The 60,948-nt window shown below is 40.8% G+C and overlaps 3 protein-coding genes across 3 annotated transcripts; 1 reads left to right on the forward strand and 2 right to left on the reverse strand.

The window, feature by feature from the left end:
* Nucleotides 1-28,447: 28,447 nt before the first annotated feature.
* K441DRAFT_578884 (uncharacterized protein) lies at nt 28,448-31,012 on the reverse strand (the record flags this gene model as incomplete). The annotated part of the gene is made up of 3 exons (XM_067644309.1): nt 28,448-29,535; nt 29,599-30,029; nt 30,084-31,012. The coding sequence occupies 3 exons, from the start codon at nt 31,010-31,012 to the stop codon at nt 28,448-28,450; spliced, it is 2,448 nt and encodes an 815-aa protein (XP_067500178.1).
* A 3,932-nt stretch (nt 31,013-34,944) lies between these two features.
* Nucleotides 34,945-36,555, reverse strand: K441DRAFT_485100 (HET-domain-containing protein; the record flags this gene model as incomplete). Its single annotated transcript, XM_067641923.1, has 1 exon — nt 34,945-36,555. A coding segment is annotated over one exon (1,611 nt), but the record flags the coding sequence as incomplete, so codon positions are not given.
* Nucleotides 36,556-53,973: 17,418 nt separating this feature from the next.
* On the forward strand, nt 53,974-56,251 carry K441DRAFT_665992 (uncharacterized protein). Its single transcript, XM_067649590.1, has one exon. It carries the CDS (start codon nt 54,020-54,022, stop codon nt 56,120-56,122), a length of 2,103 nt encoding a protein of 700 aa, XP_067500180.1. The 5' UTR covers nt 53,974-54,019; the 3' UTR covers nt 56,123-56,251.
* Nucleotides 56,252-60,948: the final 4,697 nt, after the last annotated feature.

Genomic DNA, 60,948 nt, shown 5'->3' on the forward strand with positions numbered 1-60,948 from the left:
ATAATATCGATTATAAGGCGCTTCTCCTTTATAGTACTAAGCTTAACTAAATACTTATAGAGGGAATATAAGTCGGTGTATACAATTATAGGGATAACGGAAAGTTCAAGTTAATCTATAATTATCTTTAGGGTAGTTCTAATTGCAATTGCTATATTAACTCCACTAACCATTCTATATATCTCTAATACCAAAACACTTCGGGTAACGCGCTTACTCTTAGTTAAGCTCTAATAGATAAAATTGCCATAGATTATAAAATTATTCTCTTTAGTAAATTCATTCGCGATAATAATCTTATATCCCAACTAGGAGCTAAAATCTTTATTATTTATAAATAATCTATTAACAAATATAAAGAGCTTAGTGGTAAGAAGATTAATAGGCACGTAGAGTAGTCCCCAATTAAAATAGTTTATTTGCTAGAAAAGACGCTTATTTAGGGCAAAGATATCATCCTTAGTTAGTTCCTAGTGTTAGGTGGTAATAGAGAGATTAAATAAAGCCTTAGGTTAATAGATAGAAGTAATATAAGCTCCGCAAGTGCGTTACTCCACATATCCTTACTTCAAAGAATTAGCATTAATAACGTCAATCTTCTTACCTTAACCCTTCTAGCGCAGAGCAATAGAATCCTCGTTTAAGGAAAGGATATATCCATTAAAGAGTAATAGTATTATTAAACTAAGCTTTTCCTTTAGCTTTGCCATAAGATTTGCCTTTACTAGCTCGTCTTCTTTAAGAACTAAGAATTAGTCGTCTTTTAAGATAATTATATTGTTAGTTTATATACCGACAATTCTAAATAAAGTTCCTATAGTTATAATAAGGAAGCAGGGATTAAATATAGAAGTAGTTATTAAAAGCTTCTCTTTATAGTGCTTGCTATAGATAACCTACTAGTAAGTTCCTACCTCTGCAATCCTATATAATGGCTTAAGCATAACCATAATTATATCTTTAGGATACTAGTAGCGAATTTACTCTAGAAGGTATACCAATATTAAGCACTAAAGGTGCGTCTCTAACTAGGTATAGGCTTAAGTAATATCTCGCAAATAAACCGCCATTCCATTCTTTATTAAGGAGGGAGCTAGCGCAACAATAACTTACTAACTAGCTCGTTAAATTATAGGAAACTATATAAGAATCACCTCCTTACCATCGTTGTTATAGCCTTAGATAACAAGCCTTAATTTCTTAAATAGGGCGTTAGTAGCTTTGCCCTTAATCTCGTTAACTATTCTTAACTTAAAAATGCGAACTCTATTAAACTTAGTAGGGTCATACTTCTTAAATTTAAAGACTTCTCTTATAATAAGACCATCGATCTCCTACTTATTAAATGCTTAAAAAGGAGCTCCTAGAGTTATAATACAACCTTCCTTTTAGAGCTATTTTGCGAGTTTAAAGTCAGCCTTCTCCTTAGCTGTTATAAAGGCCATTAATAGCTTAACTCTACTCTTAATAGCGGTAATAAATTACTCTTTAAAATTAATAAGATATTAGTAATTTTATAATTCCTTTAGGCGACTTCTACCGCGTTATAGTTATAGTATATCTACTATAATTATATTAGAATTATAGTTGCCTTCTAGAGTATATTAATTATAGTTCTTTTTTAAGGTATTTTTTATAGCATCCTATAAAGGCTTAGAACTATTATCTTTATAATAAGGCTTAATAATAGTTAAATAGAATTAAGTAGGTTTATAAGGCATCTAAATATAATAAGTTAATATAGGCCTAACCACCCTCCCTTTTTATACTATACGCATACCTTAGACTAAAGTGGTAGATTAAGTATAGCTAAGGTATTTAGGCCATTTCTTATTCCTAGTGCGTTATTAACCTAGCATATAGCGTAGAGATATTATACCTCCTTTATTGCCTTATAAATAGCCTTAGCTTATTATATAATAATAATAATTTATTACTTAACGTCCGATTTGGATCCCTATTGGGCCCATACGGACTACTCCTTATTTATATATAGGGAGAAAACTTAACTTAAGAAAGACTTAACTTAAGAAAACCCTATAATCTATCTCCCCGCCTCTTAGGACTCGCTTATAAGGCGCCTATAAGGCGCCTGCGAGTTACCTATAGTGCTTTTACTACCTTACTTTTTAACCTTTTTAGGAACCACTGCTGCCGTAACTAGCCTACGGACGCGCTAGTATTATATACTTTACTCTACTACTATAGAGTTATTAGGGGGCGCCTGTTACTCGCCCTCCCGCCCTTTATTATTATTTCCTTTGCAATTTAGAACTGGTTTAGTATATTTTAGCTAATAAGCTATTAGGTAACTACCTTAAGGCCATTTTATATTAAAAGTAGTGTCTTATAGTTCTCTATGCTAGCTACTAAGAGTATTACTTCTTAGTTAGTGTATAAGGGGCATAATAGTATTATATGTTTTGGTATCTGTCTTAGCCAGCTATATTTATATCTTAGGCTACCTACTAAGATATTTACCTAGTAGAGCTAGTCTTTTAGTCCTATTATTTCTATTCTTAAGAGCGTTACTATTATATTTTCTGCCTTTATTAGGCCTTTTTAAAGCCCTAGGGTGTCTACCCCCTATAGCGTTAACTATGCTACAGCTTAGGTTCCTCTTACCTTAGTTAGCCTCTATACCTTTAACTCCTATACACCTCTTTAGCGTTAGTCTAGCCAGTATTATATTACGGTAGATGGTTTCCTAACGTTCTTTTATACTCTACTTTAGCTTCTTTCTCTCTCTTACTATTGTCCTTACTGGCCTCTTATACGTTTCCCTTCCTCCTCTATATAGGCCTAGGCCCTAAAGTAGCACTATTTTTCTTCTGCTTTCTTTACCTGTTTCTCTAATATATCTTCCCTACTTTAGGGTTGTTAGTTTATTCTCCTATAAGGCGCCCTAGGGTCCCTCTATAGTTTATTTAGGCGTATCTTAATATACTTTATAATATTAGAGTTGCGTTCCTTTTACGCCCTTTATATTATAGTGGCTTTAATATATAGTTATAGGGGGGGAATATTAGCTTCCTTCTTAAGTAGAGCTGTGGCCGTTCGCTTATATCCACCTATTATACTCTAGAGGTAGGCTATTTAGACCTTTTAGAGTGGTTTAAGGAGCGATTTAGGGGGGCCTTTCTTAGATTCTCTAATAGCCTAGATACTAGACCTATACGTTATAGTTACCCAGACAACTGCTGTATATAGTAGGCGTAACCTCTAGAAGTATAGACCCTATATAGAATTGACGATCCTAGATAATACGATATACTATACTTAGCCCTTATAGGCCGCTTACGCCGCATATACGCTCTACCGGAGCTTACTGTCTACCTATACTCCTAATACTCTTAGGCCCTAAACTGGTTAACCCCTAAAGCCTTAAATATAAATTATATACTAAAGATCTGCAGATTAGTTACGTTTTCTTATAAAATAGATTAGCTAGTATTTTTCTGGTAAGAATTAGCAGGTAGTTATATAGTAGAGTTTAACGTGCCTACTTATCTAGGCCTCTACCCTAGTTTTCTAGTATTTATCCTAAACCTAGGCCTAAAGGCCTAGGGGCTTTCTATAAGTAGTTAGCTGCTACTACCTTAATAGGGGGTTTCACCAGTTCTTTTAGATATCTTATAATAGGTTAGCCTAAGTACTAGTCTACCCCCCCGCAGTCTATATAAGAGTCTCCTCCTAGAGTTAGTACGCTTTTATACGGCTTAGGAGCCTTTTATAGCCTCTAGTTTTATACCTTTTTTATTATTTCCGCCGGTATAGGCATAAGCTGCCTTTTTTAGGGGTTATAACTCCCGTCTTATATACCTATTGGCATAATCCTGTAAAGGTATTATAGCTATATCCTATAATATAGAAGCCTTAGGTACCTTTTATAGTTAAGGCCTAGACTAAAAAAGCCTCCCCTGTATAAGTAACTCCTGTTTACTCCTTAAGCGTATCTTACTAGCGTACCGCCCTAGAGGCAAACGGTTCCGTCTATTAATATACCAATACACGCATCCGTTCTCTTAAGCTACGTAGTAATCTCTTTAGCTAGGGCGTAATCCTACCTACCTACTAGGTGTACTAGGGGTTAGAGCCTAGCTAAGGGGTAAGGTCCCTAGAGCTAACAGTAGCTACTACGCACTACACCCTATAGGAGGCTAGTAGAAGTATAGGGGCGTAACACCCTATACTACTGCCAGTTCCCGTTTTACGTTGCCTATAGGAGTCTCCTTATAATAGGCCGACTATGTCTTATAGGAGGGGGGCTATAAAGACGCTAGGTCCCGCACCGGGCGACCTACTCCCCCCCCTCCTACTAACTAAGCTTATGTCCCCTCTTTTTATAAGCTATACCTATGTCTCTAACTATTAAGTCCTCGTCTAACTGGCCTATGTTTCCCCTATAGCCTCCCCTATATATATACATTAGGTCGCGTACACCACGCCTATTAAGACCCTTCTGTAAGTCGCCTTATACATATACGTATTAGGTTGCGTGCACTGCGCCTATTAAGACCCTCCTGTAAGTCGCCTGCGAGTCAACTATAAGCCAACTGTGAGTCGACTGAGTCGTACGCCATGGGGCCGTCGAAGCTGGCCTGTGTTTCCGCTGCCTAGAGCTTTGCCCGTGTTTCCACCTCGTTAAGCCGTCTGGTCGCCGTCGCGTCGCCGTCGCGTCGCTGTCGCTGTACCAGGTCGCGCGCACCACGCCTATTAAGACCCTCTTTTAAGTTACCTAGGTGTAACCAGATACCAGATAGACCCTCGTAGAGGGGCCTTAACAAGTTCTTTAGGTAGGGCCTTAACAAGTTCTTTAGGTAGGGCCTTAACAAGTTCTTTAGGTAGGGCCTTAACAAGTTCTTCGCGGTAGCCTTGGGGCCTTAATAAGTTTTATATAAAATATCTGCGACGCGTTAACCTTAACAAGTTCTTATAAAAAGAGGATCCCTACGCCCTTATCGCGTATACTTTACGATCTTAGAGCTAGTATAAGCCCAAGGGTATCCTGTTATACGCCTAGGACGCGTCCACATTAACTAGCTGAATAAGGCCAGTTTTAGGCCTAGCTGTGAGCCAGGTAGTCGTATATCGGGCGGTTTTTATATCCCAGTTTCCCTTAATAGGCCTCCCTAGATAGTAGAACAGGAGCTCTAAGCGGAGGCAGTAAGGCTCCTAGTGTTATTAAGGGTGATGCTTTGCACGCGTTGCGGGCTCATTACTACAGAGTTGAACGACAGTGCTGTACACGCTGCGACGGCTCTCTACCATCGCCTCTGCACTTGGCCATTAAGAGGAATAGGATTCTAGATGATGTTTCCACCCGCGGCGACGTAAACGCGTGCAGTAGGGCTTCGCGGGCTAGCTTATTATATAATAGAGAGAGATAGTAAAAAATTATTAGTTATTTAAGGGTAGGCGCTAAAGACTAGTAATATAGGTATAAGTCTATCTAGGCTAGCGGAATTATTAATAGCTTTAATAGCTATTTATAAGGTAAGTTCTTTACTAGTATTCTCTAGTTCTAAAGAGATAATCTTATATACGCGGCGTAATAGCGCATAATATCGCTTTACTTTTTTAATATTATTATATACCTTAATAGGGACTTCCTTAACCTTAATTGCCATTACCTTTATCTATTATTAAAACTCTATAAATAAGAAGTTCTTTCCTATATTATAGACGATTTAGTTAGGGGGTCCTAAGTAGATATTAATTTAGTATAATTAAAGGGTATCCTATGCATTTCTAGTTAATATATCCTTTAAGAAACGTACGGCTTAGAAGGAGGTTAAAAAGTTAATAACTTAAAGTACTAGCTTACCGCTAAGATATATAATATTAATAATAATATAAAAGTTAAAGTTATAGTTATCTTTAAGGCTAAACTTAAATTGGCTAGGGGACTTCTAGTTTATTTAGTAGTAATAGTAGTGTGGTGGGGTAAAATGAGCCACTACTTAGTGCCTTAGCATTTTCCTGTATATATCAAGCCTTCGGCTTCTCTCCTTCTCTCTATTACGACCTACCGGGAATACATTCTTTCCTTTCTTCTTACTAACTGCTTTCCTACTAATTGATTACAACTGACGACCGACCGACCGACCGACAGACAGACAGACAGCATTGTGACTTTCCTATCTAAGAGTGGTCGTACCCTCCCACAGTAGTACTTTATAAGATACTTAATTGCCTTAACCTTAACTTTATAGCCTATTTACTAAAGGACCCTAAGCAATTAGTAAATAAATAGATAGCTAAAGTAATGGTATAGTTAACGTAACTCTAACTTAGTTAAGTAGCTCTAAGTAATACTCTTTTTTAGTTAATAAAGGAGCAACTAGGGGTAACCCTACTTGCGTATAATAGGCACTTAATTATCTCCCTAAATAAGTATATTCTTAAGGTTATTAAGCTTAATACCTAATTTATTTATATTTCTGATATAAAATAAAAATAGGGTATTTATAGGAATAATATAAAAAGTAATATACCCTAAGGGGGTTTAGACCCTAATTATACTAAGAAAGATTATAGTACCCTTACTAAAACAAATTGTATATTAGCCTGCCGTTAAATAGTTAATCTAAATAGAGCTATTAAGCTACTAAAGGGCTTAAACTTAAGGTTCTTCTACTATAGATACTTCTACGGCTTTAGTATCTAGTATAATACTATAAAAAACGTTCGCCGAGTATTTATTATTAAAGGAGAATATAAAGCTCTCCTATAGCTTATTAAAGATATCTAACTTTATAATAAAGTGGAGCGTAGATTAGTTATTAAAAATAGTAACGGTTTATATACTATTTACCTTACTATACTTAGTAAAGTATTAGTTAGGTAAGTAGTTCTTAATTTCTATATCTATAAGAAGCTATTTAGCCTTATTAACCTTGCCCTTAAAATCTTCTACGCCTTTATATTAAACTAAAAAGCTTTAAAAGTAGGCTATAGTAACCTTGTAATTTCTAATATTTCTTATATTTTAGTAAAACTTATTATATACCTCCTTTTGCTTATTAAAAAAATGCCTAGTTAACTAGTAATTCGGTTTCTTATAAATATAGTACTTTTTTAGTAATTACTTTAAAATAAACCTCTATAAGGGCCTCTACCTTTACTTTATAGTTATTAATTATACCCTTTACTATATTATCCACCCCAGCCACTATATATTTAATTAGTTTAGTTATAATTATATTAGTTAGGCGGGTTAATTAAAGTAAGTTAAAGTTAGGTGTTAAATTACTATACTTTTTAAAAGCGTAAAGCGGTACTAATAGAAGATCTTAATTAAGTATATACTTCTTTATAAGTATTTACAGGATTAAAGAAAGTAAGATTATATTCTTTAACGCCTTAGTATACGCTAATAACTTAATTATATAGGCTAAAATCCTCTTAATATAATTTAGATAAACCACGCTAAATTATTTAAAGTTAATTAAAGAGCTTTTAAAGACAATTAAGCTGAGGGATACCTAGGTTTATAGCAATAATCCTTAAAAAGATAATCTCTCTCTATTCTAATATATACTACTACTTATTTTTATTTTTTTAAAGTAGTATCTTAACTTATAATAATAATTCATTGCTTAACGTCCGATTTAGATCCCTATTAGGCCTACGCGGACTACTCCTTATTTATATATAGGGAGAAAACTCAACTTAAGAAAGACTTAACTTAAGAAAACCCCGTAATCCATCTCCCTGCCTCTTAGGACTCGCCTATAAGGCGCCTATAAGGCGCCTACAAGTCACCTATAGTGCTTCTACTACCTTACTTTTTAACCTCCTTAGGAACTACTACTGCCATAACTAGCCTACGGACGCGCTAGTATTGTATACTTTACTCTACTACTATAGAGTTATTAGGGGGCGCCCGTTACTCGCCCCCCCGCCCTCTATTATTATTTCCTTTATAACCTAAAACTAGTTTAGTATATTTTAGCTAATAAGCCATTAAGTAACCGCCTTAAGGCCTTTTTATATTAAGAGTAGTGTCTTATAGTTTTCTATGCCAGCTACTAAAAGTATTACCTTTTAGTTAGTACGTAAGGGGCATAACAGTATTATATATTTTAGTGTCTATTTTAGCCAGCTATATTTATATTTTAGGCTACCTACTAGGACACCCACCTAGTAGAGCCAGTCTTTTAGTCCTATTATTCCTATTCTTAAGAGTGTTACTATTATATTTTCTACCTTTGTTAGGCCTTCTTAGAGCCCTAGGGTATTTACCCCCTATAGCGTTAACTATGCTACGGCTTAGGTTCCTCTTACTTTAGTTAGCCTTTATACCTTTAACTCCTATATACCTCTCTAGCGTTAGTCCAGCCAGTATTATATTACGGTAGATAGTTTCCTAGCATTCTTTTATGCTCTACTTTAGCTCCTTTCTCTCTCTTACTATTATCCTTACTGGCCTTTTACGTGTCTCCTTTCCTCCTCTATATAGGCCTAGGCCCTAAAGCAGCATTATTCTTCTTCTGCTTTCTTTACCTGTTTCTCTAATATATCTTCCCTACTTTAGGGTTATTAGTTTATTCTTCTACAAGGCGCCCTAAGGTCCCTCTATAGTTTATTTAGGCGTATCTTAATATACTTTATAATATTAGAGTTACGTTCCTTTTACGCCTTTTATATTACAGTGGCTTTAATATATAGTTATAGGGGGGGAATATTAGCTTCCTTCTTAAGCAGAGCTGTGGCCGTTCGCTTATATCCGCCTATTATACTTTAAAGGCAGGCTATTTAGACCTTTTAGAGTAGTTTAAGGAGCGATTTAGGGGGGCCTTTTTTAGATTCTCCAATGGCCCAGATACTAGACCTATACGTTATGGTTAGCCAGACAACTGCTATATATAGTAGGCGTAACCTCTAGAAGCATGGACCCTATATAGAATTAACAATCCTAGATAATGCGATGTACTATGCTTAGCCCTTATAGGCCGCTTACGCCGTATATACGCTCCACCGGAGCTTACTATCTACCTATACTCCTAATACTCTTAGGCCCTAAACTAGTTAACCCCTAAAGCCTTAAATACGAATTATATGCTAGAGATCTGCAGATTAATTACGTTTTCTTATAAAATGGATTAGCTAGTATTTCTCTAGTAAGAATTGGACTCCATATCGTCTTGCCTATTCTATATAGGTGTTATATACTTTCTCTAGTGTTCTGCAATTCTCTATAGCTATTAGCCCGTATATAATTAGGTTTATATTGTTAATAAAGCCTATCCCCTAGGTTGCCCCTTTCTTAAAGGAGTTAAGCAGGTTACTTATAAAGAAAAGGAAGAGTATAGGCGAGAGGGGTAATCCTTATAGTATTCCTGTTGCAACTACAATAGGGGGGCTTTAGTATCCGCTAAAGATTAGTAATGTTTCTTTTTAACCTATAAACCCTTAAACAAATTATATAATCCATTCTAGGAAGCCTTTTGCCCTAAGGATATATAGAAGACGCTCATGGGGTATATTATTGTAGGCGCTACTAATATCTACATCGGGAAAATATTCGCAGGATAAGATTTAAGTAGACTTTATATGGCGCGTTTCGCGTAATTGACATGCAATTTGACCAACTTGACACGCAATTGACCAACTTGACATGCAATTTAACCAACTTAATACGCAATTGACCAACTTGACATGCAATTTAACCAACTTAATACGCAATTGACCAACTTGACATGCAATTTAACTAACTTAATAACTTTAAAAGCTAACTGCATATTCCTTGACACGCAGTTAACCTATTTAATAACTTTAAAAGCTAACTATATATTCCTTGACATGCAATTAAGGTAAAGTTATATGCCAATTACGCAATCTTATATAATCTTACATAGTCTTATTACTTAGAGGCTCTACATAAGGCTCTGCACAAGGCTCTACACGAAGCTCTACACGAAGCTCTACACGAAGCTCTACGTACAGAGGCTCTGCACAAGGCTCTGCGCGAAGCTCTGCGTACGGAGGCTCTGCACGAAGCTCTACGTAGAGGCTCTGCACGAAGCTCTGCGCGAGGCTCTGCATACGGAGGCTCTGCATGAAGCTCTACGTAGAGGCTCTGCACGAGGCTCTGCGCGAGGCTCTGCGTACGGAGGCTCTGCACAAAGCTCTACGTAGAGGCTCTGCACAAAGCTCTACGTAGAGGCTCTGCACAAAGCTCTACGTAGAGGCTCTGCACGAGGCTCTACGCGAGGCTCTGCGTACGGAGGCTCTGCACGAAGCTCTGCACGAGGCTCTACACGAGGCTCTACGCGAAGCTCTGCGTACGGAGGCTCTACACGAAGCTCTGCACGAGGCTCTGCGCGAAGCTCTACATACGGAGGCTCTACACGAAGCTCTACACAAAGCTCTATACGAAGCTCTACGTACAGAGGCTCTGCACAAGGCTCTGCGCGAAGCTCTACGTACGGAGGCTCTACACAAAGCTCTGCATCGGGTCCCCGCTATATTCCCAATAGCGTCTACACGTGTCTCTGCCTATATAGCCGCCTTATTTTTTACCCTTCCTTCCCTCCTTACATCCTCCCTACCTAGGGAGGCACTAGAACGGCAGCCAGCAGAGGACCGTTGCTAGAACTAGATAACTATCGCTAGAACCAAACAACCGTCGCCAGAACTAGACAATCGTCGTTAGAGCTAGACGACTATCGCCAGAGCCAGACAACTGTCGCTAGAACCAGACGACCGTCGCTAGAACCAGACGACCGTTACCAGAACCAGACGACCGTCGCCAGAGCCAGACGACCGTCTCCAGAGTCAGACGACTGTCGCCAAAACCAGACAACCGTCGCCAGAGCCAGACAACCGTCGCCAGAACCAGACGACCGTCGCCAGAACCAGACGACCGTCGCTAGAACTAGACGACCGTCGCCAGAACCAGATAACCGTTACCAGAGCCAGACGACCGTTACCAGAGCCAGACGACCGTTACCAGAACTAGACAACCGTCGCTAAAACCAGACAACCGTCGCCAGAACCAGACAATAACGACTAGCTAGTAAACACTATAAACGATTTAATTAATTAATCGAATTAAGGTAGCACAGACAGGTAGGTATAAATAGGGAAATACTAATAGGTAGGCAGATGCAGACAGGTAGGTAAATACAGACAGGTAAGCAGATGTAAATAGGTAAGCAGATGCAGACAGGTAGGTAGATGCTGACGGGTAGGTAGATATAGATAGGTAGGCAGATATAAATAGGTAGGCGATGTAGACAGGTAGGCGATGCAGATAGGTAGGCAATGCAGATAGGTAGGCAATGTAGGTAGGTAGGCAATGCAGACAGGTAGGTAATATAGACAGGTAGGCAATACAGATAGGTAGGCAATGCAGATAGGTAGGCAATGCAGGCAGGTAGGTAAATAGGCAGGTAGGTAAGTTAATAGGTAGATAGGTAGAAGAGAACCATCGCTATATTATATTAAATTATCTAAAATAATATTATTTATTTTGCTAGCCTTATAAATAGCTTTAAAATAGCTTTTATTTATTTAAAATATGCTATTAGTATAAAAGAGGTAAATATAATTATGGTTGCCAAATGCGCAGATTACTAGCAGGTTGCGCGCAGGCTGCGCGTAGGCTGCGTGTCAAAAAAACACGACATAGGCTAGTCGGTCGAGTTGCCAAATGACCTTAACTGCGCGCCAATTGCGTCAACCACCAACTATTGAGCCATTGAAAGGGTACCATATTTTGCCGATGTAGGCTGAGCATTAATACTATAAAGTCCCTTCGCATCGCCTATGTAGATTTAATAGTGGTAGCGAGTAGCGTAAGTACTAATAGTGTTAAGCGGTTCTTTCTTACCCCTATTTAGCTTTATAGTAGTAGGGCGTATTCCTTAGCCGTATCTGTTATATAGTCCGCTATTACCCTTTCTAAGATCTTATTAAGGGTATTCTCTAAGGTAATAGGGCGGTAGCTTCCTAGGAGTAAGTAGTCTGCTTTACCTTCTTTACGTAGAATAAACGTTGTTATAGCTCTTCTAAGTCTTGGGTAGTAGCCTATTATAAAGTATACTCTAGCTATATCCGTAAGCTAAGGTGCTATTAGTGGTCCGTAGGTCTTTAGGGCTTTATTTAGGATCCTATCTGGTCCTAGTGCTATATTATTTAAAAGGCGGCTAATAGTTCTAGCTATTTCTTCGGTTATTATATTACTGTTAACCCTTAGGCGAGTTACTAGTGCTTTACCCGTAATATTACTAAGGTCTACTAAAGCTGGTTAAGGGAAAAATCTTTCTATAAGGATCTTTGCCTTCTTATTATTGTTGCTTATAGCCAGTAATTTACCTAGTCTTTGCAGGGGCGGAAGGTGTAGGTCTTCTACTAAACGTCCCGCCTTTTTCTTTACCTATTTTATTATCCTCTAAAGACCTTTATTATAGGGGAGGCTTGGGTTAGTAATATGCTTATTTATAAACCGTCTCCAGCTATTCCTTACTTCTTTTTTTAGGGTATTCTTTAGCTGGTTTCTTATGTCTTTATATTATCTCTCGTCTTTAGGATTATAGCTACTTATATATTTTCTTCTTACTTATTATTAGCTAGTAATAAGAATTGCGCATTATGCGGACCATGCGTATTGCGTATAGGGGCCCGGTTTTAAGACCGGGTAGTGCTCTTCTAGCCTATTTTTAATTACTGCCTAGATCCTTTCTAGTCTTCGGTTAATTTCCTTAGGGGTAGCTAATAAGCCTCGCTTGTTTAGTATTAGGTGGATTTCTTCTAGGTCTTAAAGTTATTGTTTAACTGTGTTAAGGAAGCTATCTGTCTTAAGCTTTCTTATTACATATCTTTTGCTATTTAGTTACGCCTTAATATCCAGATCTAGCTGTATTTGGATAGGGATATGGTCTAAGGCAAGTGCCTATTCTTCTTTAGGTTTATACCTTTTAAGTCTCTAGTATAGGCCTTCGTCTATAAATGTAAGGTTAATTATGCTTTTAGTGGTGCCTTATTACTATATAATTGCTCTTAGGGGGGTGGCCAGCTTAAGGCCCCCGGTGTTTATAGCTCTTAGTAGGCACTCTACTTATTATTTAGCAGCAATATAGATACCCCCCTACTATAGGTAGTGGAGGTTTATGTCTCCTAATAGGATAAACTCTGTGCCTTTAGTTTCTAGTAAGCTTATTACTAATATAATATTCTCTGTTTATAGGACCCCTTTAACCCTAGAGTTATACACATTAATAATCTATACCGGTCCCCTATATGTCTAGATTGTTATTACTATAATATTTAGGTTAACTGCCTGCTATAACTACGAGGATAGGCTAATAGCCTTGCTAATTATAAAGTATACGTATATAGCTGCTTTTAGTTTATATAGGAGCTAGAATCCTTAGGGGTAGTATATTAATTATATATAGGCATTATAATACAGCTCTTATATAGCAAGGATATAGTATTTCTTTAGGTCTAGGCTGTCTAGTAAGGGCCTTACGAGACAGTAGTTTGTATTACCGCAGTTATACTATATAATAGATAGGTAGCGGACCCCTAGCGAGGGTCCTTCGCCTCTCCTTTATTCCTTGCTTCTTCTATTTTTACTTTCTTTAAGATATTTAGAACTTCTGTCTCTTATATCTACACCTTAGTTACTACTTATTTTGTATAGAGCTTTCTATTCCCGTATCTTGTGTTCCTACTAGCGCTTCTATATTTAAATCTGTTATTATCTTTAGTTCTTCCCCTATTTTTACTAGTTAGCTATATACCCTTTAAGAGTTAGCTACGAATGTTATATTTGCTGCGTTAAGTCTAATTCTTAATTATCCTAGTTTTAAGCTTGCTGTAGCTGTCTATAAGGGTCTTCCTATAAGGTATCCTCTCCCTTATATTCCCTGTAACCCTTATATCCCTATATGGTCTAGTAATATCGCGCGGCGTCGCTTCTAGCCTGTTAAGGCTTAGGATAGCTAGCCTAGCCCCCTAGTATTAAAGGTAGGAAACGCTAGAAAGGCACCTGCGCCCCCCTAGCTTATCGCCTATTGTTTCTATTCGTATAACCTAGCATGTAGTTATTCCCGTAGCTGTTAAGCCCTTACCTTCCATCTTTTGTATTTAATGCAGTCTTCTCTCTTCTACGCCTTATATATGCTTTGGTGGCAGTTTACACATTTTATTTAGTTTTAATTTAAGCAATATCTTATATTGTAGGGGCCTGTATAGTGGCCGCAGCACACCTATACTACGCATGTGGATTAGGTATATCCCTATTATATGCAGCAATAGCATTATTTTAGGCGGAGTCTGTAGTTATAGAGCCTTATATTGTATATAAGGCCATTTATAATAATACCTTTTTGGATAAGGAGTTTTTGCATTTCTAGTGTATATATACTAATAATAAGGGAGCCATGTGTTTAACTAGCGCCTCCCTAGCAAGTCTCTGGCGACCCTTATATTCTTTTATTATTCTTATTATATACTTAATTTATATTTTCCTATTATAGCCATTAAATTCGGGTAATCTCAAGTCCTAGTATAAGGCGTTCCGTTTGTTTTACTATTTTATATATAGTTACTATATTATCCACCTGGCGTCCCTTTTCTACCCTAAGGCTTAGGGGAACCGCTAAGACTTTAACTAGGTAATCTTCGCGGAGTACTTTTATGCCAATACGTTCTTCTAGCCTGTCCCCTACCCTTACGGCTTATTCCTTTGCCTATTAGTCCCTTAGGGTGACTCTAATATCTCTACTCCTAAGGTGTTAGACTGTAATAGCGTTGTGGACCTTTTTATAAATCTTTATAAGGACTTCTGTTTCTAATTATCCCCTAAGCCCCTCTACTTTTTCTATATTTAGTTATATTATAATTATATACCCAGATATTGTCTTTAGGGGGGTAGGTTCCCTATATTATAAAAGCATAGCTATGGCGGCCTAGGTACGGTTCGCCGGTAAGAAAGGGTTTTATTTATTTTTAATTTTACTTAGCTATTAGAGGGTTTAATTAATGGTTTGCTAGAGGGGCGCCTAAGGTTCGCTAGACTAACGAAGCCATTCTACTAGCTATATTAGTTCGTTATAGCTAACGGTTGCTCCCCCACAACTACGGATACTAGACGCGTCCAATAGGCTTTATATTTTGTCAGATGCCTTCTTAATAGAGGTCTTTCCGCTTTATAGTGTGGTATTCGCCCGTTCTTATTATAGAGGGCCATTACTAGGCGTGGTTCTGGTGGACGCGCGCAAGTGTAAACCACCGTCGTTTAACGTGTGCCTCCCCTACAATGCGTGCATCTTAGGGGGATTCTCTAGGTGTTTTTTTCAGGGTTCTTTTAGTTGGTTTTGGTCTTTTTTGGGCCGGGTGCAGCAAGAGCTCCAGTTTTGTCACTTGTATCTTAACTTATATATTATACAGTTAAAATTATATCCTTTTCCTACTAAATAGTTATAATAGAAGGTATTAGCTTAGCCCTTAAGTATAACGGAATAGGTATTATAGTATTAATTAGACTCTATTCCTACTTTCTAGTAACAGTTATAAAAGATATATAGTTTTGAATTAAGGACATTATATAGTTCCCTCCTAAACTTCTTCTCCTAATCTAAATAGAGCTTCGTAAGCTCTATAAGCAATTTTAAACTACCTCTAATTTAAGATTAAAATAGAGGAGGTAGGAGTTACATTATAGGCTATAGTAGGGACGTAGGTCTAATCGGTAGAGTTTAAAGGTTATTAAACTATGGAGTAATAGAATTCTATACCTACTCTTATTAGGGTATAGTATCTGACGTTAAAGCTATAGGTTAAATTAGATACAGAGAAGTTAAGGGCAGAGGTAGATTTATCTCTAGAGGTATATTACTTAAATTTTATTATAAGTTAAGCTTCCTTATAGTGCGTAGTTGGTGCTTAATCTCTTATAGAGTTTATTTATGCTCTTCTTTTACATTAATAATATACTTCTAAATATTATTTCTAATAACTTCCCTATTTATAGAGACAAATACTTTATACTCCTAAAGGAAGTTATAGAAGTTTTATATAATATCTTTATTTATAGAAACCTATATTTCCTTTATCTATTTAATAAAGTCCTCCTTTATATAGTACTATAGCATAGTATTATTATATTCGCTATCTTTATAGTATATATTGGGAATAAGGTAAGCGGTCGTTATATAACGCCGCGGCACTAGCGTAGCGAGGAGTCTTAAGCTCCTCGCCCTTCCTTATTCCAATTAAATAAGCTTTATTAACTAATATCACTGTAACCTACTCGAGTAGTTGTTATTAGTGAGTTACCCTATGTAACTAATACTAATCAGTGGTTGAATATATAGTTAACTATAGAGCAGCTAGGTTTTTAAATAGAAGAGACAGTCTTATATAGGGGCGCTATATACGCTTATATGGAATAGATCCCAGCGATACTATACTACCTTAGATTTACGGAAAACTAGTAATAGAAGTGTCACTAAGTACTAGGAGATACTAAGTTGCGTCTATTATATAGAACAACCGCGTTTACAAAGATTTGGTTAAGTACTTTAGGTCAGAAGTATTACTAAACCTAAGGTCCTAAGTTAACGTCTAAAACGCGTTAAATAACTACCTTAATACCCTCTGTGTACCTTCGCAGATTCTATTATAGCGTTAACCTACCTAAAGAAGTATAAAAAAGACATTAACCTAGAGATATAGAACACCGATATAACTAACCTTAAAGATATTAATTAGCAAGACTTAAACGGATTCCTATTATACCGCATAGCATACTATAAAGATAGTAAGTACAATAATACTATGCTATAGTACTATGTAAGGAAGGACTTTATTAAATAGATAAAGGGAATATAGACTCCTATAAAGAAGGATATTATATAAGACTTCCGTAACTTCTTACGGAAGTATAAAGTATTTATACTAATAGACGGGGGTACTATTAGAGACAATATTTAGGAGTAGGTTATTAACGTAAAAAAAGAGCACGAATAGACTTAATAAGAGATTAAGCACTAACTACGCACTATAAGGAAGCTTAACTTATAATAGAATCTAAGTAATATACCTATAGAGACGAATCTACTTCTGCCTTTAACTCCTCTATATCTAATTTAGCCTATAACCTTAATATTAGATACTATACCCCAATAAGAGCAGGCATAGGATCCTATTACTTCGCAACTTAACGACCTTTAGACTCCACCGATTAGACCTATATCCTTACTACAGCCTATAATATAACTCTTACCTCCTTTATCTTAATCTTAAATTAAAGGTAGTTTAAAATTACTTATAGAGCTTATAAAGCTCTATTTAAATTAAAAGAAGAAGTTTAGTGGGGAATTATATAATATTCTTAATTTAAAACTATATATCTTCTATAACTATTACTAAAAGGTAGAAATAAAGTCTAATTAATACTATAACGCCTATTCCGTTATGCTTAAGGGCTAAGCTAGTACCTTCTATTATAATTATTTAGTAGGAAAAGAATATAATTTTAACCGTATAATATATAAGTTAAGATACTATTTTAAAATAGAAGAGAATAAGTAGTAGTATATATTAGAATAGAGAGAAACTACTTTTTTAAGGATTATTGCTATAAACCTAGGTATCCCCTGGCTTAATTATCTTTAAAAACTTTTTAATTAACTTTAGATAATTTAGCGCGGTTTATCTAAATTATATTAAGAGGATTTTAGCCTATATAATTAAGTTATTAGCGTATACTAAGGTGTTAAAGAATATAACCTTACTTTTTTTAATCCTATAAATACTTATAAAGAAGTATATACTTAATTAAGATCTTTTATTAGTACCGCTCTACGCTTTTAAAAAGTATAATAATTTAACGCCTAATTTTAACTTACTTTAATTAACCCGCCTAACTAATATAATTATAACTAGACTAATTAAATATATAGTAGCCGTAGTAGGTAATACGGTAGAGGGTATAATTAATAACTATAAGGTAAAGGTAGAGGTCCTTATAGAGGTTTATTTTAAAGTAATTACTAAAAAAAGTACTATATTTATAAGAAACTAAATTACTAGTTAACTAGGCATTCTCTTAATAAATAAAAGGAGGTATATAATAAGTTTNNCTANAGTATAANAAANNTTNGAAATTATAANGNTANTATAGCNTACTTTTAAAGCTTCCTAGTTTAATATAAAGGCGTAAAAGATCTTAAGGGTAAGGTTAATAAGGCCGAATAGCTTCTTATAGATATAGAAATTAAGGACTACTTACCGAACTAATACTTTACTAAGTATAGTAAGGTAGATAGCATATAAACCGTTACTATTTTTAATAACTAATTTACGCTCCACTCTATTATAAAGTTAGATATCTTTAATAAGCTATAGGAGAGTTTTACGTTCTCCTTTAATAATAAATACTTAGTAAACGTCTTCTATAGTATTATACTAGACACTAGAGCCGCAGGAGTATTTATAATAAGAAAACCTTAAGTTTAAGCCCTTTAGCAGCTTAATAGCTCTATTTAGATTAACTATTTAATAGTAGGCCAATATACAATTTGTTTTAGTAAGGGTACTATAATCTCTTTTAGCATAATTAGGGTCTAAACCCCCTTAGGGTATATTAATTTCTATATTATTCCCATAAATACCCCGTTTCTATTTTATATTAAAGATATAGATAAATTAGGTATTAAGCTTAATAACCTTAAGAATATACTCGTTTAGGGAGATAATTAGGTACCTATTATGCGCAAGTAGGGTTACCCCTAGTTGCTCCTTTATTAACTAGAAAAGAGTATTACTTAAAGCTACTTAACTAAGTTAAAGTTACGTTAACTACACTATTGCTTTATCTACCTATTTATTTACTAACTACTTAGGGTCCTTTAGTAAGTAGGCCATAAAGTTAAGGTTAAGGCAATTAAGTATTTTATAAAGTACTACTATTACTACTAAATAAACTAGAAGTCTTCTAGCTAATTTAAGTTTAGCCTTAAAGATAACTATAACTTTAACTTTTATATTATTATTAACGTTATATATCTTAGCGGCAAGCTAGTACTCTAAATTATTAACTTCTTAACCTCCTTTTAAGCCGCATAATTTTTAAAGGATATATTAGCTAGGAATATATAGGATACCCTTTAATTATGCTAGATTAATATCTACCTAGGACCCCCTAACTAAATTGTCTATAATATAAAAAAGAGCTTCTTATCTATAGAGTTTTAATAATAGATAAAGGCAATAGTAATCGAGGTTAAGGAAGTCCCTATTAAGGCATATAATAGTATTAAAAAAGTAGAGTAATATTACGCGCCATTATACCGTATATATAAAATTATTTTTTTTAAAACTAGAGGACGCTAGCGAAGAACTTACCTTATAAATAGCTGTTAAAGCTATTAATAATTCCGCTGACCTAGATGGACTTATACCTATATTACTAGTCTTTAGCGCCTACCCTTAAATAACTAATAATTCTCTATTATCTCCCTCTATTATATAATAAGCTAAGGCTATTTATAAGGCAACTAAGGAGATATAATATCTCTACGCTATACGCTAGGTTAATAACGTACTAGGAATAAGAAATAGCCTAAATACCTTAACTACGCTTAATCTACTACTCTAGTCTAAGGTACGCATATAGCATAAAAAGGGAGGATAGTTAGGCCTATATTAACTTATTGCAATAGATAGTTAAACTTATACTATTTAGATACCTTATAGACCTACTTAATTCCGTTTAACTATTATTAAGCCTTACTATAAAGATAATAGTTTTAAGCCTTTATAGGATGCTATAGAAAATGCCCTAGAGGAGAGCTATAATTAATATACTCTAAAAGGCGACTATAATTTTAATATAATTGCAGTAGATCCACGTGGGGCCCATCAATGCGCCGCTCGCGACTCCTATACACGGCCACCGTCCGACCAGCGATGCTATATGGCGCTCAAGTATGGGGAGTGCGGGACAACGGCGGAACGCCGGCGAAAAGCCTGCTTAAACCGCTATAGAAGGTCCAGAATAAGTGTCTCCGCAGGATCACAGGGGCATACCGGCGAACACCAATAGCCGCAATGGAGAAGGAAGCGGCCATTCCCCTAATCCAGCTCCATATTGAAACGACAGCCCTTTAAAGAGCCGCCAAGACAGCTCCTAATAAGGTAGAAAAGGAATCAGCAGAGGTACTTAATGGTATCTAGAAAACACTAATAAAACGCCGGCGAAATGTAAGACGGCTAATAGTACCATTAGAAGCGCTTAGAGACCGTGTAAAGGACTATAAGAATAAAATATAGGGCTTCCTCGCACACTAGAAGGATCGCGTAGAGCAGGAAGCTGCAATGAACCCCCCTAGGCGTAGCCGGCGGAACGCTGGCAGAGCGTAGACGGAGCGCCGCCATCGCACAGGAGGTCACTAGCACCGCTGGCGGGCAACCACCCTCATCGCGAAATGGGTAGACTTGGAATGGCGCCGACGGTAGTAGATAAAGGCCAAAGACCGCACAGAAACAACGTGGAGGACCCCATGGGGGAAACCCACAATCCCATTATATAAAGACTTAATAAAGGCAGAGGCTATAGCACTATTTCTTCTCCGTATAGAGGTAATAGGGCTTAATGCATAGCTTGCATCTATTGGAGTACTAGAGATTCTCCTATGGTGCGAATATAGCTGGATAAGGCAAACAGTTCACTATATACTGTTCTAATGCCCACGCTACCAAAAAGCGGACTTTATAGAAGAATGCGCTTCCGAACGCCTTTAAGAAGTCTTAAACAATAAAAGAAGCGCCTAAGCAGCTGCAAAATGGCTAATACAATTAGGTGCCTTAACCCAGTTCCGAGCTATAAAGGTAATAGATGCAGAGGATATAAGTAGATACCAGCCCTTCTAAAGATTAGAGGACTGGTAAAAGGACTAGTAAAAGGAATAATGGCAAAAGGATAAGGGAAGAAGGGGTAGAGTGAGATTGTCCGCGAAGCGCGGCTAGTAAGCTTAATATGCAGACTTGTAGACAGGAAGAAGGTGAGCCGCCGGCGCTCCGATGTTGGGACGCTGTCGTCTCTCTAGCGTGGCCCGCGATCGGGTTTTTCTCTAAACTAGAGTTTTTCCTATAGAAGGTATTAGCCTGCGTGGACCCACTAGGGGGACCGGGACGGGCGGTAAATTGAATTTATTATTAATTGCAGTAGATATACCGCAACTATAACGCGGTAGAGGTCGCTTAAAGGGATTATAAAATCGCTAATATCTTATTAATTTTAAAGAGCAATTTATTGCCGCTATTAAGAATAGAGTTAAGCTATTAATAGCCTTTATAATAGCTAAGGAGAAGGCTAACTTTAAGCTCGTAAAATAGCTCTAAAAGGAAGATTATATTATAACTCCTAGAGCTCCTTTCTAAGTATTTAATAAGTAAGAGATCGATGGTCTTATTATAAGAGGAGTCTTTAAATTTAAGAAGTATAACCCTATTAAGTTTAATAAAGTTTGTATCTTTAAGTTAAGGATAGTTAATAAAATTAAAAGCAAAGCTACTAACGCCCTATTTAAGAAATTAAGGCTTATTATTTAAGGTTATAACAATAATAGTAAAGAGATAATCCTTATATAATCTCCCACAATTTAATAAGCTAGTTAGCGAGTTATTATTATATTAACTCCCTTCTTAATAAAGAATAGAATAGCGGTTTATTTATAAGATATTACTTAAGCCTATACCCAATTAGAGACACCCCTTTAGCGCTTAATATTAGCATACCTTTTAGAGTAAATTCGCTACTAGTATCCTAAAGATATAATTATAGTTGTGCTTAAGCCATTATATAGAATTGCAGAGGTAGGAATTTACTAATGGGCTACCTACAGTAAGCACTATAAAGAGAAGCTTTTAATAACTACTTCTATATTTAATCCTTACTTCCTTATTATAACTATAGGAACCCTATTTAGAATTATTAGTATATAAACTAATAATATAATTATCTTAGGAGACGACCAATTCTTAGCCCTTAAAGAGGATAAGCTAGTAAAGGTAAATCTTATAGTAAAGCTAAAGGAAAAGCTTAATTTAATAACACCATTACTTTTTAATAGATGTATCCTCTTCCTAAATAAGAATTCTATTGCTTTACGCCAGAAGGGTTAAGATAAGAAGATTAATATTATTAATATTAATTCCCTAAAGCAAGGATATGTGGAGTAACGCGCTTATAGAGCTTATATTACTTCTATCTATTAACTTAAGGCTTTATTTAATCTCTCCATTACTACCTAATACTAGAAACTAACTAAGGATAACGTTCTTACCTTAAATAAACGTCTTTTCTAGTAAATAAACCATCTCGATTAGGGACTACTCTACGTACCTATTAATCTTCCTACCGCTAAGCTCTTTATATTTATTAATAGATTATTCATAAATAATAAGGATTTTAGCTCCTAGTTAGAATATAAGATTATTATTACGGATAAATCTACTAGAGAGAATAACTTTATAATTTATAGCAATTTTATTTATTAGAGCTTAACTAAAAATAAGCGCGTTACTTAAAGCGTCCTAGCGTTAGAGATATACGGAATAGTTGGCGGAGTTAATATAGCAATTATAATTGGAACTACCCTAAAGATAATTATAGATTAACTCAAACTTCCCGCTATCCCTATAATTGTATGCATTAACTTATATTCCCTCTATAAGTGTTTAGTTAAGCTTAGTACTATAAAGGAGAAGCGCCTTATAATTAATATTATAGTACTTTAGCAATCCTATAAGCATTAAGAACTCTTTAAGATTTAATAAATTAATAGCTAAGATAACCTAGTAGATGTAATAATAAAGGCGAACCTAAATAAGGTACTAGAGACGTTTATTAACACAAATATTCTATATATATAAGTTAAAGGTTAGGTTAAAAGGGAGTCCCTAGAAATTTTTTAGTTATATAAGGTCTTAAGATATCTAGGAACTTTAACCGGCGGTTAAAGTTATCTAATTAGTTAGATTCTCTTGCTAAGACTTTTCTAAAGAGGGGGAGTATAATATTCTACAGACCCTAATTCTAACTAGCCAATTAGGATTTTCCATCCCTAGGATAGAAAATCGCTATTAGCTCGCTTATAACTAGCGCCTTAGCGGCCCTAACACGATACCTACCTACAACTCCTAAGTAAGAAAGCACTACATACTAAGAGGCAAATTTTAGGACAGCGAGACTTATATTATAATAGTAATAGTAAGTAAGGAGGATTAATATTTGCTACGCTAGTTAAGCAGTATTTATATATAGGTGGCAACTATAAAAAAAGAGTTGCTAGTATCAGGAATAAGGCAAGCGGTCGTTATATAACGCCGCGGCACTAGCGTGGCGAGGAGTCTTAAGCTCCTCGCCCTTCCTCATTCTAATTAAATAAGCTTCATTAACCAACATCACTGTAACGTACTCGAGTAGCCGTTATTGGTAAGTCACCCTATGTGACCAATAGTATACTATACAGTATAATAGGAATCCGTTTAGGTCCTATTACTTAGCAATTATAGGGTTAATATCTTTATTCTATATCTCTAGGTTAATATCATTCTCATACTTCTTTAGGTAGGCTAACGCCATAGTAAGTATAAAATTGACGGGGTGTCGTACGTCAAAGGTAGGTAGGATTTTTCGGTTTTATAGGATCTCGTAGGTTTGCTATCAAGAGGTAGGCAATTTAAGATATTATTTAACGCGTTTTGGACGTCGTTTAACACGTTTTAGACGTTAACTTAGGACTCTAGGTTTAGTAACACTTCTAACCTAAAGTATAACTAAATCTTCGTAAACGCGATTATTCTATATAATAGACGCAACTTAGTATCTCCTAGTACTCAGTAATACTTCTATTATTAGTTTTCCGTAAGTTTAAGGTAGTACAGTATTGCTAGGATCTATTCTATATAAGCGCATATAGCACCCCTATATAAGACTATCTCTTCTATTCGAAAACCTAGCTGCTCTATAGTTGACTATATATTTAACCACTGATCAGTATTAGTCACACAGGGTGACTTACTAATGCCACTCTTTGGCCTGTGCATTGAGTCTGGCTGTTCTATCTTTTTCCGGTACTGCCTGGCTCCCCTTGCTGTCCGATATTGCCTGGTTCTCTTCTACTATCTCGTCTGTCTAGCTGGCGGTTCTTCCGCAGCTGGTCGTTCTTCTACAGCTGGCGGTTCTTCTATAGTCGTAGTATATTTCTGCGTATCTCCTGTGTATCTCCTGTATATATAGCACTAGACTTCTAATCCAAAGAGCTTGTCGTCGTCCCCACGTAAAATGCCATAAAATATGTGGGAGGGTACGACCTCTCTAAGATGGGAAAGTCACAGTGCTGTCAGTCTGTCGGTCGGTCGGTCGGTCGGTCAGTCAGTCAGTCAGTCATAATCAGTCAGTAAGAAAGAAAGAAAAGAGTGTATTTCCAGTAACTGGTAGAGTCGTAATATCTAGGATAGAGGGAAGAAGGAAGGAAGCCAAAGGCTCTATAAATATAGGAAAATGCCAAGACAGTAGGCGACGTCCAATCTACACCACCACAGTATTATATTCGTCCTATATATACCTAAAGTAATTTAAGGTGCCTAAAGCCAGATATATATATTATAGATAAGCCTTTTTTTTATAGTAGAGCTTATATACCTAATACCGCTTACCTAATTTAGCGTGCTTAATATTATATCCGTACTTCTATATAGGCCCATAATATCTACCCGCCGTTAAATAAGGAATATAGTAGCTAAAAAAACGCTTCTACTTAATTCCTTTATACTCTTCTTATTAAAAATCAGTAGTAGACGCGTTAGTATTACTATCTAAGCTATAATCTAAGGCGCGCTAAAGGTTAGTAGGTGCAGTAGAATTAAAATAAGCTATAGAAAGAATTAAAGTGTTTATTTAGCCATTATCTAACGCATTAGAAGCTATAGTGGTAATAGTTAATAGGTAAATCTAGTATTAAAGTTCTTCTACCTACTAAGATACTACAGTCAAACCCCCTTATAACGATACGACTTATTTAGCCGACCGTATCGTAATACTAAGGGTATCGTTATATTTAGTGGTAATAATATTTTATATCTACACCTATAAAGTCGCAATTAAGTAATTAGCTACACTAAAATACGTTATAATTAATTGCTATTTAGTGTTCTAACTTCGTTAATTTTAGAGTCATCGCTTATGCCTTAATAGAGTTATAATTATATCTCTATGATAGTCTTCCTACTATTCCTTATAAAGATAAAGCTTTTATAAGGCGTTAAGCGCCTTATTGGGCTTGGTTTAAGGTTACTTAATAACTTCTTTATTTGTCTCTGCATCGCAATTAGGCCCTGCGTAGAGCTCTACTATATACTTAATAAGATCCTTTATTAAGTCCTTTACTTCCTCACCCAGTAGCTTAATAAAATCCTAAATATTTATTATAGTACGGATTCTTTCTGCTACCTATAGCTCTTCTGCCATTATCTATAGCTTACTAATAATAGGAGGATCTATATAACCCTAGGGATAAGGCCGTAGGCCTATACAAAAACTAAATAGTATAGATTTAATAAAGTAGTTCTTAATTATCTGTGGTATAATTTTCTGCTAAGCTATAATTACCTATTAAATTGCCTATAGGATATATATCTGCTTAATTAAATCTTAGTTTTTAAGTAACTGCTCTACTATAAACCGTATCTAATATCTTTAGTAGAAGAGCTTAAAGTTTATAATTATCCCTTAGTTAAGAGGCTGGTATATAGAGGTGTAATTTAGGGGAAGGAACTTAACGCGCGTATTCTTAAGAAAGCCGTTTTTAGAGGTTATTTAAATAGCTGCTTTATAGGCGCTAAAGCCGTTAATTAGGAGGAGCACCTTCCTACTAGATATCCTTTTGTTAAACTAGGTAAGCCAATTAAGTATAATAATCGTTGTTATCTAGGCCTTCTTATTATACCTCTAGATAATATCTAATAAGGCTATATTAACTTTATTGGCCGTAAAGTAATATAGCCGTTATACTGAGCTAATTATAAGAAGAGGAAGCTTTTTAGAGCCATCTATATTTAAGCAATTGCCTAAAGATATTTATGCCCCCCACCCCCCCATTCTTACTTAAGCCTTTATAGCCAATATAGTATCTAGTATAGCCTTCTAAAATAGCCCTATCTTATCTATATTAAAAATATCCTTTAGTAAATAAGGTGCAATAATTACTTAAAGCTCTATTATATGATCCTCTGCTCCCTCTATATTAACTAAGGCAGCCTTACCGTACTGCTTTTTCTTATAAATATTGTTATAAGATTTAAAGCCTTCTAACCAGCCAGTAGACCACTTTAGCTTTACTATCTTAGCTAATATAGGTATCCATTACTATAACTAAGCGGCGGCGATATATATAAGCTCGCTAGAAATAGAAATGCGAGAGTTCTATAGGCGTTAGTGCCACTTAAAGAGAGCTTCTTCCAAAAGAGGTTATTTAGCGTCCCTCTTACGCTCTCGCCTGCCTTACCTACGTAGCAATTTAGCTATATTAAAGTGCTTAAACTTATTACTAAGTATTTCTAATATTAAGGATTAATTAATTCTATAATAAAAAAAGTTAGTAGCCTATTAAGCGAGCTAGTTTTATAACAGGTGGGGGTAACTTTAGTAGTAGGCGCGTATTTTTTAACGTTTAAAGTCAGAAAACCTATAACGGCGCTGCCTTTTAGAATTTTAATGTCTTACCATAATAAATAAGGTAGAATTAAGTACAGAGAGTAAGATCTAATAGTTATTTTAATAGATTTAAATCGTTGTGTGGTGGTTATTAATGGCTAAATATGCGGTAAGCAAGCGTTAAATCCAACGAATCAAAATCTGCTTATACCGATATCGGTGAGACACCTTAACGATATCACTAAAAGCCAGAATATCGTAATATTACACCAAAAAAGTATTAATTGAGGGTGTAGATCGTAATATAGAAGATATCGTTATAAGGGGGTTTAACTATAGCGGTAATATAACGGTGTAAACATCGGGTAATACTTAGGTAAACTTTTTTTAGTAAGGGAGACTAAAAAAATAAGATTTAGAGTATTATCCTAGGAATATATTTCTATAATATCAAAAGTTTTAATATTTATTAACCGATTTAATTTAATTGGGGCTTCCAAATTAATTGAATTAAAAAGCCAGCGATCCCTTAATCGGTTGAATTGAGTGCTAAGATTTAATCGATTTAATTCGATATTGAAATCTCGTTGATTGACTTGCAACCCTAACTGAACCCCCGCTGTTTCTTAACGTGTCGCACGGTGTAGGTCAACAACTGACCGTGGGCAGGTCGATATATCACGGCTTCCTCAACCTACCGCAAAATGGTAATCCGGGACGACGGCAAGGGGAAGTTCTCCTGCACCACGCTCGAGAACACGGCTGGCACTGAGAAACGTTCTGCTCAAGCCAGCCGGAACCGCCAATAGACTGGTGCGCGTTAGCGACTTTGCCGTTTCGTAGGTCGAGCGGCTCGAGACTATCGAGAGCTTGCCTGGCGGAAAGTGGACGATGGAGACGGTCAGCTCTGAGGTAGACATTAAGGACGCTAAAGAGCGGCTTGCTGAGGGCGATGTGTTCGCCGTGTACAAGCTGATCGAGACCGAGTTCGTTACTGGTGTTTATGGTGGAGGCGGATGGTCCGTTGGATAATGAGTTGCTTGGACTGCCGCCGAGGACGCTTGACGAGGTTGTTAAGGAAAGCTTAGAGTCTTCCAACCAGTAATCATTTCCTTTATAACCTAAGCCAACCTAGTTACTTGATGCTCAGTGGAAATGGTTAAGCTGTCTGGTTTCGTTCCGGCAGCGACTAGACGCAGACGAATATTTAAAACAAAGTGATAAGAAAGTAGACATAGCTCCTGAAATGAAGAACTTGTTGATTTGAGGATTGAACACCTAGGAAGTACATAGGAAGGATGAATGTCGACACCAGTAATCTCAGTGACACCCTCAAGATGAGCGGACAGAGTTGCTTTACTCCATCTTCCATCCCTCTTAAGACCAGGGCCAAAGCCCACCCTTTCAATGCCCCGTATTCCTTCTGTCCTTTAACCCCATGAAGGCAGCGCCAATGCTATTATCTCGACAAGAAAGCGAGCCATCCCATCCATCAAGCTGGAAACAAACACATGAAGCACACGGGGCCCACCATTCCAGCCCCGATTATGGTATACATACGTAAAAATGACCATCGACTCTTCGCGAAGGAATAAATTAAAAGCCGTTGCACATCGTGAAAGCCCCAATCTACCGTCTCGTTTTCCGGTTTGAATCGCCTTTTCCCCCCCTTAATATCTTTCACCCGCACACGCGTACGCCTTACCGTAATGTTGCAAAAGCGTAAGTACGTTTGTTACTCGTACAATCCCAAGGAAGACAGGTACTTCAGCGCCCGGCTCCGCCCCAGACGGCGCTCAACCAGCCGCCCTTCTCTCGTGCGGCCATTCCCGCCCAATCTTCCCAGCTATTCCCAGCGACGAAGGCGGCTACGTCGTCGCCTCCGAAGCGTGTTTCTAGGCTGTTGAGCCACATTTCTTTAGTTGCAGGCGACCAAGCTGCCGTTGTGGTCGGTTGCTGGGGTGGGTGTTGTGGCTGGAGCTGCTGTTGTAGCGATAGCGAAGCTTGGCGTGCTTGGTCGGTTGAGCCTGGGAATGCTTGGGCCAGTCCCGGATTAGTGGGCGGGGATCCGTATTGATGCTGCCCGGGTGTACCCTGATTGAAGCCTCCCTGCTCGTGTTGCGCCATCGCGGAAGACTGGGTCGGGGAAAGGAGCTGGTGCCTCTGCGGGCTCTGCCCCCTAACCTGGAAATAGTTTGCATGAGGATGAACTCCTAGAGTTTGCATTGTGCCGTTAGACAGGATCGGCGTACCATTGCCGCTCTCAGCTCGTTGGCTAGCCGCTGCGGCAACCGAATTGATGGCATTCCAACGTTCTTGCCGCACCGACGCGCTGTCGGGTGTTCCCTCTGTGATGTCCATTCCTTCACTCATGACAGCTGCACTGCCAGCGTCACTGCCTTCATCAAGTCCCTGGCCAAGTCGTGAAGCAGCCGTGTCAGCATCAGCATCGGGCATATCGAGATCTTCGGCTTCCAGACTACCGAATTCCTTCAGAATCTTCTCCAGCAGCTTATACTCCTCCAGTCCACCACCAGCTCCACCTTCTCTTAGACTCAAATGCCGATACGACTCGGGCGAATTACCACTCTCCGAAGAAGCCTCGAGCGAGCGTGTATTACGGTAGAAGTCTTTCTTCATACGGATAAAATAAAGGTGCACTCGTCGGATTGTTTTAAACCAACCGTCGGCCATCTGAAGGCGCTTGCGCATCTGACCGACAATCTCGAGAGCTTTGCGTGCTGCATCAACACCACTGCGGTCTGCAGACGGGGCGTGGGATCCATTGGAGTGAGACTGCCTTTTGCACATGTAGCCATCCGGGTCCATCCACGGGAAATTAATAGCATAAACGCCTGATGCACGTTAGTGCTGTCTTAGAAGAGTACTAGAAAGCCAATAATTTCGGGAGTACATACCGACAAAAGCAACGGTATAAGTAGCAAACCCCACGATGGGCGTTTCCACGAGGACTTGCCATTCCTCACAAGTTCGGAGAAGGTCAATGAGGTCACCCGCAGCTTTGAAACACTCCCGGGCACTTTCGTCCCAGAAGCCATGGGGTATCTGATATTCATCCGATGGAAATAGCGGAGGGTCAAGAGGACCCTGTGGTTTTGAGCACCGCAGTGGAATGAACGGGACATACTCCCGATGAAGCATGATACTACAAAGAAGGTGAACAGTATGCATCAAGGTGTAGGGAGTTGAGGTTCTGGATGTAATATGCGCCGAGGTGTTTGCAGCTGTGAGTGTCAGATCGCGAGGAAGCGACTCCTTGAATGCGCTAAGCTGTCGCCGTAAAGCGAAGAAAGTTGATCCCCGGTCCCACGGAGGGTATTGTTCTCGCCTGAACATCTCTTAGCTCTAATTGGGTCGACATTGAGCGTTCGTTTTAACATACCTTCGTCCTCCTGCACAGGACCACTTGACAATGCTCCCGTAGAGGTCTAATGCCTTGATGAAGCGCGTGAGAACACCCTCGTCAGCACCAATTTCCCATCGTCCATTTTTTTCGTCGTTTCTCATTCTTTCATCACTATGATTGGCATAAGAACCGCCTGCGTGATCTCCATTCTCGTGACTCCGCTCTCGATCCCCACTTCTTGTCCCAAGCATGACCGAAGCTTGCCGTTGGCTCTGCACCTCCGCTCTGCCTGCTACTTCATCGAGTTCCTCTCCCAACATGAGAGTCCTGACCTTTTCTCCAAAGAGAAATGCTCTCTCACTACTCGGGAGCTGTATCCTCAGATCTTTGACATTAAGCATGGAAGGTCTGTATTTTCCGCTGCTGAGATATCTGTCCATGATGAAGCAGCTCCAAAACGTGCGGCGCCGAATTTCTTGCTCGATAAACGCGTCTCCCTTATCAAGCATCGAGCGCGGCCCGCGACGGTCTGGATTGATGCCGAGATGATGAGCTTCTGTGTTCAAGGCGAGTGATCGAGCCAAAGGCATATCGTCTAGCTCTTGCTCGAATTGAAGCCCAAGAACCTGGGCAGATCTGACTGCTACACCGATAGAAATCCAAGCCTTTGCGCCCTGACACATTCCCCATTCGTGCAGGCCAAGCATGAGAAGAGCCTGGGTACGTTCTAGATTAGGAACTCCAAGCCCGTCACCAAATTGACCCGCGAGTCGTGATTTTGCGGCAGCAGCATAGTACTCGGATGCGACTAGTGGATTACTTTGACGGGAAGAAGTTGCGGGGGAATGATGCGCAACCAATGCCGGGTGGTATCGAGCTGTTAGAGCTAGAAATGCTAGAAGCAGTACTGGAGATGCTGGAGGAAGAATTGAGGATGGAGATTGGCCCGTCGTTGTTGAATCCATTGGCAGTGATTGTAAAGCAGATTGGCGGAGTGGTTTGAGAAATGTAGGAGGATGTAAAAAAGGTAAGTCTGTTGAAAAATGCTGTTGGAATATTTCAAACTGCGAATCGTTAGTTGAAGCGCGAGGAATCAATCTGTGTTAAAATCACCAATTCAGTCCAAATCTTCGGAGTCAATAGTGTAGGATCTAAAGCATCGACCAGCGGCCGTGGGCTTTCTTTGGCTGATAATGTATGGTTTGACGTAGGGGCTATGGTTTTCTTTGGACGAGGGCGCCGAGGTGTCTATTCTCGTCAGTAAATGTACCAAACGCGAACATACGAACACAGCTTGATGAAATTGGACGAATTTGTTATTCTCTAATAATGACGCGCTGGTGTGAACTACAAATGCATGAATATCAAAGGTTAAACCCCGCGGTGACAAACAGGCGTGAAAGGGCCAGATTTGATGAAAAGCCTTGGTAAAATCTGCCATAATACCAGTCTCTTCAAAGCAAATGCGTGTCGGACATGTGTATTTGAAAGGTCGCGTGTGACTTACCTCCCCATGTGGTGGTCCATCTGTAGTTGGCTGACCAGACAGCATGCTCTCCCTCTTCGCAACGCCACCACTTCCCCCGGTCGCTGGTGGTGGATAGGTACATTCCCTCCCAGAGGTTTCGCATGCTCTACAAGTAGTGTTTACGCCGTTGTTGATGCACTTGACCTTGCTGCGCCGACAACGCGCGCAAGCGATGGAGGACCTCATCCGAGGCTGCTCCTGGCGCCGCGCGCCGGGCTCTGATTGACGGACCTCAATATGCGAGGCTGCAAGAGGTCTCGGGGCGGTGATTGGGGTGGACTGCGAGGATGACGAGAGGCTTTGGGAATTCAAGGCGGGCAAACGCGCAAGATACGGGTCTTCAGATGCGGTCGCAGCACTGGGAGATGGTTCGGACGATTGCGCGGACGGGATAGGAGCGGACGGATTAATCTTGGCGGTGTTCCGCGCCTGGAGACGGGGCGTTTTGTCTGGGCTGGGAAGAATCTCACGCTCAACGAGCGTCTCGTGTTGCTGCTTTGCGCGAGGCGAGTGAAACTTTCCGGTGGCTGAAGGGTAACAGGGCTACGGCCAATTGGGTGGCATGGGCAGTGGAAGCTAGGCGGCGAGGTTGGCACAGGGCTGAAATAGCCGTTAGACTGCTCGGGACTGGGAAGCTGCTGGTGTGGTGGTCAACCGGAAGGAGCTGTTGGATGGCGACTCTTGGATGGCAACAATGGGAGAGAGCTTCGGCTTGGGCACGGAAAAGTAATGCAGCCGCGTCGCGCAGGCGGTGTCCTTTGTAATAAATTGCTACCGGGTCTGGCGGCGGCCGAAGAGTCTCGCGCTGATCTGAGGCCGTTACATCCGATTACTATAACACGGGACGCTGCTCCCGCCCTGCCTGCCCTATCAGATGATCGGATCTTTCCATGATTTGCATCAGCTCCAGCCGTCCTAGAAAGAAACAATCCGCGACATGCCCAACACCCAAGTATATTTAACCCACCTGCTGTCCCACCTGCCACCTGCCCACCTGCCCATTTGCGCCCTGTCCGTTTGACCTTACGGGCAGCCGCTGGGCCGCCGAGACATGTTGTGGTCCTGTGTCGCCGAGGAAGGACCGCCAAGATTTGAAATTTTCGTCCGTTTGAAGGGTGGACGGCGTACGGGCCGATACATGATATCCGCTGCGTCAGTGCTTCGGTCTCCACATGCCTCCGTCGTGTATACGATCGTGACGACGCACGAGTCCGGGGCACGGACTGCATTAGAAGAACAAATCACCAGATGAACTGACTTCCAGAAGCCACCTTCATCCCATGGCAGCCAGGGTTGGACCCTGTCAAGCCGAGGAAGCGCGGCAACTCCGAGTTGTCGCAGTTGGGTCAACCCGACCTTGAAAAGGGCCGCCTGCCCTCATGAGCTGCCGAATTTCGCCAGCAACCATTGAAACGAAGCTGCCCAACTCGCTCCCCCTTCCTTATCCATCCAGTTTCACAGCCGTTTGAGTTTTCTGCAACGCAAGTATTCGATATGATCCACCCCAGAACAGCCCAAGTATCCCTGACAAGGGCCCATGCTTCGTCTACAAGGCATCCCGCTCGCTTTGGCCAAGCCGCGGCGCCACATTTAGCCTAGACCTCGTAAGCTGCATCTCGCTCTCTTCGCCGACGCGGGCATGGGCCGAAATCCTTCCACTCTCCGGCTTGATAGCTCCGCGGAAAGAGCTTCAGCTTTGTCGATACTCGTACCGAGAACCCTCGGCGTTTCGGGATGGCTCAAAGGAGATTTATAGACCCCAATCCAGCATCTCGCGTGTCATCCGCCCCGTTCATGTGAGACTTATTGGCCCATGCAATGCAAATTGCCTTGGGGAGCGACTTCAGTCCATGCCGACGGGAATAACAGAAGGGTCCTCGCTAGCAAGCAGATCCCACACAAGACATGCTAACTTTAGGTGGAACTCAGCCGCGTGCTCTGATCATACTTTTCTTTGATTTTGGTGATAAGGAGCATGCTGGAAAAAAAGTCTGAACCCAGGATAGCTTACGAATTTTAGGCCTCGTCGAGTATTAAATCGACAGTAAGATCTCTTGGTTCTAGTTCATTTAAACTTATCTCAATCTCGCGAGCGAAAAGCCCAAAACAGACGAAAGTTTGACATCTGGGGAAGCCTGGAAGGGTTTGTATTCCGGGGTTGCAATTTGATGGTTCGACCGTTGTTGTGGTTGCGATTGTCATCTACTTGTAACCAATAATTCGACGCGGAGATGTTTGAAGCTGGAACCCAGCATCCTTGAACAGGTCGAAATTAGGGGCGGAAGCCGCGTCATGTTGATTTCATGATCTCCTGTTCACATATCCAGTGAAATGGTTGAACCGAGCTCTCGTGGAGAGAAGAATTTTGCTTGCATGCTGCAGGAAGTATGTACTTGGTAATCAAGCCACGCTGATCTCCGCCGGAGCGCAAGGATTTCGGCAATAAGCTAATAATATCCTGGAGGAACCCACGAGAGCTGGTGCATGCTGAACAAGTCGTGCCAGGTCAGATGTGCATGGCTAAGACGAGCCAGGAGGTTTTCGCTATCCGGGAAGCGGACATTGGAGCTCACGACGTGAGATTGTGCCTGAGATACATCGGATGGGTTACTTGCATGTCTAATCAATTTTTCTAAAGCAAGGTAGAAACCCCATTTAAAGAACCAAAACAAAGCGACTTATGAAAAAAAGAGGCTCTATGATAGCTGGAGTGTTGAAGAGAGAGATACGCCCACCAAAACCGACTTCGCGCATACCGGGCCATTTGAGCCCGACCTGGAAACTAAACCTGGAGCATCTTATCTCCTCGGTAGTGAGCCCTGTGTGACTTCGAGGTAGACAGATATCTCAAAGCCCTGTTCACTGGCTCTGCTGTTCTAAAAGCCATCACTTTGAGGTCGGAGGTTTGGATAATTGAAGATGGAATAGTGTGCAAATTAGTGTCCTTTCTGTATTATCCCAAGACCCGAGAAATAATAGGCGAATATGTGTAAGTACATTTCTTATTCCACAGCCAAGTCTTTCGGTAAAGCAACGTCCTCACTTCCACATCTCAGAACTTCTGCGCGCAAAATCTCTTATCACTATATGATATACTCTGTATTGGATAGTCACGAGGAGTTTCCTAAAGGATTTGTTCTTCTGTAGGCAAGACCCACGGGTGCGCGCCATAGTTTAATGACTAGCCAAAGTGTGAAAGACCATCGAATTAAACATCTGGGCAATGAGTCTATCACCTACTTCTGCGACTCTACCAATTTACTAAAGGAGGATAGTTATATTTCACTTCAGTAACTTCCGTCCGTATTTACGTTTTTGTTCCTTGGGTGATCGAAATCATCCTACTACGACCATTCGATCCCTGGGCTTTGCTTCGACCCATGCTTCTCTATGAATCTGCCCGACAGCTGCCCGACGAATGTGGTCTTTATAGCTTTCAGCCAATATCACATTTAATGTACACCATTCTTTGTCCACATATTCCTCAACTTTCTCATCAAAAAGAGCTTCATCCGTAGTGTATCCTCCCTCGTTGAAGCGTGAAATGAGCGGACCATAGGCGCTGAGGGAGGAAGCACGAGAGACGGTTGATATCAAAAGCAACTGCAGCGCATCTCCTGAGCCATGCTGCAAATTCTCATCTCTAAGCCCATAGATGATCCCGCAGCGACGACCGTTCTTGGCGAAGATCATGTGGACATCCTGACAGACCAGAACGTTGTATTCCTGGTTTTGTAAACGCCCCTCAAACTTCTCCAGCCGAAAGTTACTCATCGCTACAACTTGGGTATGGAATTGGAGTAAGTCTGCAAGTCCTGGACTAGAACTCGGCTGGTATTTGATGGCGATGCACGATTTGTACGACTCGCGAATAGGGATCTGAGGAATTCGTTGAACAAGATCACCGTAATGTACATTTCCAACCCACCCAGCCCATGACCAGCTCGGAAATAGGGCATCAGGTTTGGTATCTCGTCGAGTAATCGTCTCTAACGGAGTCCACAGCAACGCCAGGTCGAGCATTGGTAGAGGAAGTCCAGCACCGAACTTCCACCCATAAAGCTTGTCTAGGGCGTCAATAATCCCTATGAAAGCGTTGATGACATCCGACAGGTGCCCCATTTTCTTCTGTGAGTACTCGGCAACGAATAGCGCGTAGAATCTAAAGTCATCCGTATTGTCGTACTTGCCTCTACTACGTTGGTTGCGGGACCAGGCTTGAGCCTTTTCTAGAGTGAATAGAGAACCGGGCCAGGCAGCACTATCATCTCCGTATCGATCCTCACACCAGATGTTTGTCTTGCATTGGAGGTATACCAGCTCATTAAAGAAGAATAGGCATCTCCGAGATAGGATTCTCTCCTGAAATGTCCAGGCACGGGTGTTGTACGTGAATTTCCCAAATCCTTCTGCGAGGCTAGTTCTTTCAACAAGCTGGAGTCCAGGGGCTACTTCGACACTTCGTTTATTTCGGACCGTGGGATGTATACCAGGTAAGCCTGAATTAGCGTCGCTTCCGACAACTGCAACAATTGTAAGAACAGCTTTGCTGTAGATAGCAGCCATTTGAAGGATCTGCTCTTGCTTCCCTTCGTCGTCGTCCTGCACAATGCATAACGTGTCCACCCAGAGGTAAGTCTCTCTCAGTCCAGCAACCAGCGTCATTGCATCCTTGATCGTTTTAGTGATTGGTGCACCTGACAAGCCATTTTCTTGCTTCAGGCGTGCAAAATTGGCCTTCTCCGTTTTAAACTGCTCTACTCTTCCCCACACATAACTGAGCGCAAAATACCTACAATCAAAATTTCCCTCCACAATACACTCCTTCTTCACATCAACGAGCAGAAGTTTCGCATTGTGGCGGTCCACAGTACCAATTTCCTGCGAGTTGCAAGTCGCTCCGTGTTCCTGCTCACAGATGGAGATCCAAGAACGGAGAAGAGACAAATCAGCCAAATGCCCCTGAATCACTCGAACATACCGCTCCGGCTCAGGTTCCACCTCTTCCATCTCTTTCACAACGCCGTCTTCGCGCATGAGAATCCCTTGGTCCATACTCAGCATAACCCAGTCCAGCTCTTTTGAGTGAACATCCTGGCTCTTTCCTTCTCTGACAGCGCGTGTGCGCGTTCGTAAGATATGCCTGCAAAGACAGCAGTATAGAATGGGTTTCTCCTTACCCTCACAGTCGGGGAAACCATCGTTAAGCCATCGCGGCCCGCCGATGCGCGGAAAGTCATCATCCAGGACTGCGCGCTTGCATGGAATGCAAAGCTCTGTTTCGTATGTCCCGTCCCGTAGCTGGCGGTATGCTTCTCGGGTGTAGACTGCTTTGCCAGCCATCGTGACCTTTCTGGACTTCCGTGAAGCTGTATGATACCACCACTCCTAATAACTAGAAAAATGAGTAATTTGAATGTGTAAGTTAAAGGATACATGAAATGTGGTTTCAGTACGCTGCAATATTGTGCAGTTTGCAGGACACTCATAGGACTTCTCTTCAGAGACGAAAAGTACAGTCAAACATAACTTGAAAGGTTCAAATAACCGCTCGATTTACTCTCCGAATCCGATGGAGCGGTGGATCGGTGGAGGCGGATACAAAACGATGAAGTTTGGCTTTGAAGAGCAATAAAAGCAATGTGGAAGCAGGCAACGCATTCTTGTATGGTTTCACACGCTAACCTATTTAGGATATTATTGCGCGTACACTTGGCAATTCTTATTTGAGGCATCAATAATTGACCGTCTCTTCGAGAACAAATAACTCAAGAAGGAAAGGTGCCAGCACATAGGAAAAGAAAGAAGAGACCAGGACTTAACTCTGGGCCTGACACCAGCTCCTCATCTCTATCCACATTACCAAGGCTTGCACAGACCTAATGCCGGCCCTGGATCGCCCTTCCAAGCCGGCCAGTAAACGGGGCGCGAGGCTCCGCAGCTGTCATACATGAAATATAAGAGAAGGGCATCTCCCACTCTCCAAAAGCCAAAGATTCTGCCTTTCGCACCTTGGTACGACTAGAGGAATCTGACTCTGACAGCCAGCTCATCCTTGCCAACCACCGCGCTTTTTCACCTTGCTTTCGTTTGCTCCCCATCATTGGCCCATAATGAGCCACGATTACGCCTCACAAATCCCTTGGGACATCTCATTGGAGGACGATCTTGAGTGAGTAAAAAAAAGACAGGGGTTGACCGAATGGCGACAATCCAGTCTGGCTTTGGTTTCAGCGAAAAACTTAGAGTCTATAACGTTACTGTATGAGCCTCATTTTTAGCCTCCGGCTCCAGGGCTAGAAAATACACTAACTAAAGCAACACCTAATGTTGGCCTGCATTCTGCAACAATCGATGGTTTTCACACAGCCTATTTTCCATTGACATCGTCGTTCAGCGGCTGTGAACTAGGGTTTTCTGCTTCCCCAGCTTGTCCATATAGCTTCGATTAAATGCCCCAAACATTCCGGGACATGAAATAATGCAAGTCAGGCTACATCAAAACTAAACGGGCAACATCTCTACTGCGGATGTGGCAAGCCATGCCTATCTACAAGATGTGTATTCCACAGGCAGTACAATGGCAACACAGTTAGGGCGCAGTGGTGTTGCTTTGTTGGACACCGCATGCAGGCAAGTTGGACTATCTCATACCCAGTTCGGAGAGCCAGGCCAAGTGATAGCAACGCCAACGGCCCCCGGAGACTTTAGTTTCATTAGTGGACGTCGATGGTGGGAAGCCCTGCCAGCAGCCTTAGGGTAAGTGGATGTCTAAACATCGATCTGTGGTGCTTAAAACCAAGCCAAAGAGTAGATCTATTGAAGATTCGAACTCGATCCCAAACTCTGAAGAACTTACAAATCTTACAGGCCGCAAATGTAACTTTCCGGGCTGCCGTTCGGAAAGGACGTTCAAGTAGAATTACCTATTGCAACGCCATATGTAGATGCATGAGAGGACGGAAACGTTCGACTGCCCCACCGTTAACTGCAAGCACCGCGGGCCGAAAGTTTTCTATCAATCAAACAAACTAAAGGCTCATGTCAACGTTGCACACGACGAGCACACGATGTTCGCTTGTGTCGACCTGAATTGGACTTACTTATTACCGTCTTACTACTGTCTCAGTTACCTACCCTGACTCGGTCAACGATGTAGTCTACTACCCCTTCCTTATGTATATATAGATGCTCTAGAGCCACATTCAATAGACAGAGTTCTCATTCCTGATCGTCCGTTCAACAGCTTGCCCTGTAGCGGGATGCCTTTCAGCTCGTACTGCTATCTCATGCAATATGCTGGCGCTCCATATTCGCAACCATGATCATGGCGCATGCAAGCCATATTGCGGTCATTTCAAAGTCCTTGGGAAGTGCGACGAAAACTGACACTGCCCGGTTGGGGTATGTACCCGAAAGCAGGATCTAGCCTCTTTGTAAGAACATGTTATGCAACATGATGAGGAAGAACGAAATGTGTCCCGCATTGGAATTACCATTACAGGATTCGGTACTGCCACCGCCTTTGTTATCTGCCCTTTCCCCGAGGGCCGAATACGACTTCTACAGCTTATGGAATTCAAGGATCATATAATTGAATATATTTTCACTGACCCAACCCATTTTCGTGACTGGGGGGCTCAATTATCGCTATGGAGAGCTGATGACTCTCCTCCGTGGCAGGCATGGGAGGTTACTTTTAAAAATCTCCATATGGTGCACCTAAAATATAAACCGTCAAAATTCCTGATATGGACTAATCAGACTTGCTATTAAACAAGCAAGCCAAGCCGGAAAGCCTTAGCTTGCTGGCTTGAAACTTTTCGCACCTGAAGCTGGCTTGCTTGGCTTAATAGGTCGAAATAGTCGGCTTGCTTGGCTTGCTTAAAGGCTTGTTTGATTTTATACATATTTTAGAGTAATATACAAAATCAAGCCTCCGAGCCACCGATTTGGCCAAAAAGCTCCTCTTGTAGCCCCAATTTATAGTCATTATAATATAAGATAGCATAGAGATAACGTAATAAGGAAGTTCGCGTGGCTAAGGGCGTCTATTAAGGCTTGGCATGGTGGTAATGAAGGTTTTAGTAGGAAGGCTTCAGTAGAAAGATCCTGTTAACTCCAACGGTTAGCCACTAGTTATACTAATCCCGGTGAACTTATTACCTCATCTACTAGATCCTTTGAAGCACATTCTTAAATAGCTGTGATTACACTATAAAGCAGTAATAATATTAGGGCGAAGCTTCGAGAGACGCGGTTCTAGTAGATCACTAGCTTCACTAAACGCCCGTCCGCAGTCGTCGCTTGTAGCCAGTATAATCAATATGTTAAGGGCCACCCATGCGAGCTTCGGCTGAGTCGTTCGCCAATGGGTGATCGTCTGGTGGTGGCAGAGTCTTCCAAGCTTCGTATTCGACGCGTCGATAGAGCTTTAAGCCACGTGGCTGGTGTATTACCTAAATAGTCCTGTTTGCTCCATTTGCACACTCAGAAATATCCAAAATCATTTATCTACAACTCCATAAATCTATTACGAACTTCAGATCTCTACTAAAATTTTATATATATATTTCCTATTAGGCGGGCAGGCAAGCAAGCAAGCAGGCCCTCTTTTGGCTTGCTGGCTTACTTGATTACCAATCAAGCAAGCCAAGCAAGCAGTCTTATCTCGGTCCCAGACGATAACGTGATCCACAAGCGAGTGGTCGACACAAGCGAGTGGTCGACCCATTTTGTACGCGACGCGTCTCTTTATTCAACTACCAAAATGACTACACCACAATCTAAAGATTCCTCTTATACGGAGGGGAGAGTTCAGCTAGCTATTCAAGCTTTTAAAAAAGGCCAATTTCAAAGCCTTCAAGCCGCTGCGCTCACATATGACGCCCCTATTACGACCGTTCGACGCCGCGCTCGCGGTATTTAGTCACGACGTGATTCTTAGCCATTAAACCGTAAACTTTCTTCTACTAAGGAAGAAACTCTAATACAATGGATTTTATCTATGGATTAACGTGGTATGCTGCCTACGATAGCATCTATATAAAGGTCAGCGGACCTTCTTCTTGCTTAACGGTCGGAATCTACTACCCCGTAAACGGTCGGCCAAAATTGGGTACAAAACTTTATTAACCGCTATAATAAAATTAAGTCTAAATATAACCGCAAGTATAACTATTAACGGGCCAAATGCGAAGATCTAGGTATAATCCAAAAGTGGTTTCGGCGTGTGTAAAGCACAATTAAGCAGTATAGAATTGCAGTGGAAGATATTTATAACTTTGACGAGACTGGCTTCTAAATAGGCGTAATAGCTACCGTAAAAGTTATTATAGGATCTAAAAGGCAAGGCCGTCCAGTAATAACACAGCCAGGGAATTAAGAATGGGTTATAGTTATTAAGGCAGTTAATATACGTGGATTTATATTACCTCCGCTAGTTATCCTTAAGGCAGTTATATATCAAGCGGCTTAGTATCCCTTCGCACGTTGGTTTGCGTCCTACGGTATCGATAAGGGCCTGGCCAATAAGAGGCGCCCGTTGGGCGCCCGTGTGTACGATGTTCCTAGGCTTGGCGCCAAGTGTAGGACTCCAACGTGCGAAGGGATAAAGACGGGTTACTACCACTAGATTAGATAATTGGAGTTAGCGAGAATAGCTAGACGACTAATAAACTTAGATTAACCTGGTTAACGGACGTTTTTAATAAATATACTAAAGCTTATACAGTTAGCAGATATAGGCTGCTAATCCTTAACGGTTACATCAGGAAAAAAAATTTCGGGCTCGTTGTTGCAGTTTGCGGCAATTTGCGGCAAACTATACGGTCGCGGCAGTCGTATATGGTCTTGTGCAGTTTACGCATTTTGCGGCAAACTGCACAGAGCCTGCGTATTTTGCAGTAACTTGCAATAAACTACACAGAGCCTGCGCATTTTACAGCAACTTGCAGTAAACGCGCAGAGCCTATATATTTTACACGTTTTGTATATTTTATATATTTTATATATTTTGCACATTTTATACATTTTATATATTTTATATTTTACATATTTTATATTCCTATATAACTATCTATCTATCGCAGTTACGTAAGGGGATATTTTAATTTTTATATAATTAGGAGGCGTAGGGCTATAAGGTCGCTCTAGGGCTAGTTCTTAGCAATTTTGCTAGTTCCTAGCACTTAAATCTGCTAAGGATTTGCCCTAAAGCGGCCAGATGTCCCTGACCGTAAGCCTATAGCTACAAGACTATCTAACTATAGTGGTCGTATTAAGGCTAGCTCTTAGTGGTTTTACTAGTTCCTAGTACCTACTAAAGAATTACCTTAAAGCGCTATTTATATATAATATATACTGAGTGCAAGGGATAGTGGGTAGGGAAAGCGAATTAGCCACGTAGTGACTGCGTTTGATATTCGCAAATATTACAGGAGGTCTTAGTATTGTGCGTTGCTAAGGTAGATGCTGCCAAGCAATATATAGACGCTAGTATCTATCTATCGCAGTCACGTAAGGGGATATTTTAATTTTTATATAATTAGGAGGTGTAGGGCTATAAGGTCGCTCTAGGGCTAGTTCTTAGCAGTTTTGCTAGTTCCTAGCACTTAAATCTGCTAAGGATTTGCCCTAAAGCGGCCAGATATCCCTAAGCAAAGCTCCTACGCCCAATAAGACATTACCGCATTCTGCTATATTCTGCCAAATTCTACCACCTTATCGCATTCTGCTAAATTCTGCCATATTATTGCATTCTGCCAAATTCTGCCATATTATCGCATTCTGCCAAATTCTACCATATTATCGCATTCTGCCAAGTTCTGCTATATTATTATATTCTGCTATATTCTGCCAACCCTAAGTTATAAGCCAACCAATTAGGATTTTCCATGCCCGGTATAGAAAATCGCTATTAGCTCGCTTACCACTAGCGCCTTAGCGGCCCTCTTAATATCTTAACCTATTACGTAGTAATCCTTACGCTAAGAGCGGTACACCACGCTAAAAGTAAGAGTTAAGGTGACGGAGGTTAGTAGTCTTAGTCCTAATATATAGGCGAAAGGCTTCTAATAACTACCGACCTAGCTGCTAAATTTACTAGTGTAAACACCCTAAATCTTTAGCGAACTAGGCAGCGCCCTGGCGGAAGAAGTAGTTTAAGTAACTACTTAGGTTAATCCTAGCAGCTACTAGATAGGAGAAAAGGATTTTATAAACCCCTAAAGAGGTAAAGGGTTTACCATTAAGACTAAATAAGGGAGAGTTAAGGGGTTAAGGGTCCCTATTAAACAGCTTTATTATAGCAGCGACTAGGTATAATAGGCCGCCTACTACCGCGATAGCGACGTTAACGCCCTAGTGTTACTTGTTGGCTTTGCTCTATTTAAGGCGGAATATTATTCCACTAGGCGTAAAGGTAATATTGTATTAAGTGGCCTTTTTTGCTAGGAAGGTTGTTCGGTTCTTAAGCTCCGCTATAATATACGTAATCTTGCCTATCTATAGAAATCTAGTAAATATAAGGGTAAATACGGCATTAGTATTAATATCCAGTAGCAATAGGCCGTGTGTTATTACCTAGGCTAGAATATCCCTAGTAATAGGTTGCTTATCCTTTTTTGCTAAAGGAGAGATAGCGGCTACTTTAGCGAGTAATCGGTGTACTATAGGATCCTTAAATACTGTAATTAAGATGCCGTAATCTACGTGGCGTAAGCGAATTACGGAGACGTAGGCTCGTAAGGTTTTGGCCTTAAGCCTACCTATCTATGGCTAGGAGGTACCGAACGCATAGTAGGCAATCCATTCGCCTAGTTTACGCGGCTTAGCTGGGTAAGGGGAGACTCCTTTAAGTACGCAGTATAACTCCCAGCTGTTAACTGCTAAGGAATAGTTCCTACGGGTTACTAGCGCAAGGCCGTTCCAGAAAAGGAGCGCATAGAGGTTGGATAGCGCGTTAATATTATCTTTAAAGTTTATAGGCGGTTGTAAGTAGTCTATTAGGTTTACGGCACCTATTAAAAACTTATTAGCTTTAGTAGTAATAAATTAAGGGCCTAGTATGGGTAGAACTAATAGATAGCCGCGGCTTAAAATTAAGATAGTGTATTAGCTAAGCTATTTAAATCACCTAGGATCTACTTCGCGGATATTATAATATTATAAGCTATAGCAGCTAGCATAATCTTGCGGAGCAATTTATTTACTACGCCACGGATAACAGTCTTCTTAATGCTCTAGTAAACCACTATACTATTAGTGTGAATAGATAGCGCGCTATACTACCAGTTGGTAGACTATAGATTAAATGCGTAAGTAATAGTATGCATCTCTTTCGGATTAATATAGTCTACTTATTAACTAGGCTTAGGCAATATACTAAACGCCTAAGATTAAGGGAGGTTGGCTATATACCACTACCAGTCATCCTTATATTTAAGTTCCTTAAAAAAGTAAAAGCCGCTAAACCCAAACTGGGTAGAGGCATTAGTAAAAAGATAAATGCGGGTACGCTTAACGTTATTAAAGAACAATACCCTATTACTTATAGTAAGTAAGTTAAGCTAGATATATAAGTCACTTCGCAACTTAGTGCTAAATTACCTAGGTTTATACTTATTTACTAAAGTCTCCGGCTAAGCAGTAATAAAGATCTAAAGGGATCTAAAGTAAGATCAACTAAGTCTAATTACGTAGGCGTACTATATAAGGTAGCCCGTAAGCTACTAGGCTTAAAGGAATAATAAATAAGCCGTATTAGAGTGCGGTAGTGACTTTCTTAATAGCACGTAATGTTTCTATAGTAATAATCGCGTTTATATTTATATGGTGTTAATAGTATATCCTAGAACTTTAATAATAGTTCCTACTATGTCTTTAGAGCCATTTTAAGGGATACTTAGGGAGTTAGTAACAGAGATATAAGTCTAGGTGATAGCCGCTAAGTTTTAAGGTTGGTAAGGGATAAAAGATAAAGTTATCTAGGTAGTATTCTACTCTTATAAGGTAGTTAATAAATAGAGTATTTAGTGCAGGCCTCCGCAAAGAGGTTAAATATATACAGCAAGCGCGCAGTTCGAAGACTAAAGGAAAAGGAACAGTACATTTCCTAGTAGGTAACACCTTCCCCAAGGAGAAGGCCTAATTAATGTTCTTGGCCGCCCTATAACGATATAGGGTGGGCGACTGATAACGGAACGGCGTTCTTTTATATCCTCTTTTAAGCAGTAGAATACGTCAACCTATCTAAAAATAACGTGGGCCTTAAATGCGGTAAAGCTATAGTATAAATACTAGTGCTCATATTCCTTCTAGGCATTGCGATATTTAGAACTAAACTGCTAGTAGCACCCAATCGGAGAGATCGTAAATTCAGGGATATCCACTATCCGATTGTTAGCACTTAGGCCTACAGAGGTAAGACTAATAAAATCAGGCCCTGTCGCGATTCCTAATATATCCCTTTTTTAAGGTCTGATATTATCTTCTTAGAGATAAGGCAGCGTTATCCTAAGAGGAGTTATGGTTCCTATAAGATCTTAAGGTAGGAATAAACTTGGCTCTATCTCATAGCTATAGGTTAGGATACCTACTAAGGTGGCTAGTAAATTGCCCGGGTAGTTAAATAGAAGGGAGTACTACGCTAAGATCCTTAGGGTAATAGAGAGTGGTAGAGAGCCTTCGCCTCTAAAAGGTAGAGAATAATAGTAACATATTAGGCCTAGGTCCTAGGCGTATAATTAAAGTTAGTGTTGTTATTAGGCTAGACCCTACTTTATAAGGTTCGCCTTACTATTCCTAGGCGCAAGCTTTAGATAATATAGTATAATCTTTACTATACTTTAAGCACTTATGCGGGTATTTGCAAGCTATATTATCGCAGCCTCTACTATTAAACCTATAGCAGGTATTAGAGGTATAAGAGGTATCTAACCTAGGTCTCTTTAAGGCGGCGAAGCCGATAGCACTAGACATCGTAAGGTATGGCACTGTATACTAGGCTAGCATTTGCTAATTAGCAGGCTTTAGTTAGCCATTGGTTATTATAAAGGTATAATAGTCGAGTGCTAAGTCGAGTATATAACCTACCCAGATATACTAGGTTAATAAGGTATAAATTATGTTTATTTAGAGAAGTATGCTAGTAATAAGGTCCAGCGGGCATGTATAGAGGGTGCCAGTAATAACCATGTAGTTAGTAAAACCTTTAAACTAAATGCCTTTATCTGCAAATAGCTTCCTATTTACCTTTACCTTCCTTATAACTAGAGTACCATTCTTAATCCATATCTTATCAGCGATCTTAATTTAAGCGGTATAGACTTAAAGATGGGCGAGGTTTACTAGATTAAAGGTACCCTTAAAAATATCCAGGTAATCCCTTTTTGTAACGCCAGAAAGGCGGAGTTTAAGTGACTTTATACTAGGAGGGAGAGGCTTACTAAGGACATTAGCTATAGCAGCTATTATAGTGGCCTATAAGGCCGAAGCGGCCAAGCCTAACTATAATTAAGCTATTTAAGCTAGGTGGTATTTATACTAGCGAGCCTTTTCCGCTAGGTGGGCTTTGCGCTCTTCCTTATACTTCTAAATCTCCCTTTTATCTTAGGCTTGTTCCCTTTACTCTTTAGCAATTTCGCGCTCTTCTACAGCAGTGGCGCGTATATTAGCCTCGGACGGCATTATAGAACCAATAGAGGAGGGTGTAGCGGTTATAGACAATGGTGTAGTTAAGGTAGGTCGTCTAGGTGGGTTTGCTCATTAGGATTATACACACGTATAAGTCTCCTAGTTAGTTATAAGCGGTAATAGCGTTATAAAATAATTCTTAAACAAATAGATAATAAATGTATAATGAATATTAATGAGTTTAGCGATATTGAAAGCGAATTAGCCACGTAGTGACTGCGTTTAATATTCGCGAATATTGCGGGAGGTCTCAGCATTGTGCGTTACTAAGGTAGATGCTGCCAAGCAATATATAGACGCTAGTATATAAAATATAGAGCTATTTATTAAGCAATTAAGATAAGGGGGATACCCTTTATAAAGGCTCCAAATCATTAATTGGCGGTATTCCTAACGATCTGCTGGCTGTATACCGATTTCCTAACTAGGCCTAGTGCCTGCCTGCCTGCCTGCCTGCCTGCCTGCCTGCCTACCTGTCTGTCTGTCTGTCTGTCTGTACCTGCCTATGCCTACCTGCCTATGCCTACTGTCTATGCCTACTATCTGTGCCTACCTGTCTGTGCCTACTGTCTGTGCCTACCTGTCTGTACCTACCTATCTGTGCTACCTGTCTATACCTACCGTCTGTGCCTACCGTCTGTGCCTCCTATCTGTGCTACTGTCTATACCTACCTGTCTGTAATTTGGGGGAAAGGTCGGCCCGATCGAAGGCTCCGCCTGATTTGATTGATCGATTAATCGTATTAATTCGAATCGTTCTTTACGGCCGTTCGCTGGCTGTATATTCGAACGGTGGTCGTCTGGCTCTGGCGACGGTCGACGGTCGTCTGGTTCTGGCGACGGTCCTCAGCTGGCTGCCGTTCTGGTGCCTCCCTAGGTAGGGAGGATGTAAGGAAGGAAGGGTAAAAAATAAGGTGGCTACCTAGGTATATAGATAAGGGGTACACTTGGCAGAGGCACGTGTAGAGGCTATTGGGAATATAGCGGGGACCCGATGCAGAGCTTCGTGTAGAGCCTCCGTATGTCGCGCAAAGCCTCGTGCAGAGCCTCTGTACGTAGAGCTTCGTGTAGAGCCTTGGTGTAGAGCTTCGTTGCAGAGCTTCGTGTAGAGCCTATGCAGAGCCTTTGTGGCAAAGCTTCGTGTAGAGCTTCGTCGTGTAGAGCCTCGCGCAAAGCTTCGTGCAGAGCTTTGTGTAGAGCTTCGTGTAGAGCTTCGTGCAGAGCTTCGTGTTAGAGCTTCCGTGCAGAGCCTCGTGTAGAGCTTCGTGCAGAGCCTCGTGTAGAGCTTCGTGCAGAGCCTCGTACAGAGCCTCTGTACCGCAGAGCTTCGTATAGAGCCCTCGTGTAGAGCCTCGTGCAAAAGCTTTGTGCAGAGCTTCGTGTAGAGCTTCGTGCCAGAGCTTCGTGTAGAGCTTCGTGTAGAGCTTCGTGTAGAGCTTCGTGCAGAGCCTCGTGTAGAGCTTCGTGCAGAGCCTCGTACAGAGCCTCTATACGCAGAAGCTTCGTATAGAGGCCTCCGTGCAGAGCTTCGTTGCAGAGCTTCGGTGTAGAGCCTCATGGCAGAGCCTTGTGCAAAGCTTCGTGATAGAGCTTCGTGTAGAGCCTCGCGCAAAGCTTCGTGCAGAAGCTTTGTGTAGAGCTTCGTGTAGAGCTTCGTGTAGAGCTTTATGCAAAAGCTTCGTGCAGAGCTTCGTGTAGAGCTTCGTGCAGAGCCTCGTGTAGAGCTTCGTGTAGAGGCTCTTTATGCAGAGCTTCGTGTAGAGCTTCGTATTAGAAGCTTCGTGTAGAGCTTCGTGTAGAGCTTCGTGTAGAGCTTCGTGTAGAGGCTTCGTGTAGAGCTTCGTGTAGAGGCCTCGTGTAGAGCTTCGTGCAAAGCTTCGTGTAGAGCTTCGTGCAAAGCTTCGTGTAGAGCTTCGTGCAGAGGCATCGTGTAATAGAGCTATCGTGCAAAGATTACGTATAGAGCTTCGTGCAAACAGCCTCGTGACTTATTAGAGCTTCGTGCAGAGCCTTTACGTACAGAGCCATCCTAATTACGCAGAGCACTCGTCATAGCAGCTTCGTGCAGAGCTAAGTGCAGAGCTCCGTGTAGAGCTTTAGTGCTATGAGCCTCGTGCAGAGCATCCTCCAGAGCTTCGTGCAGAGCTTCGTGTAGAGCTTTGTGCAGAGCCTCGTGCAGAGCTTCGTGCAGAGCTTCGTGTAGAGCTTCGTGTAGAGCTTTATAGTATTTTTGTTGCGTTTTTATTGCAGCCGAAAATTAGGGTCTACTTAAGTCGCAATTTGCGGCGATTTACATGGGTAGCCTATGTATTTGTAGCAAATCGCCGCAAGTTGCCGCAAATCGCTAAAATCGCGACTTACGCAGGTTTTGCAGACCCCGATTTTCGCTTGCGACAACGTGCCCAAAAAAAAATTTCCTGATGTATAATAGCCACGCTACGCCTAAATTTGATCTTTACTGCTCTAATTACTCTATTATCGTTCTTTGCATGCCCGCTTATTTATCCCATCTACTATAGCCACTTAATATTAGCTGCTTTTTAGTCTTAAAGCAGTCGTACGGGCAATATGTTAAACAGCTTATACGGCTTAGCATACAATATATTAATAAATAGGAGTTTCTACGGCTATACCGACAAGCCCGTACGGAAGCACTACATAGTAGTAATATCTAAAGTGGATTTGCGGCTATAGGGCTCGTTCCATACAATCCAGATCGTGTTTTATTACGCCTTTACGTCTAACTTTGCACACTAACTCCTCTACTTTAGTCCTAGAATAGAGCCGCATGGACATCTAAAACGCCGCATAATATTACTAAGCTATAGCATTAGACGCAGTTAATTAAGAGCTATATTAAGCGGCGTACGTAGAGCCTACCAAGTCCAACTGAGTAAGCTCTAAGTCAGTTAGTTAAAGGCTGTGAGATGGCTATGTATAGCGCAGTACTACTTACGACCGAAAATAGCTAGTTACGGATAGAGAATCAGCGACAGAAAAGGAAGAGAGCTTAAAAGCGGTTGTATATAGCTAAAGGAGGAGTTTTAACGGTATTAGATGGGCTATCTCGTGTATAACAAAGTGAGGCAGTACAGGTAGAGGTAGGGCAGTCGTTAGCTCTGCAGCTATCGCGGCGAGTACTACCAAGGTGTAGCTTATGTAATTCATTAGAATATAACGCTCGTATATACCCAAGGTGTTAAAGCAGCATTTAATAAATATAGAAATCAAATATATTCGTTGTTGGTTAAGATATTAGCTTATGAACCTGTCGGGTACAAAATGGGTCGACCACTCGCTTGTGTCGACCACTTGCTTGTGGATCACGTTAATCCAATCATAAGCTGCTTACATAACAGGTTAATCAGCTTATATTATTATCGTCTGGTACACGGTTTTATTAGTCCCACGCGCTAATTTGTATATAATCCTTACTAAAACTCGCGCACTATACTATTTTTTTTGCTGCCAATTAATAACATACTAACGTCTTTGTAAATAATTAGCTAATGTTATATTCTAGAGCTTTATAGGGCAATTCTAATGCTACCAAAATTATTATAAACGGCCTAGTGGTTACCGCTACATTTCGCCTTAAATATTACCGCTAAAACAGTAAATATTTAGCCAGAACTATTAACCATTACCAATTCTTAACGTTTAACCTCCTATATTAATATTTATAGTAGATAAACACCTAAATAGCTAATATATTGTATCTAGATTAATTATATGCCTTATTACCTGCTTTATTGCTTCTCTACTGCCTATACTACCCAAATATTAACCTATAAACCCCCTATTAACTCCATGTTTACCAATAAGCTATATAGCGCCGTTTAGTATAAAGAAACGCTTAAAGGCCTTAATAAGGAGGCTAAAAGTTAGAAATACGCCTAGTACAGTACACAACTATCCTCGTACTACTAGCGAGATAATAGATAATACTATTAGTACAGTAGACATCTTTAAAAAGCAACGCTCTAATAGCAAGGTGTTTTAGTTACTGGTAGTAAATAGTAAAGCTCCTTAGTTATAGCAGATAGACTTATAAATATCTTAACTCTCTACTAGTTTGGCTAGTTAGAATACACTAAAGATACGGGTAGTTAGAGCTTAGAGAAAAATCTAAAATAAGAAGAAACCTAATATAATAACTTAAGTACGAGATAACGCAATTTAGGATACTATATTACTGCTATATAACAATTAATTCTATATAAAAAATAAGTTAGGTAACCTATATTTGGAGGCTAATCTATAATTATATTAATATTACCCTTATTATATAAGTAATTTCAATCCTTTATAAAAATACTATATTACTAGTATTTCTTCCTCTAAATAGAGAACTTAGAGCTTATCCTTCTGCTATATATAAGGTTATTTTTAGCGTTATATCTTAAGTCTTAGGAAAGACTAGTTAAATTAGTTAAAGTAACTAATACTGTTTAGTTAAAGGGTTAACATATTTCTATGTCTTTAATTTAAGCTTAAAGCCTAATAAGGTTAATCTATTTATCCTAATTAACTTAGTTCAATAATATTACCGTCGTAGTAATAGCTTAGGTAGGTTAAAAAGTTATATTAAAAGGTGCTTACAAAGATAAATAAAGGATTTAGTAATAAGCAGCAATTTAATAAAGGGTAGAATTAATTAGATTAATTAAATTAATTAGTTAAATAGGTGTAATACGGCAAGTTACCTAGGCTTATAACTATTAATTAGTAGTCCGTATACCAAATTTTTTTTTTAAAAAAATAAGGACTCTATTTATATATAAGGTAGGTGTGGAGAATAAGGGGGAATAAGGGTACGTTACTAAAATAGGGGGTAGTAGTATAACCGGAATAGAAACAAGGATGGGGTAATAGGCTAAATCCAACCTAAATTGACAGTATACGAATAGAGCAAACAGGACTATTTAGGTAACCACCAAGCCTAATTGACTCGTTTTTCCGTGCCGAGGTTTTTTTTTCCCCGCACGGACCAACTTAGAGATGGACGTCACCGTTCGAAGGGATAGAAGCGTTTTTATAGGTAGGCGGCTCGCTTAATCTTGATTTTCGCAATACTAGGCAAGCTGTAAAAATCTACTAAATTATATTTAAAAGAACCCAAATAAAATTATATAAAAAAAAGTTTTAGAATCAATTTCATACAAAACTCCAATTTTTACTTTCGACTTTGTTTTTAAAAAAAACCACTACTTTTAAGTCGTACTATTCGGCGCTGACGGAGACTGCCACGTCTGCATAACTTTTTGCACACTTCATCCGGAGATCGACTAGCCTGGTAGCTCTATGGCACCATACAGCCGGCAACATCTACTCGGAATATCTCAGAGTGCATAATCGATCTTCTCAATCTGGCGGAGGGCTGATGTCTCTGACGTGTCAGTGCTCTCCACCCACCTACTACTACCAGATCACCAAAAGTCAGGCCGCGTGTAGCGCAAATCCACGTGAACAGCTGCGGTAATCATCTTGCATATCTTAGCGGGGGCGTTGGGAGAAAAACTGACGTTCTCATTGATAGGGGCGCCGAAAGGTGTTACAGGGCGTCGGAGGGCGTCGCAGGGCGTTGTGGACATCTACGGGGCGTTGTGGGCATCCACAGGGCGTTGTTACGGCCCGCTGCGCGACTCATGTCTACCTTGCAGCTGGAATCTTGAATCGCAATAAACTTGTTTGCCCGAATCGTCGACGTACTTTTGGAAAGCCTATCAGGCATCCGCGGGGAGAACGCCTTGCGGAAAACTCCAAGCTTGAAGTCGTCGGCTATCCAACATCTAGGGAAGTGCCCTGTGTAAGACGTATTTGCCCGAATTTCGAAGTATTAATCTTTTCAATATTTCTGCGGGTTAACGGATAGTCCACAATGTGCTCACCCACCGCCCTAAACTTCTTCTCTGGAACGGAGTTCGCGTCATAGTTGTGATGCTTCTCATTTCCTTAGCCTGCGCTGGTGATTTGCGCCCTTGCTGTTGCCCACGGTCTATATTTCGGTGCCTTCTTCTTGATTTGAGGTTTTTTTCCATTACAAAAGGCCTTGAGGTTGGCTAGATTCAGTGCTATCTACATGACGGACCTCGAAGTTAGCTACAACACCTAGCTTTGCTAAATTGTTTCAACGAACTGCCCCCAACGCAGCAGTACGGAAGAGAACAAATTTGCTGCATTTACGATGACGAAAGCCCTGCGAGAACCTTATCTCACACCCAACGGGAGCAATGACGATGACGCTTCGTTCGAAAACCTCGATTACCAAGAAGGCACCGCATCTTTCAATTATAGTCTCCAATCACCATCGACTGTAGACAGTAGCTGGGCTCCCAGCCTACTCAAGCCAAATGGCGAGTTCGACCAGCTTGGTTTGGGGTTGGATGTGGATGGTCATTTGGAGAATGAACAAACATCCCAAAATGATTCCAGTCCCAACGAGGCTTATTTTCTATATATGGAAGGAAAGGTGTGTCCTCAATCACAAATTCCAAAACCTTTGCTGAAGTTCCCTAGTCATTCGACTCATATTTTCCAGCCATAGCCCAAAACAATTCATTTGAAGCGCGCCAGACAACTGAATGGACTGGTGCAGAGCGCCCAGGGAACTACACAGTGACTTCGGATACGTCACAGGGCTCAGAAAATTCTCTGCCAATTACTGGGGATCAATACGTGTGCGAGTTCACAGGTTGCAAGGGCAAGGGCAAGACCTTCACACGGACTTACGACCTAAGGAGACATGAGAAGGAGCAGCACGCATGCCCCCACCAGATTTGTGGAGGTAAATTCTTTGAACGGCCCAAAGATCTGAAAACTCATCTGAAGGAGGAACATCCGGAGAGTCCACATCCCTTCGAGTGTGGATCTTGTAAATTAACCCAGAAGCAGCCTAAATCCTTCCTACGTAACGAGAAACTCAAAACACATCTCGAAAGATTTCACAAGGCAGATCAGGCTTTGCCTTTTCAATCCTTACAGTGTCTAGAGGAGCCTTGTTTCAAAATTGGAGTCGTTGGGGGCATATATTTCGCATCGCAGGCTGATTTCAGTAAGCATCAAGCTGTCGCGCACTCGACCTCTCATGCGTCTTATTGTGAGGTTCAGCCTGAGCTGGGTAAGTCCAAGCTAGAGCACAGGAGCACAGATTATCTAATCTTCTGACGTCCGTATTAGCCTTACCTAGCGCATTGCCTCTCCACGCAAATACAAACAATTGCGATGGATTGCAATTGCTTTTAGACGGCTTGGAAAGACAAGGTGCAGGTACCAAGCGTGCTATCCATGGAGAATTTGAATCGGGTGCAAAGCGAGGAAAGTATGAAGACGAGGTTGCTGGTACACTTCTTGGGATCCTCTGGCCGTCTTGGAGTTCCACTAACTCTTCTGCAGCTAGCTTTAGGGCTCACAAACACACATTGCAGCCAGTCGACCATCAAATTGAAGAATTACCCATCCCCAGAAACACCAAATGTGGCGAGCACCAACATGCACACCAGTTATCCGAACCAGATTATCTCAACCTCCATCCTGATGCAATGCTTATATCGGGCATCGGTGGCCCAAGCTCCGAGGAAATTGTTAGCGTCCGCATCATAGATATACACGCTCTAGTGAAACATCACGGTAATGAGCCTTACTTACAGCTAGTATGAGCTTGCTAACAGTTCAAATAGAATATGAGAGCATCCTTGAGCAGTTGGAATCCCTGCACGTATCTTCATGTTTCCAAGTATCGAAGGAAACTATGAAGCTACAAGGCTCAAGTCATGCCACAAAGCAGGGCAAGAGTATACTCGAAGAGGCTCTAAAGGACGTGAGACAGTACGAGGCTTCTGAACTTAGACCAGGCAACTCACCTCGGGATAGCTCTCGGATGAAGCGTCCTGGTAATCTTCGCAAGGTCCACACTACCCCAGGGTCTTCGTCTCTACGATGCAAGATTCTTGCCGTAAGAGCCGAACAGGATTCAGAGGTCTTGACTACATGGTTAGAATACATTATTCCTCGCCTTCCAGAATTTCTAAGCCCCCTTCTTGGAAAGGATTATTCTGCTAGTCTTGTAAGGCAACAGACTCGTGAAAGCGAACCGGTTCCGACCATTCGAATTCAAAGCGCTTTGGGACAGTCCGAAGACATACGGAAGATGATCCGGACCAAAATCGAGGAAATATGTAAGGAAAGCCGTCGAGGCACGATTCCCGTGCATTTTTCAGAGGGTTCCAAAACACTCCTCGTTGGGGGTAACTCTACAAATACTGGATCCTCAAATATTGAATCCTTAGATGATGACCTCCCAAATGATCGAAAACGGTTTCCTCATCATAGAAGATACTGGAGCACACCCGGGATGGGAGCATCAATTGGGCTTAGTGACTGTGATACTGTATCTGCAACACTTGGCGGTTATGTCCTGATTGATGGTGTCAAATACATGCTTACCGTGGATCACTTTATCAAGAATGTCGAGGAAAGGGGACGTATAAATGACTGGAGAGTAACATCACCATCTCTCCTGGACATTGTTGAATTGAAATCCCAGCTGGCACAAAAGCTCCGTGAGCTCGCTGCGAAGGTTAGCGTCTCTTGTCAAACGGACATGATCTCATTAAGGGATTTGCAGCGCTCAATGTTTCCGAATGAAATTGATGAAGAGCTTGAACATTATAAGCAATTTGCAAAGGATTTATTGAGGGATATGAAGGAATATATGTTAGGAGACATCACTAAGCGCTGTCGCTCGGATTCGATGAGACCAGCCACTATCTCTCACTTTTCATCTTCCAATGGCGAGGTTTCACACATCATGCACCGTATGGACTGGTCTATTTCCAAGGTTTATGCTCGGGCCGGGAAGAATATGCACCGACACCGACCTTGCGCTGAACTTGGAGTTGAGGATTTCAAAGCAGAGGGACGACGTCCTGAAGGCGTTGGAAATCTGTGTGAAGAGGCAAGCGAAGTCAAGCCAAATGACTTTGTGCACTATGTTGGACAGACTAGTGGACAGCAACAGGGCGAGATCAGTCCTGCGCCAGTAATTGTCAGTGATGAACATGGCGTATCATATGAATGGGCTATGATTCTACCGACCGGTGTACAGCAATCTGCTGAAGACTATCTAGGCGATTCTGGGGCATGGATCATTCGAGACGGGGACAAGAAGCTTGTGGGCTTGCTGTGGGCCTGGGATAACGGCCAACACCTGTTCACTCCGATCCAGGATGTTTTTGCAGATATAATGCAGTCTTTTAGTGCCACCAAAGTCTGTCTTCCACTACACCGTAAAGCACCTAATTCTGCAATTCACTCGCCTATGCGGATTTGCCGCGACATCAACCGAATGCTGGAGAGGACTCTCGATGAGCCTCATCCTCGAAAGCCTTTCACACAGCTTGCTCTGGTCGCACCGGTGAGACAGTTGCCTGGAAGGCTAGTCATTGATAGTGACAAAGTTTCTGCAAAGAAACAAAGCGATCTGTCCACGATGACCAACTTAGCCCAAATTCGGCCACCATCGCCGGCTCCAAGCTTAGATTTCTCGGCGTCATCTTCTCCAGAGGTCTTGTCTCCCTGTCCACCCCATGNTGAGAAGTCCCAGTCAAATTGCGACTTGGTTGATCGTGCCGCTGAACTTACACTCAACGAGGATGCGGAAGATAGCCCCATAATTTTAGACAAGTCGGAGGAGTATTCCCCGAAAGCATATCCGCCAGTTCAGCCAACCACAGACATCCTGAAGAAGAAGCATTCACTTGAGTATATCTTGGAGAGCCTTCAGCACAAGAATGTCGTCACGTGGCTCTCTAGTAATAGCTTGCGACAAAATCAGGTATTGGTGGTATCGTAAACCACTAAGAGTGAAATCGGCATTGGGGAGAATTATTCTCGGTTCTGGATTGCTCTATCTTCTACTTTATTCTTGCTATTTACTTTTTATGAAGAACATGTAATATCAAAATATAAAGATAAAAACCACTCTAAACTTAAAGACGTAGCAAACGTAGATAGTTATTGCTACTTACAGCAGCGCATACCATGGGAAGTAACACGGCACTGATTGTAGGGATCCGGATGACTCGTGTGGCTGCGCTGTCTCGAGTCGCTGTCAGCGCAGTTAGTCCTTCGATATTGGTTTTACCACGGCGTTACCTCGCGCACTCAGATCATTATCCCTTTGCGCAATTAAGCTACAAGTCTATACAAACATACCGCTTTCACCAATGGTAGAGCAGTATTCTTTACCTGGATGGAAATTTATTTAAATACCTATTTGGTGCTCGATTTCTAGAATTTGTCTGTTACCATCAAGAAGTTCAGTGCTTGTAGATTTCATTCTAGAAACCAAGAGAAGATATGGTGGTAACGTTGGAAGGGCAATATCTTCCCGATGTCTTATGACGTCCTGTATAACTCCTGATGTTTCCCTTTTGGACAGGCTGTGAACTAATGCACTGGTCAAACGCCTTCTGGGATCATAGCTCAAGGCAACGCTGAATTGAGAGGTTGCAGTGGAGCCATTCCGAATCATGAAATCTACACGCTCAACGTCAGCTTGGAGAACTACCTTATTACAAAAACGCAGTGTATACTCTGGATGTCTTCATTTGAGCCGGTTGAAACGTTCTGTATGTGTTGAACGGACGATCAGGAATGAGAACTCTGTCTATTAATGAGGGCTCTAGAAGCTCCTTATATACATCAGGTAGGTCTAGACAACTAAGTCAAAATAGGTAATAGAAAATAGGTAATGAGACATTCGATGAGACATTTAGTCATAAGTTGAGAGACAACTAAGACATAGTTCGTATAGACGATCTAGGTCGTCAGACAGTATTACGATGGTAGTAAGGAACTCCGATTCAGGTCGACAGTATATCTACGAAGACTGTTGAGTATTCCTCGAGCATTTGAAGGTAAAAGAACGGTAACGAAATTTCTTTGGAAATGGAGATAAAAGTAGCCTCGCGCATGCGTAGAGGAGGGTGAGACGTTAACACTTTCAGGCTATCAGTGTGGGTAATTAAGCGTCCAATCCGTAATCAATCAATTGACGGATCGCTAATCCAAATGTTAACCTATCAATCCAATCAATCCAGTTTGGGTAGGGTTGGTACCCCTAAAATTATCTAAATACGCGTCAAATACGCATACAAAACGCATAAAAGGGATATAAAGGACGCGTTTATGGTCCGTGCATTCACTCTTACTTACGCCCTAATACCTATTTAGGATTAATACTACGCCACAGCGTCATTAAGATACTTATTAGTTGTTTAATAGACGATTGCGATTGGATCTTAATAATCTGTCCAACCCAAAAGCTTCAATTAACAATCCAATCAATCAATAAAGGCCTTATTAAGCCAAACGACGGTTTATTGGCTACGCTGGGCTATCATTGGAACATTTTGCAAGGCCTTCAGAGAATCTGAGGTATATGTTAACGGACTTCTTCGTAACGTTTGTTCGTTGATTGACTCACATAATCCTGAGGCCTTCTAGTGCTTCCCCAGGCTGCTCATGCTCCTCTGCCTAGCGTTAGTGAAGGGTTCACAATCAGAAGGGTAGTCATCTACCTAGCCCTGAAACCAAGCTGTTAGATCATTCTGATCAAGACAACCCGCTCTACAGACGTCCTTCACAGTATCTTTCAAACATATTAGGTATATGCCCGGAAGTTTGATTTGGGATTTGTCGATCGAAAATACTAGGTTAGGAACTCGTGTGTCTATTTACCCATAAAGAAAAAGAGACTGTACTGTATATATATGAGGTAGGTGGCAAAAGGCTGGTGACGACGATTCGTAATTGCCACTCGGTCGACAGGATTCTCACTTCGAAGTTCTATACTTCTAAGTGGCGTAAGTTGTCAGAGCCGCTGAACAACTTCTTGAACTCATCTAGCTAATTTCTTCATGACCCATTCATATTGTTGAAGGAACGCATCAGTAACCCTAGTTATGTTTTGAAACTTGAGTGTTTGTCGGAAGCTTAAATGGCCAAGGCGCCGTCGAAAGAGCTGAGCCACCACAAACCTGGGGCTGGCCAGCCCACCGGTCAGAAGCAATAACATCTCAGCAGTGTTTCATTTGCTTGTTGCCCAACATAAGCCGCTCGAGCCTTTGCCTTTGGGCGACTATTACCTAGTGGTAATTCTGTAAGGCATCCTGTGAATGTTCTTAAACTCGCAATGCTAACAGTCATAGCAACCAAAAAGGCAGAGGAACACGAGCCGCCTTGCGCAACCAAGCTATACCACTGTTTTCTTCAAAGAAGGTTTAGGTTACAGCCTGTACGGGCTCTAGTGTCCCCCCCCCGTGTGCGCGCAACACACACCTAATTTCGCTACGTCTGCAGGGTGTAATACGTGGCCAGGGCTTGAGCCACGGGCCCCACGTCGGGTTGAGAGCTCGGGTTTGAAGCTGTTCTAAACTCCTCTCTCTCACCAAAAGTCGTGATATTACCTCCAGATCTTGGTGTTTTACCTCATTCCTTCCTTAATATGGCTCCGTATATAGGCGACTAGCAGCACGCCTTTATTAAAAACCTTCTTATAGCTAGCGCTAATAAGCGTATATATGCCCATCAAGCCAATTACTCCCCTAAGTTAATTTAACGTATTTAGAGCTTATTAATAAGAGAAAGAAGCTTTATAATACTACGATCCGGAATAGATATTACGACTTTTAGTAAGAGAGGAGTTTAGAATAGCTTCAAAATCGAGCTCAGAGCTCCAAATTCGATGTGGGTCGTGGCTCAAGTCCTGGCCACGTACTACACCCTGCAGATGTAGCGAAATTAGGTGTGTGTGCTGCGCGCACACGGGGGGGAACACTGGAGCCCGTACAGGCTGTAGTTGATGATACGAGGCCTACAATAAAGGAGCGATGAAGTTTTATTGTCGATAATTATGGTCCTAGTCTGGTTGAGCGTTTCGTTGGAGCAAACTGGGGGAATATTTTTAGGGGTCCTGCCGGAGAGGGGCGATATTCTGGTTTTAACCAATATCCTGGCTTTCACGGTATTTTAATTGAAAGGAGGCATCAGTTGATAGATAAAACACGCAGTTATTGGAGAAGGCAATATGCTCGACCTGTTTCGCACACTCCCGCCTATTCTGCTATACTATACACGAAGACTTGATATATCCTTGTGGTACAGTTGCGGCACAGGCTAATGTTCTATTCAGCTCCGACTTGGTTAAAAGTTCAGTCATCGAGATATCTCTGATTACTTGTTTGTATGACTCTAGGTATTCTCGATGCTTCTCTGAATGATAAGCGAGAATTATGAGTTTTTTCTGCCAGTGCGAGGTAGATTTTTGTCTAGTTATGTATCAGCTAGATTCGAGCGGGAAGATTCCGATATGCATTGTTTCAATTTGGCAACGTTCCGTATGGAATATCCCCGCGGAGGAAGGTGGCGTAGTGTTGCTATAATGATTTGTAATATAGCCCATATGCAGGAACGGTATTGTCTTAGCATGCTCAGACCAAGAAACCGATGAATATCCGCTGCGCGGATAATCGAATATCCGCAAGCTAACCTATTCGATCGATCCATCTGTTCCTTGGTCTAAGCCACTTTAGCAAGCTTTTGGAAGCTAAGCTGCTCTATTTATATAAGGCAAACCATTAACTTTAACGAAATTAATATAAGCAACCGCCACGTCTATTATCCTATAAATACCTACGTTAGAATCGCCTTAATCAGCTCTCTAATTAATGGATTTTCTAAAACTAACTACTAGCCATAGATACATCCAAAAGGCGTTAAAGAAACCCCTCTACTTTATCTAGCAGGAGCCAGTCTTCTTAAGCTTTTAACAATAAACTACCTTCTCTATCTACTAATACTGCTAGAGGATTAAGAGATATAGCGGATATAGTACCCAAGGACATCAGCGGTCTCGTCCCACCCCTATTATCTCCCCTATTGCTATCCTTAGCTTAAATACGGCCCTTAATAGCCTATTTACCGCCACCAAACTATATAGATCCCCAAGAGGATAAAGAAGTAGGAGTTAATAAAATACCCACAATATCCGCAATATCCGCAATATCCGCTAAGAGGATATCCGCTACAGAGAAGGTCTGGGCAATTGTTAACCGTCTTAGGCTATAGTGGATATCTATAGGAGACCTAGCACTTAAATAGATTATAATAGCTAAAGGTTTATATAAGGCACTAAAGAAGAAAAGAGTAAGGGAGCTCCTTAGTAAACTCCTAAAGGATACTAATATCCTAAATATCTATACTAAAGAGATAGAGAAACGCGGTATAGTAGGTGCTAGTATTACTCTTACTATCTAGGGAGAGCTTAAAGAGCTAAGGGAGAAAGAGTTACTATTTAGCGGCTTTAACTAATATGCAGATATTAAGCAGCTTAACCTTAAGTAGTGCTATTAAGCTATAAAGACTTATGCACCTATACTAGAGCATATAATTACAGCATATTAAGAGGGTTAACGTAAATATTCTTTATATAAAGGCCGTGCGGTTCTAATAGCTTCTATACTTATATTTAGCCTTTTATAAAACTCTATAAATATAAGAGGCCAGCCTAACCGGAACGTATAATTATCTAATTAACAGTATTACCAGTAAGTAGAAGGTAAGTCAAAGGTAAATAGAAGGTAAGTTAAAGGTAGAATAAGTTTCACGTATTAAAGG

The sequence above is a fragment of the Cenococcum geophilum genome (genome assembly GCF_001692895.1).
Source record: "Cenococcum geophilum 1.58 unplaced genomic scaffold K441scaffold_46, whole genome shotgun sequence".
NCBI classification, from domain to species: domain Eukaryota; kingdom Fungi; phylum Ascomycota; class Dothideomycetes; order Gloniales; family Gloniaceae; genus Cenococcum; species Cenococcum geophilum.